General features: G+C 42.5%; 1 pseudogene; it reads right to left on the bottom strand.

Moving 5' to 3' along the window:
* Positions 1 to 18,559: 18,559 nt before the first annotated feature.
* LOC142858136 (C-1-tetrahydrofolate synthase, cytoplasmic pseudogene) lies at positions 18,560 to 64,688 on the bottom strand (annotated as a pseudogene).
* Between the last annotated feature and the right edge of the window lie 7,401 nt (positions 64,689 to 72,089).

Below are 72,089 nucleotides of genomic sequence, written 5' to 3'. Positions count from 1 at the left end.
TTTCTTTCCAAGGATTCAGGGTCTGCTAGCATCAATCAGAAAGGAAAAGAAGGTCAGAACTTAGGGCAAAGGTTTTCTACACCAGCAACTCAGTTCCATCCAGAACCACCGAGTGTGTTGCTGCCAGAGATGAATTTCTCTTAGAAAGATGGCCACTTTCCTATCTGCAAACCTAGGTAGTGTTGGGCAATCTTTCTGCATCTTTTGGTCATTATGAACTGCCCGGGTATCTCAATTTTACATATTGACGCATTTAGTCAATTACTCCATGACACCAAATTCTCTTCTTGAGCAGCACCAACCTTCAGTAAAGGGAAGTAGATTGGATGCTGAGTCACCACACTGGCTTCTTCATGGTGTCTCCATATCTTGTACCCAGTCAAGTGTGAGAATGTACTATGAGCTCACTGGCTTTGCAGGTGATGGGGACACATGGAAGGTAAAGCCTTGCATCTAACACCCCAACCAAAAATAAATTGAGGAAAAACCAAAACAGTATCTCCTTTTCAGTCTCATGCTTGGTTAAAATGATTGTTCATTATATTCAAGACTAGAGACTGCCAGGGTTTATTTTTGCTTGATATTTATTAATTCATTCATAAGTTTTATTAATCTACCTGAGTGTTTGTGTCTATAAATCAGGAATAATGGTTGATCTTAATCAATTCTTCAAAGACGTCATCTCTAAATACAGTCACAATTATGGTACCATTGTATAAATAAAAGCTGTCTAGTCCATCCCAGACGCTCAGCATGAAGTTTGGCCTATCAGTTACCAGAGAGTATTCAATACCATCTCTCCTGGATCTGTTGCTGTGGTGTTTCATAGCAGAAGGATTTAAGAATTCTTTCACTATAAACTCAAGGAAAGTGGGGAGAGGATGTGTGATGTGGGAGTGATTTCTTATTAATAAACTGCGTAGGCCCATTTGATAGGCCATCTGTTAGGTAGGTGGAGAAAACAGAACAGAATGCTGGGAGAAAGAAGCTGAATAAGAGAGTCGCCATGATTCTCCCACTCCAGACAGACGCAGGTTAAGATCTTCCCTGGTAAGCCACCTCGTGGGCTACACAGATTATTAAAAATGGCTTAGATCAATATGTAAGAGCTAGCCAATAAGAGGCTGGAACTAATGGGCCAGGCAGTGTTTAAAAGAAGACAGCTTCTGTGTAATTATTTCGGGTATAAAGCTAGCCAGGTGGCAGGAAGCAGCCTGCTGCTCCAATTACAACAGATGTGGGAGAAATGGATCAGTTTAGAGCCCTTGTTGCTTTTGTAGGGGTCTAGGCTTTGATTCCTAGCACCTAGATGGTGGTTCATTACCATCCATAACTCCAGTTTCAGGGGATTTGATGAATGGTGGGCACTGGAGAGAATACATACTTGCAGCTAAACACACTCATATGTGTAAAATCATATATGAATTTAAAAAACCCAAATAACTACAATGTCCTTTCCAAAGAGCTAGCGCCCCTACCCAAGCTCAATGATAATTGCTTTTGTTATGCAAAATACTACTCTGTGTGAACATGAGTACCTACTAACACACGTGCCTCCCTTTCTGATGTTGGTCACAATTATAGTACCTGAAGTTTCAGCCCCTTGCCTTCCTCTTCAGTTCAGTAATTCACCTGCCTAAGCATTGCACTGCTGCTGTTTGTAATACCAGCACAGTTGTCCTACTTCATAAAGAAGGGCTCAACCTCCAAATGTGAGTTGTTATACCATTTCTCTATGCTTTAATGAACAGGCTTGGCAAGCAGCACGATTTCCAAAATGAACATCCAAAATATCCACCGTGACCATTCTCTTGGCACAAGAAGAAAAGCTGTCACTTTAGGAAACTGTGTCCATTTGTTGGATTCTTTGCTGTGCGACTTTCACTGCCATTTCCTTCATGGGAATCTCAAGAGGGATAAGTTTGAAGGAGTGGAAGAGATTCTCAGGCGATGTGAAAATAGTCCACCTGTTGCAAAGAGCTAATCTGCAAAGCAAATACTCCATAAAATCTCCATTTTATAGGCTCACTCACCTTCTTAAAAATAGGTGTCTGCAGAGAACTTGGGTGGATTTATCTGTACAACAAGAACACTCGAGATAGATAATGTCTTGTTAAGGTACTACAAGGGTTAGCATAGGATATGGGAGTTTCCCAGAGCATAGACAAGGAATGTCATATAGCATAGTTTGATGCCAAATGAACTTTCACACAATTAGATGTCTTAGTACATATTATGCAGTTATAAAGAAACAGTAAGACTCAATAACTTACAAGCATTGAAATTTATTGCCTCTCAGTTCTGGAGGCTACAAAGTCCAAGACAGAAAGGCTGACATCTTCTGAGACATGTCTTCTAGGTGTATCTTCCCATGGCTAGAAGCAGAAGGCTAAGGTAAGGCAGGGCATGAGGGAATACATTAGCATGAGCGAGAAGGGAGAAAATCATTTCCTTTATGTGAATTGTCCCTTGCTTAGTAACCTCCCACCCTAGAAACAGGCATCTGTCTTTGAGAGCAAGTGTCTTTTGGACCCAATCACCTCTTCTAGGTATCACCTCTTAATATTCCTATAGTGGTCAATGAAGTTTCCAACACTAGATGCTTTGGGAGAGGGGTCACTCTGAAATAAAACCACTGGGCAGGAGATTGTCGAGACTTCAACCATCGTAATACAGAGAATCACACTTCCAAGATTTAAAACAGCAAGTTCCTTGTAGATTCTCTAAGAAAGGGCATGCATGATGAATTTATAGAAACAGCTCTATTACATGTACACAGAGAGTCAATTCAGATGTAACTGCCAACCTGTAAGATAAGGTTACGATGTCAAGAGAAAGGAGTCTTGCCAAATTAAAGCATGTTTGAGTAAGATGCACTTTCGTCTCTGGCTGGAGGGTGAGGGGGAATCCATGACGGTGATTTCCAGCTCCATAAACCACACTCGCGTGTGCACACACACACACCTCCCTTTTTGCATTTGCACTGATAACCACCTTAGTCCAAGATACAATCATTGCTCATTCTTGTTCTTACACAAAATTCTTTCTAAAAGGAGTGGTAGCATCCCTAGCTACTTATCTTACTCTTTCAATACAATTTGTGATAGCTCTTCTTGCTTGTCAGCTTGTCGACATCTGAAAGTAATTATAGCCCAAGTGACTGGGTACACCTGAGAGGGACCTTTTTCTTTTCTTTTTTTAAAATTTTATTTACTTATTATGTACATAGTGGTCCACCTGCATGCATTTCTACATGCCAGAAGAAAGCACCAGATCTCATTACAGATGGTTGTGAGTCACCATGTGGTTGCTGGGAACTGAACTTGGGACCTCTGCTTAATCTCTGAACCATCTCTCCAGTCCGGACTTTTTTTCTTAATTAAATCATTTGATGTAGGAAGAACCATTTGAATCCGGGTCTTCTGAGGTAGGAAGGTAAACCTTTAATCTAGATCTTCTGAGGTGTGAAGGTAATCTTTGAGGTGGGTCACACTTTCAGCTGGCAGCCCATGTATGGGGCATGGGATAAGAAAGCTTGCTCTCTTTGCCTTTTTACTCTCACTGGCAAGTCCATCCCTTTGCTGGCATTAGAGCCTATTTCTTCAGGATTCCAGTGTCTACTGCAGACCAGCTGAGACAGCCAGCCTTGTAGACTGAACATCTACTATATTCTTGGACCTTTTATTGATAGGCTGCCATTATTTGATTAGCTGGCCATTCTCTCTATAATAAATCCCCATTATTTCTATATATAGACTCATCCTGTGAGTTCTGTTCTTCTTGAGTACCCTGGCCAATATAAATTTTGGCAGTAGAAGTGGTTCTAGAACAACATAAATACAAGGATACATTTTTAAGTATAGGTTTTCCAAATTGCCAACACCTCTAGTTACCGAAGCCATTCCTAGACGGATGGAGAGTACTGAAAACCCATGACTTGAAGGACTTTACACACGTAAAGAGAGGAAAGAGTTTGGTTTATCTTGATCCACTAATTGTAAGAGACAAGGAGTTTGGTGATGCTATACAAAACTGTGGTCAGTTTGTGGAAAAATAAGGAAAATGATGCTGCTGAGTGGTTGCTTGCTCCTAGTGATTCTGGATAAATTGACAATGGATAAGAATGAGCTCTGTGATAAAATTCACCCATTTTTAGCATCTCAGAACACATTGAAGAGCAATAATGAACTCAGCAGTAAAATTGACTAGCTCCCAGTGTGCATCAACAGCCTAAAGGTTTCTAAATGTGCCCAACAAGAGAATCTTCTCTCCAGCATCCAGTTGTGGAAAATCAAATTGACGGCCTCATTAAAAGGCTGGTTGAGTTACAGCAAAAATTTAATCCCTGTTCTGTAGGATGTTGAACCGTTAAAGTAAGTGCATTAATTCGTAAGGAATGGGATACTGTAGCTTGGAATGGAGATGTGTGGGAGGACCCTATTGAAGTTGAGAACTTTGAACCCTCAGATTTTCAAGGGTTTATCTCACCTGAGGAAGGAGTCTCTTTATTCCCATCTCCAGATCTTGAAATATTGCTTTTTCTGCCTTTGATTGAGGAAATTAATCCCTTCATCATTTGGTCAACCATCAGTGATTTCTCAGAAGAAGATGTCAGGCAAGACAATACTGGTGTCCCTCAGGGCCCACCAATAGTTGCTTCTAGAAGTATAGTTGTTGTAATAGGAGTGGTGGGGCTGTGTCCCACCACCCGGCTAGCTTTACCCGGAATAATTACACGGAAACTGTATTTTTTTAAACACTGTCTGGCCCATTAGTGTCAGTCTCTTATTGGCTAGCTCTTACATATTGATTTAACCCATTTTTAATAATTTGTGTAGTCCACGAGGTGGCTTACAAGGAAAGTTTAAACAGAAAAAGGGGAAATGATGTGGGAGTGATTTCTTTCTAATCTGTTGCTTTCATTGGTTAATTAATAAAGAAACTGCCTAGACCCATTTGATAGGCCAACCCTTAGGTGGGTGGAGTAAACAGAATAGAATGCTGTGAGAAATAAGCTGAGTCAGTGAGCCGCCATGATTCTCCCACTCTAGACAGATGCAGGTTAGGATCTTTCCTGGTAAGCCACCTCGTGGGCTACACAGATTATTAAAAATGGGTTAAATCAATATGTAAGAGCTAGCCAATAAGAGGCTGACACTAATGGGCCAGACAGTGTTTAAAAAAATACAGTTTCCGTGTAATTATTTCGGGTAAAGCTAGCCGGGTGACAGGACACAGCCCGCCGACCATATTACAACATGTAGTCAGACTAGCAGGCTCCCAAGAGGGGAGGTAGAACGTTTAGTCCAGGAAGAGGTATGCTTTACTACAAAAGGGTTTAATGAGTTTGCTAATTCGTTCAATGAGAAGTCTGGGGAATGGTGATTTAAAGGGTGTGGGATAAAGGTAGGAGGAACATAAAACTGGATCAGCCTGGATTTATTGACGTGGGCCTTCTGAGTGGAAGCGTCCCCACTGTAATGGTTTAAGTAAAAATGCTACAGGTTCCCCGAGGGGGCGCAGCAGCAGAAATGCTGCAGGTCCCAGAGCAGTGGCAGTGGGCAGAGGGCCTTGAGACCATGCCACACATCCCTATCAAGCAGCAGAATTTGCCAGCATCAGTCACGTGGTTCTGGCTTCAGAGTCAAGGATACATGAAAGGGGTTGTGGACCTCCTTCTGTGTCTAAGGAAAGCAGATGAAACCAGGAGTGTGTCAGGGTTATCCCTGCACTCAAGTTCTAGAGAGACCATTGTGAGAAGTTCTGAGGAAGAAGCCCGGATTGTGTTGGAGACCCCAAGATGTTGGAGATGTCAGAGTCATGGGATACCTTTCCAGGAAAGCTGAAGACCAGCTGTGGAACCAGCCCAGAGAGGGAGAATTATGTTGCAGTACCACTATCAAGAAGGTAACAAAAGTTTTATTTTGTTGTTCTGGGGGTTATCACACCAGGTTCACACTCTGAGATTCTTACTATGGTTCCTAAACATATCTCCCCAAATTTGGTTTCCTGTGCTATGTAACAGGCAAAGGTTGTGTCCAGTCTCATCAAAGAGTCTCCAATTCCAGGGTCAGGACCTCAGGGGAGACTCTCCAGCTGCAGGAAAGGTCAAGGTGGTGTCTCCGCAGCAGTCCTGAAGATGTGAAGAGCAATGCATTACTCTTGCTTTCCGTTTGTCTGCTGTCAAGCAGGTATTGTAGACTTCTCAGTTCATAATGTATTTCCGTGTCTGGTTATCTTGAGTAAGTGGATGCCACTGGATTCTGGTTTATCAGGCGCAGGCTTGGGTGTGATGGGACAGCTAAGTTATTTTTACATATCTAAAGTGATTTTTTTTTTACTGTGCTCATCCCAAGCAGTCAGCAGGAGCTGGAGATATGAAGAACACTTTGACATCAGATATGGAAATGGAGAATTCGGAGTTTTCAGAGCCTATTTTTTTTTTTTTTGCTGCATTGGTCTAGTATTTCCTCACTGTGCTCCCCTCTCTTACGTTTGGGATGGTCAGGTATAGCCTGTGTCACTGTATTTTAGAAGTGTGTGCTCTGCTTTTTCAGTTTTTTTAGGGGATGACAATTACGAGATGTCTCAGAGGAGACTTTGAACTTTAAAGAGTGTTGAGACTGTGATAGACTATGGAGACTTTTGAAGATGGACTAAATGGATTTTGCATTATGATATTGTCAAAAGCTTATGGTAACCAAAGAGTGGAGTGTGGTGGTTTGAATTATAATGACCCCATAGGCTCATCTGTTTGAATGCTTAGTCACCAGAGAGTGGAATCCTTTGAAAAGATTTGGAGATGTGGCCTTGTTGGAGGAAGTGTAGTTTTGGAGGCTTGGCTTTAAGGTTTCAAAAGCACATACCAGGCCCTGTATTTCTCTCTCTCTCTCTCTCTCTCTCTCTCTCTCTCTCTCTCTCTCTCTCTCTCTCTCTCTCTCTGTGTGTGTGTGTGTGTGTGTGTGTGTGTCTCCCTCTCTCTCTCACATACACACACCTGTGAATCAGGCTGTAGCTCTCAGCTACTGCTGTGGTGCCATACCTGTCTCCAGAGTCCTTGCCATGATAATAGACTAAGCCTCTGAAACTATAAGCAAGCTCCCAAATAACTGCTTTATTTCATAAGAGTTGCCTTGGTTATTGTGTCTCTTCACAGCACTAGAGCAGTAACTGAGACAGATGGAAAACAAATTCAACCAAAACTCAAGGGCCTTCTCCTTTAGTGAGATTATTAGGAGTCCAGGGTGTGAGGTATGCAGACCTAATCCTTCCAAGGTAAAGGATAAGTTATTGCACCGGGCCCTTACCACTACCAACAAAGACACAACATTTAGAGAATCTATTTGGATTCTGGAAATGGCACGCTCCTCACTTGGCTATGCTACTCCAGCACATAGACTAAGTGACTTGGAAAGCTGCTAGCTTTGTGTGGGGGCCTAGAACAAAAAGGGGTTCTTCAACAGGTCCAGGCTGCTGTGCAGGTTGCTTTACTACCGGATCATATGATCCTGCACACCTGACGGTACTTCCGGGGTCAGTCACAGAGATAGGGATGATGTTTGGAGCCTTCGGCAGGCTCTTAGAGGCGAATAACAGAAGGGACCTTTGGGATTTTGTAGCAAAACTCTACCATCATCTGCAGACGACGGTTCTCCCTTTGACTTGCTGTTGGGCCTTAGTGGAAATCAAATGTTTGACAGTAGGCCACAAATTAACACGAGGCATGAGCTGCCCATCATTAGCTACATGTTTTCTGACTCACCAAGTCATAAAGTAGGACATGCATGGCAACAATCCATTTGCAAACGGAAGTGGTAGATACGTGGTTGGGCCTGAGAAGGTCCTGAGGTTATCAAAAGATGACATGAAGGTGTTGCCCAAAGGTTTCTACGCACATCACAGTTTCATCTGCTGCCAAGCAAGCTGTTATAGCTTCATGGTGTGTGCCCTGTGGTCAGTCAGTTGACTGAGAAAGAAAGGACTAGGTTCTGGTTTACTGATGGTTTTGCCCTTTATACAAGCACTACCCAGAAGTGGACATCCACAGCACAAACAACCCCTGCCTGGGACAACACTGTGAGATGCCGGCAAAGGTAATCTTCACCACGGGCAGGACACATGGCCATGCTGTTTGTTTGGAAGAAAACATGACCAGATGTGTGGTGCTTCACTGATTCATGAAGCTGTAGCTGGGCGATTAGGTACTAGGATGACCAGAGCACTATTGAAAAATTGATGAGAAAGACGTCTGGGAAGAAGTGTGTGGATACACCTCTCCAAAGTGGGCAAAAGCGGTAGAGATACTTATGTTTCATGTAAATGCTCACCAAAAGGTAACTTCAGCAGAGGAGTTCAATATCAAGTAGATAGCATGACATGTTCTATAGACAGCCTCTTTCCCATAGCCATCCCTATCACTGCAGAATGCTCCCACCAACAAAGTGGCTATTGAGACAGAGATGGAGGTGACACATGGGTTTGACAACAGGACTTCCACTCACTAAAGCTGGACATGGTACCAGATCTGTCTACAACATTGAGGCCAAGTTCTTCCCTTACTGAGTGCTCATGGTATGCTTGTCAAGATCATTTGATTATGTAGACTGGTGTTTTCTCCTTGCCACTGGGATGGACAAACACACACATACACACACACACACACACACACACACACACACACACACACCACAGACACACACACACACAAAGGGAGAGAGAGAGAGAGAGAGAGAGAGAGAGAGAGAGAGAGAGAGAGAGAGAGAGAGGGAGATACATATAACTCTACTTTTATGCCATTGCCATACTGTTGCTACTGGAGACTGAACCAGGGCCTCGCACATGAGAAGCAGCTACTCTACTGCTAAGCTATTTATCCAGCCAACACTGTTTTGATTACTATAGTTTTGCAGTAATTTTTAAGAACAGAAGTAATAGTCCTCCAACTTTGCTCATGCTTTGCAACCCTGGCATGGCTATTTTGGATATCTTGGAATATTGTATGAAATTCAGGACAAATTTTTCTTTTTTTTTTTTTTTTTTGGGTTTTTCGAGACAGGGTTTCTCTGTGGCTTTGGAGCCTGTCCTGGAACTCGCTCTGTAGACCAGGCTGGTCTCGAACTCACAGAGATCTGCCTGCCTCTGCCTCCCAAGTGCTGGGATTAAAGGCGTGCGCCACCATCGCCCGGCCAGGACAAATTTTTCTATCTTTGCAAAAATACATTGCCAAGACTTTGATAATGATTACATTTAATCTATAGGTGATTGTTTGGGTAATGTTGACATATTAACACATGGCTTTTTTTTCATTTATTTGTCTTTTTCAAAAATAATGTTTTAGAGCTTTTGAGTCTAATACAGTCTGGACAGTTGACCAAAAGATATTTTAAAATCAGTAAAACCAGGTAGTAACTCTGCCTAAAACTTACAGTGCTTTGCTGATGTCCTTATAAATACACCAATATCCCCATGCTCCTGTTCAGCCCACACACTGCCTACTTCTCTACTGCTGTCTTACAGGCCTATCAGTTGGTATTTCCATTCTCCAGCTGCTGTACCTGGAGAACATTTCAGGATTCTCCTTTCTTTATTGTTTATGTGATGTCTCCTTTACCAGTAATAGCCCCTCATCTTTTAGCTCCATCCTCTTTCTTTCTCCTCATTCAGGTTGTGCATAAAATAAAACTCCTTCAGGAGGCAGGAATAAAGGAGCTGAAAGACCCTTGTTTGGTTAGCCTGCCCATTTTATCACTGTTCTCTGTTGATGGTGTTCGCAGCACTTAACTAGATAGATACATGTATCTGCATCTTTGATTGTTCTTTTGCTTTTATTGCAGTGTTTGTGGTTGGCAATGAATACTAAGCTATATACTCCTGCCCTTGACTACTCTTTCCTTGGTGCTTAACCAGTTCCACCTGCTTATCTACTGTTCATCCCCTGAACTTGTTTCAGTGCTGACCTGCAGTGTGAAATAGCCAGCTTGAAATTCTGCTTCAACAGACAGGCGTAAAACTCTTTTCAAAGAGTTCAGCCAGAAAGAGAACTATTCCATAGTGATGGCGGAGTGTATGAATTAGGAACATATCAACCATACTAGAAGCAGGACTACGCCACAGTGATGATAAACAGGTTAAAGACATAGCAACCCTATGAGAAACAGGAATACTCCACAGTGATGACATACAGGTTAAAGACATAGCAACCCTATAAGAAGCAGGAATATTCATAGTGTTAGCAGATGGGTGGAGGACATACCAAACCTACTTGCACCGTATCCATTTGAATCTACAAATTCAATGATTCAAACCAAAGATCTTGGCAGAAGAATTAACACTTCAAACTATCCATCATAGCTCTCTCCACGGCTCTACACCATTGTACTTATTAAGACTAATAAAGATGCAATAGCTATTCGAAGATGTATTTTATGTTCAGAGTTCTTGGCAGAAGACCTCTGGAGGTTCTATTAATTTTTCTAGCCCAGTGATTCTAGATCTCCCTAGTGCTGAGACCCTTTAATACATTCCCTCATGTTGTGGTAATGTCCAACCATAAAATTATTTTTGTTGCTATTTCCTAACAGTGAATTTGTTACTATTATAAGTTGCAGTGGAAACATCTGATATGTGGGATGGCTTAAGGTGATTCCTATGAAAGCATCATCCAACTCTGAAAGGGGTCGAGACCCACAGATTGAGAACCACTGTTTTATTCCCATTCACAAGAGCAACAGACCCCAAGAAAGTTTTTCTAAGAAAATGGTTTCAAACCAGAAGCAGAATTCTACTAGCAGCTAAGAGCCTGCTGCTTGCCAACACTGAATTGAGAAGAGTTAATTCCAAACCTGGTTTTGCCAACTCTAAGGGCTGTATAGCCGTCAATAAACTACGTAACTTATTTGAGCTCCACTTTTCTCATTTGTGAAACGAAGCCCTCATGAGCACAGACAATATATATTGTTTGAGAATGTGAGATGTTGGGTTGAGATCCTAATGTTACTTTTTACAAGTTAAATGCTTCTGGGTTAGTTGGAGCTCTCTCTCTCTCTCTCTCTCTCTCTCTCTCTCTCTCTCTCTCTCTCTCTCTCTTTCTCTCTCTCTTTCTTGTGCTTTGACGCCCTTAATTAGGTAAGATGCAGACAATAATAGCCAACTACAAATATTAAAGTGAAAGACAATCCCTAAGTCATGTCATTGAAAAGCCTAGAACACAAAAGAGTGGACCTGAGAAGACAGGAAGGCCACTGCTACTACCATCTCCTGAAACATTCTCCAGGGGTAAGACATGGTCCTTGACCTGCAGAGAAAGCAGGTGCTCAGATGGTTCTACCATGCACTTTTTGGAGAACAAAGCCACAGAGTGAAACCCAATTAAATACTGTATATATGCTAAGACCTCAGAGATGGACCCTTTCCGAAGCTCTTGACAACAGAGGTTTCTAAGCAACCTCCTGCATCTTCTGCCACATGAAGAGTGAGCAGAGGCCAGTAGGCAAAACTGAAATTCTGTCTAATGGAGAGTGTACGAGAAAGGGTGAGGGACACTTGGAGGTGGAGAAGCCGCATCCATCGCTCACATATTAGTTTTCATTTTATTCCAGCAGCTCTCACACTTCAAAGAACTTCAGCTTTTAGATACCAGAGTTCTGATTAATTCAGGAAGTATGTATGTGTGTGTGTTCTAATATGCATTTACGCTGTTAATTTTCTACATAGCTTTGTCAGAATACCTTGCAGCTCGCAAGGACAGACATTTCTCTATCACTACAGTTGTTGGCTCTCTCTTATTCATGTATGTCTCAAGCCTTTTTGAGAAAGCCTCTTCTAGCACCAGCTTCCGTTCCTAATAAAGCCACAGGGTGTAACACTTCTGGCCATCTGCTTATCTTTCTAGTTATAACCAGGAACATCTTGTCACTAGGACAAATAGTGCTTGTTGTGCACTTGGCATTGTGGTAAGGGGTTGTGGATGGAATAGTAAAAAATATAAAGGTGCTATCTCTACCCCCAGTAAAGCTGGGGAACCATTGGGGACTGAGCTAGTGTGAGATGCTGTGGAAACAGGCATGGTCATAACCCAATCTTGGGAGCTCAGAGCTTTCCAGACAAGCAACAGGAAAGCACAGTGTGGAAAGGCTTTGCTGGGCAAATCAGCAAAGCATGTGAAGACCAGAGCTGAAAGTGAGGGACCACTCCAGGCAGAGGAGAGTGCTCTGGAAATCCGATGTGGAAGCAGCCAGATGCTTTCAAGCTCTGGAAATCTCAGTGAGACGATGAGGCAGACGTCAGTGACTCCTAGGAGGATTTGGAGGGCAATTTTAGAGATTGTCTCCATCCTACGGAGAGTAAGAGGTGAACAAGTCACACAGCTCCTAAACTGTACCAACTACAGCTGCCAGCTACCTTCTGAGGGCAAGGTGGACTTCATCATCTTGGTTTCCTCATCAGATGCATGTCTGTGGGCACATACTTCTCCAGCCTGTGCCCCATGCTGGGATCCCCTGCTTCCGTCCTCATGGGATACCACATAACAGAGATGTCCTGGTTGAAATATTGTGGTCACAGAAACAGAAAGCAATGTTGTAGATCCAGAGCCCAGTGTTGTCATGGACTGGTCAGCCTTGTAGGATGGATGGGAAGGTCAGAAACTTTAACGTGGCCTTGGTCTCCATTAGTATCACAGTAGGCTGCCAGAAGGAAGACTTGTCCTTCCTGGGCAATCCAAAAGGCAGGGAACAATTATAAAAATAGGTACCAAAAATGAGTGACTTTTTTTTTTTTGTTTGTTTGTTTTTTTTTTTTTTAGAAATGAGGCCAGCCACACCAGGTTCCAGGTTCTGTGTAGCCTTGATTACAGCACAATTTAGAGTTTTTCCAAAACACTCTTAAAAGATAATTAACCCCATCTGGCATATTGAAAAGTCATTTGAAATCTCTATTTAGTGGATGAAATAATATATTCACCAGCATGTGTGTGTTAGTGATAACTCGGTTTATCAAGGGCCACAGGAAGTCAAACTTTAGGCAAATGTTTCTATATGAACCTAGGAACTGGTAATAATTTCCTGCCAACCTTGCACCTGGAATAAGTCTGTTTACAAAGTGACGCAGCTCTTAAGGTCATCGAGTTTGTTTCCATGGTCCCCTACCTGAGAAATTTTATAAGCATAACATAAGAAAGTTTGGAATGGAGAGGGATTCCATCTTAACAATAACTGTCATTAAGATATAATTAAAATTATGATTCTTTTAAAGCTTCATTGTTTGTTTTATCCCCTGAAAAGGCCATTTAGTCTTTTCATTGCTATTTCAGACATTTCAAAACTAATTCCACACTAAGAAACAAGTCATTGGGGGCCATCTAGATGCAAAAAATTGTAATTACATGATTCTCTTAATTAATTTTGACAGCAGGTTTCATAACAAAGAGTCCAAGGCAGTCTTGTATTTTCTAAGAAAAGCACTGGGCATGCAATCCTTACGTGCAAAGACTTTTGCAGAGGATGAAGTTTTTCCAGCAAGTACTTTAATTGCTAATAACAAGACAAAGGCACACACTTCTGGTGACAAATGGAGTCCTACTCCGTAGACCTAGACTTGGGTGAAGGAGGCCTTAGATCTTATCATTGTTCATTAGCACTGCTTCTGACAAGAGCTGGATGCTAAAAGGTAAGCTGGATTTGGGGGGAAAGGAACGAATTTCAAAGGCAGTCTCCAAGTTCCAGGGAAAAGCTAAGTTGGAAGTCCTCGCACATTTCAGACATTAGAACTGAGGTCCTGTTCTCTTCCAGAGCCCAGGAAATGGCAATTCAGTTGCTACAAAAGCACTTCACATCCAACTGCTAGATTTATTTCTCTCACAGAGTCTAGTAGATTCTATCACCCTTTTTTTCTCAGTATGACGTTGGATGACTTCCTGTTATCCTGCAGCGGAGCAATATTGACTCTTTATGAATTGACGGTTTTGATGATCTTATCTTCTCACCCCAGACTCTCATCTGTACAGAGAGTGAACCTCTTATTCTTTGCACAAGTAGTGGTGGTGTATCTGGACTTTGCTTATTGTTATTGAGCCTCATTTTTGGACCAACACAACAGACATTTAAGCTTTAGTATTGCCCAAATTCTAGTATGTGCATAGTTTCATGGAGATCTGATTTGATTTTAAATGACTTGGTGAGGACCTGAGGAGTCTGCATTTCTCCTAGACAGCTTCCAGGTGTCACCAGCTTGCACCACCAAGGATGAGTGGGTTCACAATGAAAGGGGGCACCTTGTTTCCTCTATGTCTCTCGCCCCTGGTGGGGTTCTTTAGTTCAAATTCAGAGTTTCTCCTCAGTGTCACACTCTTTTTTCAGTGGTGCTCCCCATAAAAGTCAATACTACACCCTAAATTAGTCCCATCTGGAAATATAGCCATACTCACTTCCCTCTGCCTACTTGTCATTTTAAGCACCAAAGACCCACAAATTAGAGAGAAACAATAAAGGACCAAATGTCCCATGTTCCTCTGTTTATCTGAAGGTGTTGATTACTAGAAGGTAGTTATTTTTTTTCCTTGTAAAGTAATTTATTTTAAATAAAAAAGGTCAGGAAGCTATTTCATTTATCACGATTACAAAGGAGTCTAAGCCGGTGACGGAGAAATTAATTCCGAGTCAGAAGCTGCAATAACACTCCTGGTAATTGTGACAAAAATTTTAAATTAACGTTACTGTCACTGAGAGAAGTTTGATTAATTTTGCAATTGGAGATACTATCTCCAGAATATTGGGCGGGGGTGGGGGGGATCGAAGAACAGAACAGCTTCCAACTTAAGATGGAGATCCACTTCTTTGAGACTCAGAATGCATCCACGAGACATCTTCACACTTGATTAACAGCTCTATCAGTGCCCTGCTGGAAAGAATTAGCTAGGAAGGTCCAGAGGACATAGAGCTTGCTGGCAAACCTAGAGGGAGTCAAGAGCCTCTCTCTGCTTGTTTTCTGTGTTACTGAGGACCTGGGACAGCTTTCCACTGTGGCCGCTATAATATCCTTGCGTGGTGGTAGAGATGGGTTGGGGATAAAATAGTAGAAAGGTTGCTGTTAGATTTCTTTAACTCCCATTTCTTTCCAGGTTTTATGCTGGGAGGTGGGAAGAACATGGACAATAACCCAACTCCTGGACAGTGGGAATGAAAGAAGGGCAGAGTTACATCAAGAGTGTAGTTGAAACTCACTTAAATGGTCTTCTAGCAGCAGATTTATCAATGATCTATGCAGTGTGCTGGCTTCAAATAAGCACAATTAGCATTTAGTTTGGTGCTTATTTTGTTGAGAACTTTGGTCTGAATGAATTTATTCATTCCTTATAATTGCTTTTTCTAAATCAGACTCTATAACTATCCTCATTTTATGGATGGATACCCTACTGGGACATGGGGAAGGTAAAAAACTTCAAGATTTTATAACTACCTACACAGTGAAAACAGAGCTGGGCAAGTTAGAGATTAGCAAACTAGATTCCATCCCACAGGCGCCTGGCTACCTACTTTGGTAGAGAATCTATAGGAACATAGTCATGCCTCTTAATTTACATACTTTTTTTCATGTGCTTTCTGTTGCTGTGACGAACACTACTTGGGGAAGAGAGAGTTTATTTCAGCTTGCGTTTCAAGCCCATCTTTGAGAGAAGTCATGCAGGAACTCAAGGAGTTCCTGGAGACAGGAACCACTGAGGACCACTTCTTACTAGTTTGTTATTAGGCTCACCTCTCTTATACATCTCAGGCCTACCTTCTTAGGGATGGTACTGACCACAGTGGGCTGGGCTCTCCTAAGACATCAACTAGCAATCAAGAAAATCACCCACAAACAAGGCAATAGACAAATACGATAGATGCATTTCACTACGTCAACTCCCTTATGGTATGTCAGGTTGATAACCTAGATTAGGCATTATACATACTATGGTTATTTCTTTATGCCAATGTTAGAGATTATGAGTTAGTTAGTAACGAAGCCTGAGATAGTGGCTAAGCATGTATAATCCTTAATAAGTCTCTGCTTGGTTATTTTGGGAGTTGGCTGGCAGGACAGAAAAACCCTGTTCTTTCCAGATTTAAAGTGAGAGCAATAAGTGAAACAAAAAGCTGTGAAAAATCAGATGTTTTAGAGGAAAAGAATGTGAAGGAATTTAGTGTTGTGGCAAAACAGTGTAGACAAATTATAACTGGTAAGATATTCATATTATTAAGCAATTATTGTAAGGATTGGGGCATGACTCAGTCAGTAAAGTACTTGCTGTTCAAACATGAGGACCATCCTCAGAGTCCACTTTTAAAAGCCTGGCTCAGGGGCACATGCTGTGATCCCAGAGCTTGCAAGCCTGTTACTCTAGCTGAATTTCTGAGTTCCAGGGTTAGTGAGAGCACTCATTTAGAAAGGTAAAGTGGAGAGCAATTGAGGAAGATATTTGATATTGATCTGTAGCCTCTAATACATATACATGAAAACATGTACATAATTCTACATATATATGTATGTATGTATGTATATTTATATAGAACATAGGTATGCATATATGTATACATAAATAAACACACAAAGGAGAGAGAGAGTGAAAGTGACCTGGAGGCATCTGCCAAGGGTTCAAAAAGGTGCTGTGGCCAGGAGATATGTGTCAGGCTTGGATTCTCTGCAAGAAGATCCCAACAGGCTTTTGTTTAAAGTTGGGAAAGTAGGGAAGCCTAGTTTGCAGTGGAAATTCCAAGATGTTGCAGATAGGAAATGGAGGGTATTTGCTCAGGAAAGCTGCAGGGACCAAGTGGACTTGGCCTAATAACAAGGCACACATAGACCAGAGACAAGAGAACTCTTGTCTGCAGGGGGAGGGGGGGCAACAATACCACTGGGACTACATGAACTATGGGATTTGATGTTTGCCCTGCAGGACTGCGTCTTAGTTGAGCAGCCTGAGTTTCTTCTACGGTCCACCTAAGTTTCCATTTGGATCAGGAGTCTTTACACTGTGACACTATATATGGAAAGTATGAAACTTAGGTTGTTTTTGTTGTTGTTGTTTTTAGATACTTACCTTATATATGTGTGTCTGTGTGGCTTTGTGATAATGAAAATATAATCCTGATAGAATAAAAGACAAAGTTAGTTGGAAAAAAACAAACAAAAAAGACCTCCAGACAAATAATAGTAGGGTACGGTTACATAGGGTGTGGTCTATAAGGGGCAGTCTATGAGGTATGCTTATATAAGGTGTGGTCTATGGGGTGTGGCTATATAAGAGATGGTATATAGATATCAATGAAAGAGAATACTGTGTAGTCTACCAAACCAAATTCCTGCTTTAAAAGAACACAGAAGAAAATGCTCTAAATATACTGTTGAGTGAAAAGCAATTAGAGCACAGTGTGAACAATAGAGTCCTTGATTCAGAAACAAGACAAGATAATCAAATATACAATGTTTGCTACAGAAAAATAAAAGGAAAATGCTGTTTTCCTTCCCTGGATTTTCTTAACTATTCTCAGCTTTTTCCAGGAAACTCACAATAATTTTGTAATTAAATACTAGTACATGTGTTTAATATTCCCTGTAAAAGGTAACACAGAGATGGTAGGATTGTCTGTTTCTCCCATGCACTTAGCTAAGCGGTGGGTGGTAATGGCAGGAGGGGTTTAGAAGGCTGGAGCCCAAATCAATCAATGCATCACCATTAACTTATGATACCACCTTGCCTGGAGGAGGGAAAAGGGTTAGTGAGATGCCAGGCTGATTAATTCCGAGCTCAGATGACCTTCAGGTAGTTAGGGATCACCAGAAGGGAACTGTCCATGGAAATCTGAAGCCCACAGACTCCCTCACCTCAGAATTTTCCAAAGGGGAGTCCTCCAAATTGTGGTGATATCTAACATGGCACATGACATATGGCCTGACCAAATCACAAGTCCAACACCCATGGAATCCATGAGAGATTGGAATTCTGCTATTTCTCGAGGTACCTTTCTATACATTAAGCTGACCAGCTGACAGAGACACGCATCTCTGAGCGATCCAGAATTCCCCTGTTGAGTAGGGCTTGCTACACAGGAAGTTCTCTCTGTTCAACAAACACCTTTGTCCTCCAGGGATTTGAAGTTTGCTGCCTCTCCCACTGGCCCTGCCCATCCTACCTAGCCACACAAAGGAGAGACAAGAAACAGAGAACAGGTGTGAATGTGTGAAAGGTTGCCGCAAGACATGGGGTCTCGCCATTCCCTTTTCCTGTGCCCGGCTCTATTTAATCAGCCTTTCATTTATCCAGACCCTTAGCAGGCAGCGAAGAACAGACAGCAGTGCTTACCTTCATGGGAAAAAAAGCATTTTTTTTTCCTTTATATTTCAACACCAAGGTAGCAAAATTATTCCATTTATTCTGTAGACTTTCACTAAGTAAATAGACATGATTTATGTTAATTTCTACACAATGATGTTAATTAAGGCCGTGAAAGGCTTTAGGGAAACTCTCACTATTCCTGAAGCTCTTTGCATCAGGGGCTGACTTCCTGGACTTCTGCACACTTCCTCAGGAGGCCTGAGCAGACACTGTCCAGACAAAGTGACCTCTCGCAGACGGAAGATCTCTTTCAAGAATAGAATATTTCAAGAATAGATATTCACTTGTTACAGTTTCAGGGTCCAAATCAATAGCATAAAAACAGGGCCGGGTAGGGAGTCCAGGCATTGTGTTCATCTTTCCTGCTACAGGATACAGAAAACCAGCGCCAACGCTGGCACAGCTGTCACGGATGGGCAGAACGAAGCCAGCTGGGCACACCTTTTTGCTCTGGGTTGTGAGCCAAAAACAAATGTGTTTTGGCCGTGCAGATGGGTGGATTCCCAAAGCCCTGCTTTGTGTAGACCTCTGCTCTGTTCTGTGCTTCTAGGAGCAACTCGATGTCATCTGCCCCTTAGATCTTCCGTGCAAGGATCCTGATTTTATCATTAACTGGGAGCTTGAGGTCATAGAGGAGCTGGAAGCTGCTGGGGGCCTGTGATGCTCGCTGGACTGCCTGAGCAGGGGCTAAGGCCCCCTGCCTCTGGCCCCTCCTGTCCAGTGGGTGCATTTGACAATGTCAAAAACCCGTGTTCTCTGGAGAGGCAGCAGATGAGGTTCAGTTCAGCCTCTGTCTTGAATGTGTTCCTGGCCACGACCACAGGCACTCCAAACATCCTAGCATTTTCTATTTGTTTCCTCAAGTTACTGAAGCCCTTTTCAAGCAAGTTGAGGTCCTCTTCTGTGTGAGCCTTGGGAAGGGGCAGCCCAGAGGTGATTGTGGAGCTGTCCCCGTACATCTTAAGAGCCCTGACAGTGGCACCAAGAACCCCCACGTGTGGCTGGAGATTAGAATGCTGGCACTTGATACTGAAGAACTTTTCCATTCCTGTGTCTGCTCCGAATCCTGTTTCAGTCACTAGGAAGCCTTCAGGGCCAACAAGTTCGAGTGCAATCCTGTCTGCAACGATGAAGTAATTCTCATGTGTGATGTTGGCAAAAGGCCCAGCATGGACGAACACTGGTGTGCCCTCCAAGGTCTGCATGAGTTTGGGCTTGATTGCATCCTTCATCAGCACCATCAGCGCTCCACTCATGCCCAGATCTTCGGCATGATGGGTCTTTCTTTCTTACTGGATGCCACCACCATTTTGCCCAGTCTCTCTCTCTCTCTCTCTCTCTCTCTCTCTCTCTCTCTCTCTCTCTCTCTCATGTCTTCCTGGGAACTAGTGAGGGCTGGAACGGCCATGATTTCACTCGCCACAGCGATATCAAATGGGGCCGTCAGAGTGTGGCCTTTCTCTGTTGGAGCCTGTCCAACTGTGATCTTCCTCAGGAATCTATCACTGATGCCCAGCACTCTCTGCCACGTTATGGTTTCTGGATTACTATCCGGTCTTGCAAATCTGTTTATCTCATCATCTGTCTGTGTGGCAGGGTCAGTCTTTTCAAAGCCTAACCTCTGTAAGCTTCTGATCTGGATATCAGAGAACTTTCCTACTCCAGTTACTCAAGGTACCAAGCTATTAAAGAGAGCCTTGTCTGTCTGGGTCAGCTCAAGAAACATCTGAACATGGATGGCAGTAGCTATGAGGTTATTAGCTGCAGTGATGGTGTGGATGTCATCAGTGAGGTGGAGATTAAACTCTTCTGTAGGAATGATCTGGGAATAGCCATCCCCTGCAGTGACAACTTTTATTCCAAAGAAAATTTTTCCAGGGACCTACCAGTCCAATTATGTTGTACTTTTCCCTAGGAAAGATGCACTCCTTTCTTTCTTTCTTTCTTTCTTTCTTTCTTTCTTTCTTTCTTTCTTTCTTTCTTTCTTTCTTTCTTTCTGTTTTTTGAGATAAGGTTTCTCTGTAGCTTTGGAGCCTGTCCTGGAACTAGCTCTTGTAGACCAGGCTGGCCTCAGACTCACCTCTGCCTCCTGAGTGTTGAGATTAAAGGCGTGTGCCACCACTGCCCTGCAAAAGAAGCATTCCTAGTGACTTATTTTCTCCTATGTAAAATTACTGTTCTCCTAATAGGGGACAATCATATATGCCCAAATAGTAAGTTTACATCACCAAATTGAGTGATGAACATGTGGAGAAATGATTAGGTACCACAATGGTTTGTTTATTAATGTGTTTGCTTATATGTATGTGTGTATAGATCCCTGCAGAGACCATAAGGGGATGTTGAATCCTCTTGGAGCTGGAGTTGCAGGTGGTTGTGAGTCATCACACAGGGATGCTGGAAAATCCAACTCGAGACCTCCAGAAGAATAGGAAAGATTTGTAACACCTGAGCCATTGCTAGCTCCAGCACAGTGGTTTTGACGTGTATAGTTGTGAGAGAAAACCACAAATTCTCACATTTTCAAAATATTCTATCCTTTCTCATCCCCTCTCATTATCAAAGCTTCTTTAGGCAGCCTGGGAGGGACTCCCTGTCTGTTTTGGTGTATGAGGGTTTGGCTGTGTGCAAACTCAGTTCCTCTACAAGAACAGTGGGTGCTCTTAATCAGTGGTCCATCTCTCCAGCCTGCCGTGATTGCACCACAATTTAACCATCTCCCCAGCTGATTGGGAAGGATGGATAGAAACACATTTCATTTAACCATAAGCTCTGGGAGGCCGGCAACTCCTTTCTCCACATTTAGGAGTTGGCCCACAAACGTTCGTCGGCTTCATAATAGCTAGGGATGTAGTATGCCTCTCAAAGCGCGTTAAGATAAACTAGTATCAGACGAACTCCAGGGTAAATAATTGAAGTCGAGGGAATCTGCTTTTATCATTTCCTTTGGGGATTTACCACTTATAGTGTCACAGTCACATGCCCGCAGGAAACAGAGGGACGGAAGAGAGATGGAAGCTGAGAGGGGCATCCATTTCTGGTGCCATATAATCAGGTCTATCTGAATCCACAACCCTTGCCTATTATGCTTCATCTGGAGAAAGTTCCATCAAGGACAGTGGGCAGAGTCACAGTGACAGCTGTCAACCCTACCCAGTGTTGGCACCACCGTGACCCTGTGAACCAGACCAGTTACAGCCTCCCCATAAGACAAGCAGCTGTTTTCACATTTTCCACTTGAATCCTTTCTAAGAACAGATCACACAGAGCTGAGTCAATGTGACGACAGGGTAAATCTTAGAAATTTCAAAAAAGAACAGTTACTGACTTCCAAATACCCATTTCCCACCAGTTATTTTGTTTTGAAACAGGACCAGTTTTGACAAAGAGCATATTTATGAACCTATATTGTTCAGCTTATTGAAAATTTTTTCCTGGTGTCTGCCCAACACCCAAAAGTGTGTCAGGGAACAAAAAGCAAACTTGCTGCTGTCAACTCCCTGTGTAAAATCACCCTGAGTTGGGGCTGGTTCTATTCTTTGCATTTGTTCTCACTGGTTCTCTCTGCTTCCCTTCAGATGAGCGCAGAGGACTTCGCCTCTCTCAGTCAACTTTGAAAAACCCTTTTTTCCCCTACATAAAGATCAAGCCGTGCCATTTTCTGTAAGATCATTTAAGGCACAAAACTGCACTATTTCTGTTTTATGTCATTTGTCAAATCTTCTTCCCACCTCTGACCCTCAACTGCTTGAGAAATGTGTGAGTACACCTTAATGAATATGCAAAACATTAATTCGGTTAATTAGGTGGTTTTCAGTATAATTATGCTTTCCAAAAACAAATGCCACAAACCTGTTCTTATAAGCCGGCCGTTTTCTTTTCATTCCAAAAGTTGTTCGGCTGGCTTAGTTTTTCCCTCTGAGAACACTGCTTTTCCTGTTTATGTGATTGCCATTTCAACTCTGCAAGTGTAGCCAGGACTTGGTCTGGGAGGAAGTGAGAAGGGAGCCACACTGAAGAAGCCGGAAAGTCTGGGAGAGCCTAGAAGTAGTAACACAGTAGTGCATTGCCTTTGTCAGTAAGACTACGGGAGGAGCCAAAATTGACAGCATGATAAGACACTCATTCCCTAGGAATGGCTCTGCCTTGCTAAAACTGATGAAGTGGTTTCAATATTAAGCATCTCCCCTTTACTCCCAACCCTCTGCTTCCTAGCTTCCATGAGGTCAGTATCTTTCTTCCATTTGTTTCCTGCCTCGCCAAAGTCTTCAAAGCAATGGAACCTGATGACTATGGACTGAAACCATGAAACAAAACACATCTTTATTCCATTATTTATATGTGTAATTTTCCCAAATCGTTGTAAAATAACTACCGTGTCCAGAATGCTTTGTTTTAATGTTAAAGGGAGCAGAGAGAAGGAAATGTAGCCATGATACAAATCTGTGGTGGACTGTGAGGTAGAACGACTAGGGCTCCCTCCGTTAGTTCTCTGTAGTAGGATATCTGCAAAGCCCATTCCTGAGGCCACCACAGGACTGCAACTAGACATGTGTCCAGAGAGTTTTTTAATATCACAGTTAAGGTAAGAGATAGTTTTGGCCTCATGAAGGAGAAAGAACTAAAAGTGTGGACACTACAGTTGTTCCAAATGGACTCAACAAAATAAGAAGAATGTGCAGGACGAGTCTTCAAAGGGAAAAATAAAAGGGATTCAAAGAATAGCATTCACCGTGAAGCCACCAGAGCAGCTAAGATGCAGTCCCAGGAGCTGCAAGTCCTTCCAAGTTAAAACAGTAAATAATTTGATTGATATAAAGATTAATAGCCAAAATCACAGGAGTCCTTCAGAAGCAGCATAGAACAGCAAGCGCCAAAGATTAATAATGGCAAAAGACAACACTGTGATAATCAGCATCACAGCGATGGATCATGGGAGGGTTTAATGAGAGAATCTCAGAAGAGGAATTTCAATAGAGCTGACTAAACTCAGAGAAAGGCAAATCACACTGCTAAACCTGAAAGCGGGCTGCCTGCCCAGAGGGCGCAGGCAGGAATGCCATTTTCCTGTCTGCACACTAAATGCTAAAATATCACACAAATTGGTGTCAAGAGGTTGAACGGAATCTGCTGCAGCGAAACGTGACTGGAGCAAAGAAACTGTGTTCGCCGCTCTCATCTGGAAAGCAGAAGAGCTGGGCTAACAGAGCAGAAGCATGGCTTAGCATGCTCCTGGGGGCCCAGCAACCATCATTAGTCTTCTCTGAGGAGGTGCACACATTTGGTGCCATTGGTTTGCAAACCGATGGTATCCTATTTCAGGAAGTAAGTAACAGACTGTCCTCAATGCCTGGGCCAGCCTGTATGTGCACAAATGCAGGGATGGTATATAGTCATAAGGAGATACATACTATTCTAAGCCTGAAGGATGGAAGACCGAGTGAGCCTTGGTCCACAGTTTAAAAAGTAGAGGCTATATGTGGAACACAAATTGAGATTTAATGGAACTCATGGGTGCACAGGGTAGGGAACATAGACTGTGTTTTAGGACACAGAAATTAGAGGCAAACTGGCCGATGTTAAAGACTAAGCTCTGTCACAATTTCATGGTTGTGGCAAGGGCTTCAAGTACAGTTTCCTCATTTGCCAATGTGAACGATCATTGTTCTTTTTTTTTTTTTTAACTTACTAGAAGGCTTAGTGGGGATAGAGATAACTGGCACATTCTTTAGGCAGTGCCGTGGCACATTATACCATCCTACAAACAGAGCATCATTTCCCCCACAAGTTAATAATAACGACATCATCACATACAAAATTTAACTTAAATAGTCAAGTATACAGAGAATAGCTATTTCTGCACAGAAGCTCAGGCTTTGTATTAGCTCTTATAACTTACATTAACCCATTATTCTTATCTATGTTAGCCACATGGCTTGGTACCTTGTAGGTGACATCTTGCTTCTTCTGTGGTCTGGGTAGTACTGTGGGAAGAGCTTCCTTCTTCACAGAATACTCCTGTTCTCATTGTCCTGCCTCTACTTCCTGTCTGGTTGACCCGCCTATACTTCCTGCCTAGCCAATCAGTGTTTATTTAAAACATGATTGACAGAATACAGACAATTCACCCACACCAGTTGGACTTACAATTTGGGTTAAGATTAGTAGAATTTTTTTTAAAGAAACAGATATTTGGATGTGATTGCCTAGAGAAATAAATAAATAAGCTATGCTCACAAAACAAAGGGAGTGAGGGATTTTTGTAAACCAAAGCATACATTGTGCAAATGCATGGCTATCTTAAAAACTGGTAAGAATTTCAGTGTGGTTGAAAAATTCCATAGTTCATAGAAGCAAAGAGGAAAAACAGATTGAGTTAATGCACTGAAAATATAAATACAGTGCAAGAAATTTCTAACAAAGCAAAATTGATCATTGACGGGCTTTGCTTAAAACAACAACAATAACAATAACAACAGCAATAACAACAATGGTAACCTAAAGAATTCTAAAGCACAGGAGCAATAAAATAGATCAAAAGGAATTATGACAATTTACTCTATATACCCTTTGTTAAATATATATATATTAGCTAGTATTCCTCAGTACTCTTTCTATGCTAAGTGCCTTGTTCTGCACAAGCTATTATTTACCTCCAGTCTGTTGATCATCAATTGGAACTCTTGAGAGGTTAGATAACTTGCCTAAGTATATGAGCACACACACACACACACACGTTGAAATGTTGAGTGATGCCTCTAGTATGTAATCTAACTCAAATCTGTAACCTTATCTCCCTGCCTCTCCTTTCCTCTAAAGCAACCAGCAGTAGCAATTTATTCTACAGAGACCAAGAGAGACTTTAGACTCCTGCTGGCGTCCATCTACTCACATTGGGCAAATCACATTATAAATTAATCCAGATGAAATGCTCAACTCTTCCCTACCAGTAAGAGGATGTACCGGCATCCTCAGGCTCCCACAGACAGACCTTTAGAGGAAAAATCCAGAGGCCTTGATTACATTTGCTTTTTAATTAATCTAGAGTGTTCATTTTCAGCTGGAGGAAAGTTAATGTTTTCTTTTGTTAATCTAATGGCCACAGGCAATGCTTGGGCTCTTGTGGCAGAAGTTTGGGATGACTGTAGAGTTCCCTGGTGCTACAGGAAACGTGGTGCTAAATAAAACAGCTGTCCTGGCAGCAGAGGGTGTGGAGGAGTGCTTGCAGATGGTGCTGTCTGCTCTTAGTGAGAAGGCAAAAGAGGTGGATTTGATCCAATCAGGCCACCCTAATATCCAGACACATTCTCTTGACCTCATCACAATTCTTCTCTTAAGAAAAGAGAAAAGAAGCAAGGGAAGAATGAAGAAAGAAATAGCAATTTCGTCCAGCCACAGAGGAAGCACTCTGAGTGTAGACTTTTCTAACTACCACTCTATCCCCAGCTCTTTCTTCTTGCCCCTTTCTGTGTAATCACCTTCTAAGTTGGGACCCTTTTAACTAGAGCAAGGAGTATTATTTGGAACCCAACTTAAAGCTATAAGCCACCAGGTTCTTCAGGAAAAAAAAATCAAGAGGTGTGGAGGAAGATTAGCTATGTGTGGCTGTCACACACAAAGAACAGTGGTGGGATGAACCAGGATCTCGTCCTTGTAATCTCATCTCTCTGCTCCCAAACCTTAGGGAAGCTTGACATTTGTCAGAAGTCAGCAGGCAGAGGTCAAATTCCTGGGCAGGAACCTCAGGAACCTAAGGGTTGGGGAAGAGAAGCAGCCAGAGGATCTGAAATGGCTCTTGACTTTAGTGTTGTTTCACCTGATGCTCATCTATTCTTTCCAAAAATCAAATTGCTACCACCATTTCTTATGCCAAGTCAAACTGAGTAGCAGAAGTTGCCTAGAGCACATGTTGAAAAGAGATCACATCACTCAGGGTTTGGAGAGGATTCTCTAAGTTTAATCATGCCCAAAGAGGAGGAAACACGGACTACGCCTTCCTAGGCACTACCTGGTTGTTTTCTAGCTTGCCAGTGATAAAAAAGCTTGCGTTCAGAGAGGACTTCAATCTCCAAAATGTGACTCCACCCTCACCAGCCTACTCCTTGACCAAGAGTGCCAGCCATCCTTTGAAAAATAATTCTACTCCTTTTATGTTTTTCTAACCAATTTTGACAAACAAAGTTCTTCTTTGCAGTGAACCAGTACCTTTGAAAATGTTTCCTTCTTGAGATACCAGACTTGAATAGCTGACATTGGCTCTGAGTCTCTATGTGAAAAACATGTTTAATTCTGTGTGTAAAATAGGGATGGGGTGGACTTATAGCAAGCATCAAGGGTTATACCTCTGTGCACAGAAAAATTATTTCCCAGTGTGTATTTGGAACAATGGATTCAACCCATCCACTTTTTAATAGCTTGCATTATTAAAAACATTACTTACGCTTTCCGTGTAACAAAGAACATGAGCAATGATTCTGATAATAATTTTGTCATTCATACACAAAGAATATCAGTGTGAAAGTTTTTTTTCTTTTAAAAAAACTGTCTTTGGGACAAAACTGTCGATTAGCTACACATTGGGAAATGAGTATTTCGGTTGAGAGAGACTAAAGCAGAGATTATTTTTTTAGTTTTAAAATTGGAACCCTGGCAGACAGCTGTTAAAACAGTTAACAATCGTATTCACTGGCATGTTTGCTTTGTAGAATAAGACATGAAATTCCTGGTGAGAAAAAGTATGTGCGTACGGACATTCATCACTTTTCTTTGCTGGTGACAAGATACCATGACCAAGACAACCTAGAAAACAAATGTTTATTTTGGCTTCTGGTCTATGACGGTGGGGACAGCGTGGTAGCAGGCGGCTGAGAGATGGCATCTTTAACCACAGACACAAAGCAGAGAGAATAAACAGGAAGTGGGATGCGGTATTCTCAGACTTCCACTTGTCTGCTCCTCCTCGTAACCTCTCCAAATAGTGCCACCAACTGGGGACCAAGTACTCACACACCCCAGCCTAGGGAGGCTATTTCTCATTCAATTTACCACATTGCCTATACGTCATTTCTTCAATATTTCCCCTGCTCTACTCTTTTTCTTCTTTCACTAAGTATGATTTGAAGATTGACTTTGTTTCAACAGCAACAGTTCAAAATAGTTAAAATTAAGATTCAAACATTTATGATCATGTGTGTAATTTCTCTAAGTGATAGCTGCCATTCAGCCAGTCTACAATGGGTGTGTATTGAGTGCCTATTATGTGCCTGATTCCAGACCTAAAACTAGTCGGGATCCCCATCCTGTGGAACTTATACTCCAGAGTTGGGAGACACATGCTGAAAGTAAACCAATGAGTTAAGTTGCGTGTTAGATGGTAAGTTCGGTGGAAGAAGGGCATAGATTAGAAGATGGACCGGGACTGCTACAGTTTGGACTCTAATGTCCCTCAAAGTTCTAGATGTGGAAGGCATGGTCCCTGCGGGGTTGCTGCTGGAAAGTAGTGGAACCTCTGGGAGACAGGGCAGAGTAAGAGGACCACAGCTATTGGGGGTAAGTCCTCAGATATGCTTGTGGGCTTTACATATCCACCTTCATTGATTCCTGGCTATAAAGAAAGCAGTCGGTTCCACCATGTGCTTCTGCCGTTGCCACCCAGCACTTCCACTAAAGGCCTGAAGGCCAGGGGCCTATCAACCAAGGACTGAAACCTCCCACATGGTGAGTCCACAAAAGCCTCTTCTATTATAAGTTAATTACCTGAGGGAATCATTACAGTCATGGAAAGGTGACCAACACAGGGAAAGAGCCAGGCCGAACATCACGTCCAGTGCTCAGATTCATCAAAATGAAGGAAAACTGTGACATACGGAGGAGATTTGATAGTTCACAGCAATCTGCCCTGTCTTGGATCTCGTGGGTTCAAGAAGTGGCCTGAGACTTCAATATGGTTTCCAGGAAGGAAAATTAGGCTGTAAGGGTGAATGAGTTCATCTCAGCATGTGAGGGATATTTAGTGAGGAGGTATTTGAGATTCCTACAGAAGTGAATGGAAAGAAGGAAAGAGTTAAGTTCAAGGGCCAAGTCCTGGGGCTTTCCACCATTGCTAACAAGAAAAGATAAAGCATAGCAAAGGAAAGGGAAGAGGTGGGGAACAAACCAAGAGGTTGTTGCAGTCTAGAGCTAGCCATTGACTGTGCACTCAGAAAGCAGACACTGTCAGCTGAGCCAATGTTGCTAAGTGAACAGGTCATATGTTCATGGAGAGCACAGGTGCAGCACATAGCTTGTGGAGTCCATCTCCTTCAGTTTTAGATATCTCACTAATCTGAAAATGGTCTGTACTGTGGCTTGAACGAGTCTTCCCATCTTCATGGGATGCTCCAGTCTGAATATGACATGTCTCCCAATAGTTCATTCTTTCAATACCTGTTTCCTAGGCTAGTAGAGTGGTGTTTGGAGGCTATGGAATTTTCAGAGGGTGGGGGAGACTAGCTGCTGGCCATAAAATAATGAGCCAGTGCTTTAAAAGCCACACCAGGCCCATGCTCCTGATTCTACTTTCTGGTTCACCATAGTGTGAACAACCCCTGCCTTAGATGCCCACTGCTGTGGACTAAATTGTCCTGCTCTGTCATGACTTTACTACCAGGATGGAATTCAAGGCTCTAAAATGATGGGCCTAACGGAATCTTTCTACCTTTGTTTCTATCGGGTATTTCAACTACAACCATACAAGTAATAAAATAATTGAGTGCCCTAAATCACATGTGAAAGACATTTTAGAAGCGGGATCTTATGGTTAGTTGATCAGGCGGACAAGCCATCATGCAGTGGTTCATCCAGGAAGATTCATACACATATGGATCAATGTGTTACTATGGGAGTGACTTCATTATAAGAAGCACACTTCTGGTGGTACCACCATCCATGTACCACAGAGATATAGTAATAAAGACTGCATTTTATTGGCCTGAAAACAGTCAGGCTGATCAATGGAATCAAATCAGAGACCCAGACATAAATTCATACATCTATAGTCACCTGGTTTTCGATCAAGAAAACAGATACTCTTGGTGGAAAAAAGACAGCATCTTTGTGCTGGATTTAACTATATGTCAACATGTAGAAAAATGCAAATAGATCTAAATCTATCACCCTGAATAAAACTCAGGTCCAAGTGGACCAAAGACCTCAGCAATAAAAAACAGATAACACTGAACCTGGTAGAAGAAACAGTGGGGAACAGCCTTGAATATATTGGCACAGGACACAGTTTCCTGAACAGAACACTGATGGTGTGGTCACTAAGATCAACAATCAGTAAATGGGACCTCATGAAACTAAAAAGCTTCTGTGAATCAAAGAACACTGCCAACAGGATAAAATGGCAGCCTACAGAATAAGAAAGGATTTTCACCAATCCCACATCTGACAGAGGGCTAATATCCAAAATATATAAAGAACCCACGAAACTAGACATCAACAAACCAAATAATCCAATTAAAAATGAGGTATAAATCTAAACAGAGACTTCTCAACAGAGGAATCTCAAAGGGCTGAGAATCACTTAAAGAAATGTTCACCATTTAGCCATCAGCGAAATGCAAATCAAAGAGACCCTGAGATCCCATTTTACACCAGTCAGAATGGCTAAAATCAAAAGCACGGGGGACAGCTCATTCTGGGGAGGATGTGGAGCAAACGGAACTCTACTTCATTGCTGGTGGGAGTGCAAACTTGTACAGTTACTTTGGAAATCAATACGGCAGTTCCTCAGAAAATTGGTAATCAGTCTACCTCAAGATCCAGCCATACCACTCTTGGGCATCTACCTAAAGGACCACAGGATGCTCTACCATACCACAAGGATACTTACTCAACTATGTTCATAGCAGATTTATTTTTAATAGCCTCAAACTGGAGGCAATCTAAATGTCCTTCAACTGAAGAATGGGTAAAGAAAATGTGGTACATTTACTCAGCTGTTAGAAACAATGATATCACGAAATTTGTAGGCAAATGGATGGAACTAGAAAAAAAAATCATCCTGAGTGAGGTAACCCAGACCCAGAAAGACAAACATGGCATGCATAAGTGGACATTAGCTGTTAAGTAAAGGATAATCATGCTACAATTCACAGACCGAGAGGCTAAGTAACTAAGAGGGCTCAAGGGGGGAGGGGGAGGCACATAGGTCTCCCTGGGAAGGGAAAATGGAATAGATATTGCAAGTAGACTGAGGGAAGGCAGGGGGTAGGAGGGATGGAGGGAGAGAGCACTGGGAGATACAACTGTAATGGGGGCATTTAGGAGTGATATGGAAACCTGGTGAAATGGAAACTCTCTGGAATCTTCTAGAGTGACCCTAGCAAAGACTCCTAGAAATAGGGATATGGAGCATGAACCAGCCACTTTCTATAAGCAGTCAAGCCTTCCAGTAGTGGGACTGGGTCACCAAGCCTGCCATAAAGCCTTTGATCCACAATCGGTTCTGCCTGTGAGAAGTGCTGGGGTAATGGTTGTCTCAGAACCTGTGGGAATGGCCAACTAATGACTGCTCTAACTCAAGGCCTATACCGTGAGAAGAAGCCCATACGTGTCACAGCCTGGATGGCCAGGAACCAGAGGCTGGACATACTAGAGACTCAGGACAGAACCAAACAGGACTGGGAAAAAATTTAATGACCTGATTACTAATGTTATTCTTCTGTACTCATAAATTGGTGCCTAGCCCAATTGTCATCAGAGAAGTATCATCCAGTCATGGATGGGAGCAGATGTAGGGACCCACAGCCATACACTAGGCAGAGCTAGGGGAACCCCAAAGAAGAGGAGGGTTGAGGACACCATCAGAACACAGTCCAACAGAATCAACTAAGCGAGGCAGATAGGGTATCACACACATTGAAGTAACAATCACGGATCCTGTATGAATCTGAACTAGGTCCTCTGCAAATACATCATAGCTGTGAAGTTACTCTTGTGGGACCCCTAGCTGTGGGAGTGGGGAGTCTTTCTGACTCTTATCTGTTCTTGGGACCATTTTCCTCCTACCTGCGGCCTCAACCAACCTTGATATGAGGGTTTGTGGCTCGTCTTATTGTAACTTGTTACTCCATGTTAGGTTGATATCCCTGGGAGGCCTGCTCTTTTTTTTTAAGGGAAACAGGAGGAGTAGATCTAGGGAAGAGGGGAAGGGGGCAGACTGGGATAGTGATGTGGGATGTCCTTCTCGATGCTGCAAATATGTGTTGCTTTATTGGTTGATGAATAAAGCTGCTTTGGCCTATGGCAGGGCAGAACATAGCAAGGCTGGAAAGCCAAACTGAATACAGGGAGAAAGAAGGTGGAGTCAGAGAGACACCAGCAGATGCAGGAGAACCAAGATGTGAGGTCACAAGCCAGGAGCCTCGTGGTAAAATATAGAATAATAGAAATGGGTTAATTCAAGTTGTCAGAGCTAGTCAATAATAAGCCTGAGATAATAGGCCAAACAGTCTGTAACTAGTGTTAGGCCTCAGAGTGGTTATTTGAGAACTGGCAGGTGGGAGAGTAGCCTCCATTTACAGGACAGAGTGGAGGGATGGAAAACTGCAGCTGGGATGTAATGCATGAGAGAAGACGGAAATAACATCAGTGGCAAAACACTTTCTGGGCCAGGTGTTGATGGCGCACGCCTTAAATCTCAGCATCGGGAGGCAGAGGCAAGGAGATCTCTGGGTTCTAGGCCAGCCTGGTCTATAAGAGCTGGTTCCAGAACTGCCTCCAAAACAACACAGAGAAACCCTGTCTTGAACAACCAGAAAATAAAGCACTTTCTGGATAGTTGGCTGTGGAATGGGCTCGGACATTTTGTAATGCAGCATGAAGTCTCAGGAGAAGTTATGCATTTCTCAGTACCATGCTTTCTCGGGCATCTAGAACTATAGAACTGTAACCTAAATAAGTATCTATTATCTTAAGATTACCTAGGCCAAGGCATCATTTACAACCACAGAAAACTGAGACAGCTCATGAACACACCCGAAGCTCCCCTCCCCAGTCTAGCGCTTCAGTAGGGCTGGTTCACACAAGTAGTTGTTATTCTTGTTTTTTATTGTTTATGTTGATCCATTATAATATTTTATCTAATTAAAATAACATGTAAATTATAAAATTCCATACTTAATGGGCTTGAGCTGTCCCTCAATTGGTAGAATATTTGTTTAGCTTGCAGGAAGTCTGCTTCAATCCCGAGGGCTGTTAAAAATTGGGCACAGTGGCATAGGCATGTAATCCTAGCACTCAACAGTGGAAATTCAAATTCATCCTCAGCTACATAGTAAATACAAGGTTACTCCAAGATGTATGATATACTGACTCAAATATGTGTTTTCCTACATAGATTACATTGAGGCTTAGGCTTCTATGCCTTACTAATTAATATAAATTCCTCAAGAGTCTGATCCACATTCCAACTATACAGCAGCCATGTAGCAGGGACATGTGAGGTCCTAGTGCACAAAGCCAGCTAAGAGACTGGCAGTGGTTACACTCCACCCCTCATCAGGCAGACTGTTTGCTCACACATCGGGCTAGAGAGGCATCTTTCTTCCTAGGCTCCCTGCAGAGTGGTTTCCACAATCTCTGCTGGGATCTATGTTTCATAGGAAGAAGAGTCTAGAAATATGTTATTGTGATAGGTTTCCTCTGGACCAAAAGGGAGCATAGAACCAGGAGATGCTACACAAACACAAGAAGCCTTGAGCTTGTTTTTCCTTTGCCTCGAGCCAGAGGTCATAAATGCTAATCCATCATAGCAGGGCTTCACAGGAGACCAGGTGCTGCGCGGTATTTTCTCAACCTGCCTGAGAAGGGAATACTTTCCTGATGGATGGGACATCTTCAGAGACAAGGATGTATGGGACACTGGGAGCAGCACTGTAGACTGGGCTTTAGAGAAGCTGGGAATCTATCTTCCTATTTCCTGTGTACCCACCATGAAAGTATGTGATCCATAGATGTTTCACTATTTGTTGAACAAATTATAAGCTTGTAAAGATGGACAAATCGCCTAACAAAGCTAAAGGGATGCCTGATTTTACTCCAAATCTGCATTGCAGCAAATGGAAAAAAAAATCTGCAACGCTCACCTGTACTAAATTAGTCTGGCTGGATAAAAAGTCTGGAGAGTGTTTTGTTAGCAGGACTTCAGGCATCCGGGGTACCGTTTGGTGCACTGGTGCTGTGAACACATTAGAGGGAACTTGGTCTATATCTCTCAGTTTACTTAGCTAGTCATTCAGAGCAGTGACCCTCTCCCGTGTAGCTAGTCCTCTCTTACACTGTTAACCCTATATAGGTTGCTTGGTACTGAAACTGATCTTGCATGACATTGGGAGACACAGTCTGGCCTTGGATGACAGTACCCAATAGTGGAGGTGTATAATACTAAGCCTTAGTCTTTCTGTTTGCTCCACTTTCAGAAGCAGGGCCTAAAGTCAAATGCACCATGAAGAAGAAATGCCAGAGAAAGGCACTTGACTGTGTGCTGGGACAGCTGGCCAAAGACATAGGCCTCTCTGCCTGCCTCCTTCAGAAGGTAGCGTTTGCCCAGCACCTACTCTACCGGGTGCTTCTACGATAATGGAATTGTCCCCATTTTTTAATTAAAAAAAAAAGAAAAACAAGGCTCAGAAAAATGTTACCCACATGAAGAAAGAATATCAGAAAGTGATCAGCAGAAAGTGATTCACAGATACGCACCTCAGATCTGGCCTAACCTTATCTACTGCTTGGTGACGTCACTAAAGAGACTGAGCAACTCATGCCCACCCACTGGCTCTCAGGGCCTCTCACATAGAGTGCCTCCCCTGGAAATGAATGTGTTAAGCAGAAGAGAGCACGTTCCCATATAGCAACATTTTTAAAATGTAACTTGGCTCAAATTCTGGCCTCTGTCATGTTTACATTATATTTAGGGAAATTTACTCTCTTGAATTTTCAAGGTAACTTTGTGTTTTCTACATTGAAAGTATTTTCTGTATGTAAAACAGAAATAAAAATATTATTTTGGGGAAAACAAAAAGATAATTAAATGACATAAAACAAGATTTTGTTATTTATTTCAATGACTGTGACAAGACACACAAAAATAATCTTACGGGGGGGAGAGTTATTTGGACTCACAGTTTCCAAGGTGTGTGTCCACGGGCTGCTGGCTTTGTTACTGTGAGCTAGAATGTCATGGCAGCCGAACATAAGCAAGGGCAATTCATTTCATAAAGTCAGGAGACAGGAAAGAAAGACCCAAAGGGATCGGGAATGTGATAACCCTCAAGTCGTGCTCCTGGCGACATACCCCATCCCATCAGGCCTCACTTCCCCACGTACTGGAGCACAAAGCTGTAATTTGTGCTTCTTTGACAGAATGAGAGGTGGAGGCAGGAGAAGCCCTGAGAGGCTTGTGGTCCAGCTAGCGTAGCATAAGCAGAATTGAATAAGGGACCCTTTTCAATAGGGTGGAAGGCCAGGGTCCGTCTTTGACTGTCCCCTGACTTCCACACCATGCAGTGTGTGTGTGCCAGCGGTCACTCACAAACATAAGTGCTCATATATCATATACATGTGAATAAAAAAAACCTATGGATCTATCTGTGAATGATTCCGCTGGTAAAGCTCTGACCTTGAGTCCCTCAGTCTCTGATAAGCTCTCAATAATGGCAGTCATGAACTGGGAACCAAATCCTTTAGTGCATGAGCCTTCTGAGGGGCCACTTCATAGCTGTAGCAGTATGGTATGACTTGTTTCTGAGGCAAAAAAAATCCTTGCTCCACACACACACACACACACACACACACACACACACACACACACACACACACAAAGGCAGTTTTCAGGATTATCAGGCATCCTAACCCTATTCCTATGGGGTCTCATTTAGGGCTGAGAAAAATGTTTGGGAACCAGATATGCATAAGTGGTGGTTAATATTGTGAACACTGTCTCTGTTAGAGCCCTTAATTAATTAATTAGAGATACATAATGCCTATGGAAGCAAAGATTGTAATCCTCCTGCCTCAGCTTGCGTAAGGCTGTGATTACAGATATGCGCTGTTGTACCAGCTTGCTTGAACACTTTTAATAATTTATTTAATGTTATATGATTTTGAACTTTGAAATTAACAGCTTTGTATTGCTGGACCATTGATGGAACTCCAACACTTTTCCTTGGAGATCAGTGTTCCTCTGAGCAAGCTTCAGAGCCACAGGGCACTCTCTGAAACTCAAGGTCAATAGAACCTCCGGAGATGCTGGAGGAGATGTTGCCATGGAAATGTGGCTGCAGAATAAGCTCATTTGGAGCCAGAGAGAAAAGTGCCAAGGTGAGTCACCATGAGAATCCAGTTTTAGAGCAGACAGTCATGTCATCCTTACAGAAAAGGGTTCCTCAGAAGAATCCAGCTTTAGAGCGCTCTCTGAAAAGGGTTCCTTATAGCTTTCCCTCAGGCTGAATAATAAAAGCCTGCGCGCTGTCTTGATAAGCCCCAACTGAGTTGGTGGGATAACAGGTGTCCCCAGTAACCACTCCGCCCATCAGGAATGAAGATATTCTAAAGAGAAGATCTTGCTTTTTTTCCCTTTGGCTATCATACTACTGAAACAATGGTCTGTAAAATTAGAATTGTACCAGGATATCATGTTGGGAAAATGAAAGGCTGGGGCCCGGAGGGCAGCTAGATTAGAAATTTATCTCCTGGAGAAGGATTTGCATCTCGTCCTGACCTTGCAGCAGACAATGACTTCGAAGGGGAGACTAGAACTGAGAAAGTGATGGGTGAGACTACACCTTGAATGGGAGGCTCAGCTGTGTCCTTTAAATCTTACTCTCACATAGGACCCTAAAGATGGACTGGAGGGGATCTCTTCGTCACCCTTCCCAATGTGTCACATTGATTAAATTTCCATTTTCGGCTTTTCACTCTTAATGGATCTTTAATTGGTATATTGGGGACAGGTGGCCATGCCTAACAGGGCGGGGCTGGCAGAGCACAGGCCCTAACTAATGAATCCCTTTACACCTCCAACACCAACATACCTGTCATCATTTCTACCAGGCTTCCCAAAGGGTGCTCTGCACAGTCGTCATGTCTCACTGTGTTTCTCTTGTTTCCTACCTTATTCCACCAGAATACTATCAGCCAGATCCCTCTACTCTCTTAATCCCAGACACCCCTATGTAGCCACACAACTAGCGTGTTTAGGCAAGGGCTCAATACTAGCATGGAGTCAGCGCCTCTCACCCTGGGAGGGCACAGGGACTGTGCGGTACACAGCCCCGTTTCTTCTCATCTTGGCGCTATACCACATCATCCTATCTTGAAGCTACTTGGCTCATGCCCAGCATCTTAACAAAGTTTCTTTTCTCATGTGCAAATGGTCCTAATATTTTCCTGACTTTAGCACACTGCCTCCATGAGTCCAACCTGAGCCTTGCTTATCCAATTCAAAACACAACCCATCGGATGAAAATGTGTTCCGCTCACCACATGCAAGGCTGTGCTTTGGAGTCATTGTCATTCAGTGTTTGGGAGCCAGGGTGACATGCTCATTTTCCTCGGCCGTGCCAGGTGACCAATATCACACACTTAACACCACGCTCCACCAGAACTCACAATGCAATTTCAGGGTATGTGATGGTTTTCCTGCATGCAAGGCTAATCAGCTGTGTCAGGATCGAGGCCACCATAGTGACCTTGTCAGCATGTTCCCCAGACTGTTTATACTGCACAAAGATCAAAAAGCATGCCCAGAACGAAGGCGAATACCATGAAATGGTCCTATGCTTTAATTTCTTCTCTGAAGGTCAGGGCTTTATAATGAGACTCACAAAGGAGCAATCCAGTGGGCGAGAAACATGCATTAAAGGGACCTTTCCTATATCAAAAGGAAAAAAATAGGTCATCGACCATTTTAATGGGATCATTTCAGACTGCTGGCCCCTGGTGCTAAAACCATATTGGAAATGGAAAAGTGAGTGGGATCTTTTATGTTTGTTAATAACATCCAAACAGCAGTACGACCGAAGTGGCTCTAAAATTACATGCTTCTGCACAAGGCGCAGAGGCCAATGGATGCAGTGTGTCTTAGCACAGTGTTGCATGACTTTTCCTGGGGAGACATGACCAAAGGTCTATTTATCCCAGATGGGGCACCGCTGCCAGACTAAAAACACAATTCCGCTCAAGTCTAGCTTGGTGAAGCGGTGAGTTTGTGAAGGCTTTCTTATAAGAACATGCGTGAGAGGTTACTTACAGGCCTGCAGGTGACCTCCGAACAGCTCCATTACAGAAAAGTTCTAGCGTGGGTAACAACCTCCTGAATCCTGCATAGACAGAGGCTTCCTTCAGTAACTTGGGCTTCCTATATCCCAACATCTCCCAAGATTACATGTGATTGGGCTGAATTACATACAGCTACACAAAGAGGGAGAGAGGGGGAGGGAGGGATGGAAAGAGAGAGAGAGGGAGAGAGACAGAGAGAGAGACAGAGAGAGAGAGAGAGAGAGAGAGAGAGAGAGAGAGAGAGAGAGAGAGAAGATGGTGATGGCCATGATTTACCTAGAACAGTATTCTACACCAGGCAGGATTTCTTAAGAGGAAGCCTGAAAACTTAGTGTGCACGAGTTGATTTGTTGTGGGGTATTTGCACACTGTGTGCCAATGTGTTGCTGTGATAAAAAGCTGAAAGGCCAATAGCTAGGCAGGAGAGGGTTGGGGTGGAGGTTCTGGGGAGAGAAAGGAAGAAGAAAAGGAATCACGGTGAGCAGGGAATTGCTGGTCAGACTGGGAGGAAGCAGGACGGACAGCCTAGACATGAAGTAAGCCTCGTGGAAGAACATGTATTAAAAATATTGGTGAAATTAAGTCATACGACCTAGTTAGGAATAAGCCTACACTAAGGTCAGGATTTTATAATTAATAATACGTCTCCGTGTCATTATTGGGAGCTGGCTGATGGTACAAAGAAAGACTCACTACATTTGTTTTTTTTTTTTTGTTTTTTTTTCTGATGGTAATGAAACCTCTGAATTACATTTTATTTATTTATTTATTTATTTATTTATTTATTTATTTATTTATTTATTTATTTATTTTACAGCCCTAGAACAGTTTCCCCTCCCTCCTCTCCTCCTGTTCCCTCCCCCTCCCCTCTGTGCCCCCAGTCTACTTCTCCTGTTTCTGCCGCATTACTTTTTAAGTTGTCTTTCCTATCCTTGTGAGCAAAATAAACAATACAACACACAGAGCTCACTCCTTGTTTCTTTCCTTTAGCCTTTTCCTCAAATGTTAGATTTCCCCAAACACACATGGAAATGGCCAGTATGAAGGAAGGAATGGAATGTTTTCTTTTTTTTTTCTATTTGTTTGTTTTTTATTTAATTAGTTATTTATTAAAGATTTCTGTCTCTTCCGGGAAATGGGAGACTCACTACATTTGTTTGGCTAATCAACTTCCAGGGCAAGGGACTGCAGAGTGAGACAGAAAACACAAAAGCCCCAAGCCAGGCTGTCAGCTTTGCTCCATTGCACACGGTGGAAATCTCTGCCCCTAGGACCCTCTGGAGAGCCTTATAAAATGTGTCTCAAAAGTGTACACTGGGGGAAGAAAAGAAAGAGCCATTTCCCTTCCCAAATTCACCAGGACTAAAGTTCTAACTCTTTGTCTCCAGGCTGCCCGTATGAACCAGCCCAGAAGCTCCAGAAATCACATGAGGGGCTGTGTACACATGAAGTTGGATGGTGCCCCAGTCAAGGCTGCCGGGGCCCTTGTCAACTGGCTGTGGCAGCCAATCAAGGTCTAAGAAGTTGAGCAAAGCTGAAGCCGTGTCCACTGATGCCTGAAACAATTAAATTGCACTGGCAGAAGACGTTCTGAGCTCTGCACACAGAGTGAGCGCACACAATCACACCTTCTAAAGAAAGACTGCTCAAACTGTGTGTGGTGGTTCACACCTATAAGACCAGCACTAGGGAAATTGAGGCAGCCTGGGTCACACAGTGAGTTCGGAACTAGCCTGAGGCACACCTTGAGCCCTGTCTCAATCCCCTCACCCCCTTATTAAACACAAAAGGAAGGAGGCCATGATGCTCAAAATGTGCTCATTTCTGTGAGCGATTGTAACCACTGAATTCTCTCTGGAACAGCAGGAGGTCCTTTCTTGCCTCTTTCCAGTTTAACAATAAAAAAGAAAATTCTCAAATTCCATTGCCATGGTATTGGTAATGTGTTTCAGGTAGTGATTGGGGATTGATACATTGAATACAGTTCTGCAACCTGGACGTTTCCATCCTTCTGTCTTCCTCAGAACCGATTCTGACCGACCCCATTATTTTATACCTCTGCCTCCATAACACACAAACAGCTTATGATGAACAAATGGAAGTTTCCTTTGATTTAATACATTAGCACACCGTACCTCCCGGAGAACCCGAGTCAGTGACACCTGTGGCAGGGTCTGTCTTAAACACCCAGGCTAAAGAGAACAATTTCTCCCGAATTTTAGATTTTTTTTTTTTATTCAACTACATATAGTCCCATAGGGTGTTGAGTTACTAGGTACTTTGGAGTAAAGTGAGAAAATGCCCTCTTAGCTGTATTGCTTTGGACAGGAACTCCTGCAGTGGCTGTGAGTGTGTGGCAGACTAGAATCTGAAAGCGTATCGATACTATGTGGCTTCCCCGCTTTTCTTGAATGGTGAGTGACTTTATGTTCCAAGTTGTCACTTCAATCTAGTCTGCCTGGCATTTAGTTCTCAGCAGCTCAAAAAGTTTTGGTACACAGCCTGCCTCGATTGCAGGGCTGGTCCCCGCTTTTCCATCTGTAGATTTAAATCATTCGCTGCGACGTACAGAGACCCAATTTGAGTTAGGGGTTTGATTTAAATGTGCTGTCAGTTTTGATTTTTCACATTATCTGCCCGTGCTAGCAGGGAGGGCTGACTAAACTAGCAATAACTTTTCAATCCAAAGAGGTCAAAAGAAAGGCATTGTCACGTGAGCAGCAGACTTGGCCAAATGAAGGAATGGAGCTGATGGATGAATATGGGGGCCGGGCTTTCCTCTCTAGGACGGGGCAACAGGATTCCACTCTCATTAACATCCTACCTTTTGAAGAATCGATTCGCAAATTGTCTGTAGAGCTCTGCCATAGCTACTAATTAGATGCCCTCTTACTGATTGCACGGCCACAGAGAAAACAGAAATTCAGACAACATCCATCGGCAAACGTCTCATGAAGCAATCTGGGAGTCTATCAGTGCCTTATATACAAGAGATATCAGCAAAGGCACAGACGAAAAGCCCTGTACTCAGCCTGGCACCAGGCTTTGTTCAGCTAGCCTATGAATGTTCTGTCTGGCTGGTTTCCTGTTTCACAACATGTCAACACCACAGTCCCAGCTCTGCAACTGGTAGCCACCAGGGTGGCATCTCCAAATTTGTCTGAGTGGGAGGCAAGCGCTCTTAACAGGGAGCACTCTAGAGGAACAGCTGAAGAGATACGGCTTTTGTTCATTTAGTTTCCATCCATTCTGCCTAGACAGCACTTGGCAGTCAAGAAGGGCAGGGTTATGATCCAGTAACCCCCGACCTGAACTCTCCATGACTTTTAACCACAGAGCTATTTCTTGCTCTTACTATATGTGCTGTATGAGTTGCTGTGGGTGCTACATTTAAGTTACTCAGGGGCACAACCTGACTGGGATGTCATCTCTACTACGTTTATGGGGTCCCTGTAGCTAAGAAAGAAAAGAACACTCCAGCATCTTCCATTGGCAACCCTGTTTCTGCCTAGAAGAGATTGTATCATTTCTGCTCACAAGCATTTGAGACTTGCAGGGGTCTCCAGCCTGCATCCCGGGATAGCTATAAGCCAACACAAAACGGTTAACTAACTTCAAACACTGTGAGAGAATTTCGTGTGACTCCTTTTCACTCTGTGTGATGATCCAGCTTGAACAAACATTTCAGATGGCAGCGTGGACACTCCCGCTACAGTCGACGGTACCAGCTCTCAGCAAGGGAGAAGAGTTGCAGCCTGAGTACTGAGAAGAAGGTGGCCAAAGAGTGTGCTGAGAGACAGTGTGGTGACTAGGACATGGTTCTTTTGTTGATCACACATGGTGAACCTGGCTTGTGGCTTTGCCTCTAACTTTAGACAATATTTAGAGCTCTATGATAGGTCATATGAAAGATATGGAAAGACTTCCTATAGAAGAAAACCAGTGTGTTATAGTTAAAATAGAGATTGAGACATGACCCAGACACTTAATCTCAAATAGTTAAGCAGTTCAGCTTCTGTGTCAACTTGTACCTATGGGGCCTGTAGCAGCCAGAGACCATTACCAAAGGCCACGAGTGGTCAAAATGTAGAGAGCTGATCATGCATTGCCCAGCCCTAATTGATAGCCTACAACATAATCCCACACCTAAGTCTTGGGGACATGTAGAAGAGGGAGACAAAAAGATGGCAAGGATCAGAGAACCAGGAAATCAGCTGAGAGGTTATGTCTCCTAGAAATGACAGAGATGCTATACCCAGGAAACCTCAACATTATGGCTGCCTAAACGAGGCATGAACCATGACAACCTCAATTGGCACACTAATGTGGAAGGAAGAAATCTCACAGGAGCTCACCTGCAGATGAGGAGGTGTAGGCAATTAAGGGCTGCTGAGAGAGACAGAAAGAATTACTCTTCCCCCAGGATGAGTCCTAATTGATTATGCAATACCGAGTGGTCAGCCTTGAGAAAAGCAACATTAAACACACTCAGCAGGTTGTATTTATAGTGTGTGTGTATGTGTGTGTGTGTATAACAATAATAATTAAAGAGAAAGAAATCATGAATTTGAGAGAATAAGGGGAGAGGTAGGGAAGGGATTGAAGGGAGGAAAGGGATGGGAATTGTGAGATAATTATGTTCTTCTTTTTTTAAATTTCAAATAAAATAAAAAAGAACAAGGCATTCATCTAGGACAGCAGGCAGGACTGTATAGGCCTGGTCAAAGCCAAGCTGTTCCTGGTCTTTCCTTAATACTCCTAGTCATAGCTTGACTGATTACTGAAATCGGGAAATTAAGTCTGAGGCTTTGGTTCACTGATGTACCCCAGAGGGGAGATAGGAGACTGGATGAACAGAAAAGCTTATTTCAGTGAGTGCTGGCAAGAAAGGACCAGATGGGGGACATTGTGTAGGACTAGACCACACCCCTATCTTACAAATAACACCGTCCTCTTTGCCCAAATCACTCCCAGTGACACAATGTTCCCTTTGGCCAAACTGAAAAGCACAGCCCTTCCTAACTCTCCGTGGATCACATAGGGTCTCAGAAAGGCTGTCAGGACACAAGCATAGAAGTTCCACATAAGCTCTGCCTCCTCAGGAAACAGGAGCCACATATCTATGGCTAAAGCAAAATCAATGAACCTAAGTAACTTACATCTACTCTCTCTGTGCAGGTGCAGGTGACACCAGTCAGAACAACAGGGGAGTGACCCACCTGCCTGCCAAATAGCCCCACTCTCCAGATTCTATTACCTAAGGCCTATCTCATACCCGCATACCCCTTAAGACACACACACACACACCACTGGCCACTGCTGGGTCCTGTACCCACACTGGTGAACTCCAGTTGCTCATGAAAGACCCTCAGAGTGGTCCTTCCCTCAGGAGGAGACCCCTAACCCAAGGAACAGTCGAGACCACTGGCTGCAATGGCAAGAGGTTATTTATTGAGTGATGCACAGGTACCTGCGGATGTCAGAGTCTCTTTGGAAGACTTGCACACCCTCAGGCTGGGCAGGGGGTCTTTTATATGGAAACAGGTAGGCGGAGAAGCCATACAGAAGTAGAAGCATGGTTACAGGAATCCCATTGGTCAGTTCGGATGGGGCGATGGGTTCACTTGGGGACAAGCTCCTCGGGGACATGAAGATATGATAATTGCTGACTTGGCTCTATCTAGGGCACGTGTAGTTTTTCCCAGAACTATCCGTTCCCCTCCTAGGCCTGGTGTCTGACCACAGATATCCTGTTTTGGCCGCCTAGGAGTACCGAATTTACCTTGAACTTACATTTGTTTGTGTGAAAGCTTTGCAAAATGGCATTACAGCAGCTAAGCTGGGGTCTTTCACTGTCTGTTGGGTTCCAGGGACACACATATAATGGAGAACAGACCACCAGCGTCTAGGAACAAGAAGCAAACTTTATTCCAGTCACCACGGGGCACTAAACACTTCTAGTTTGCTAGGGACACAGGTCACAGTTCAGGCTTCTGACTCAGCGACAGTGGGGAAGCAGGCTTTGAGTCTCTTCTTATGGCAAAAATCAACCATCAGGTGTGAGTCAAAGAGCTTCTACAACCTTGCGGTCAGGGTTAAAGTCGTATGGCATTTTAAGATTTACAGCCTTTGATTGTAGGATGCTAACTTAAGATATTTGCGAAAGCCTGGCTAACACAGCAGTTTTTCACTTCCCTGAAAAAATGCAAGGCAGAGAGTGGAGTCCCATGGGGGGACAGTTAAAAATTAAGGGAATACAATTCAGTGAGTTAGAAGCTAACCTTTGTCCATCACGACTGCCTAGCTGGAAACTGCTTAGTTGGGTGGCAGGAAGCAGTTTTTAAAAGTTTATCTCTGTACACAACATTTGCCAGGATGTTTGTTTGTAAGGCAGAAAGTGATAGTTAAAAGCTCATAGTGCTGTCAGCTTTCATTTTACCAAAATGTATTTAGGCTTACAATTTTATATTCTGGGCTCTTCGATCATCAGGACACCTGAGTCACCTGCCAGCCAAACTGCTGCACTTCCCAGATTCTGTCCCCCAAGTCTCATTCCAATGCTCAACCTCCCCCTCGCCACACCATCCTCCCTGAGACCAACCTTTCCCCCCAACCCCAGAAGACTTCACCTTAGCTCAGGCCACATCAGTCAGAACAAGTGCAGGCAACACCAATTAGGAGAACAGAGGACCCTCTTCTACTATAACAAAGACCGAGCAAACCTCAAGAAGGCCAGCTCCCTACTAGACCAGAGCCCACATCAGGTGCCAGAAAACCAGGCCACAAGGACCAACAAGGAAACAAACCAAGGAACAAAACTCCAATCCAACAAAGACAAACTCAGAAATCAGAACTTAAACCTAACCATCTGAAACCGAAATGCCTAAATGCCAGTGTAAGAGTACAATCAACAATAGTCAGGGCAATATGGCACCACCAGAGCCCAGTTAGCTATCCTACAACAACAGCAAGACCTGAATACTCCAATGCAGTCAAAGCACAAAAAAATTAAAAAAAAAACTTTATGAAGAATATAGTGGTCCTTAAAGAGGAAATGAAAAATTTCCTTAAATCAAGTAAAAGACAAACAAACAAATAAAAGGAGGAACTCAATAAACCCCTTAAAGTATGCCAAGACAGTCAAGAAAAAACAAACAAGTGAAGGAAACTATTCAAGACCTGAAATTTAAAAGTGGAACCATAAAGAAAACACAACCTGAGGGGATTCTAGAAATAGAATATCTCAGTAAGCAAAAAGGAAGTACAGATGCAAACATTATCTAAAGAGTACAAGAGATGGAAGAGAGAATCTCAGGTGTTGAGGATAAGTTAGAAGAAATAGATTCATCAGTTAAAGAAAATGTTAACTCTAAAAAAATCCTAACACAAAGCATCCAGGAAATCTGGGACACTATGAAAAAGTCAAACCTAAGAATAATAGGAATAAGAGAAGGAGAATAATTCTAGCTCAAAACCCCAACTGGATCAGAAATTAACATCCCCTCACTACATAATAATAAAAACCTGAGCATACAGAACAAAGAGAGAATATTTAAAATTGCAAGGGCAAAGGACCAAGTAACATATAAAGGCAGACCTATTAGAATCACACCTAACTTCTCTCAAGAGAAACTTTAAAAGCTAGTAGGGTCTGGACAGATGTCTTGCAGACTCCAAGTGACAATGGATGCCAGCCCAGACTATTATACCCAGCAAAACTTTCAATCACCATAGACAGTGAAAACAAGATATCATGACAAAGTCAAATTTAAACAATATCTGGCCACAAATCCAACCCTGTAGAAGGTACTCATAGGAAAATTCCAACCCAAGGAGGCTAACTATACCCATGCAAATCATTATTCATGCTTCAAAAACCTGTACTCCCTAAAACTGAAAAATCTAAAAGAAATGAACAATTTTCTTTCAATAGACACTACTTACCAAAGTTAAATCAAGATCAGATAAACAATTTAAATAGACTTATAACCCCCAAGGAAACAGAAGCAGTCATTAAAAATCTCATACTCCCCCCCTCAAAAAAAGCCCAGGACCAGATGGTTATAGTGCAGAATTCTACCAGACTTTTAAAGTAGAAATAATATCAATATGCCAACAATCCTTAAATTTTTCCCATAATATAAACAGAAGGGACATTGCCAAATCCATTTTATGAGGCATCAGCTACCCTGATAACCATACCACACAAAGATTCAACCAATAAAGAGAATTAGATACCAAATTCCTACATGAACATATATGCATAAATACTCAATAAAATACTCACAAGCTGAATCCAAGATCACATCAAAAAGATCATCTACCATGATCATGTGGGCTTCATCTCAGAGATTCAAGGATGGTTCAATATATGAAAACCTGTCAATGTAATCTACCATATAAACAAACTGAAAGAAAACAACAACAATCACTTTATCATTTTATTAGATGCTGAAAGGCCCTTTGAGAAAATTCAATATCCATTCATGATAAGTTTTGGAAAGATCAGGGATACAAGGGACATATCTAAACTTAATAAAGGCAATATACAACAAGCCAATGGCCAACATCAAATTAAATGGAGAGAAACTTAAAAAGCAATTCCACTAAAATAAGGTACAAGAAAAAATGCTGTCCACTCTCTCAATATCTTTTCAGTATAGTACTCAAAGTTCTATCTAGAGCAATAAGACAACAAAAGGAGATTAAGGGGATACAAATTAGAAAGAATGAAGTCAATTTAACAATACTTACAGACTCTATGATAGTATACATAATTGACTGCAAATATCCTACTAGAAGTTCCTACAGCTGATAAACACCTTCACCTAAGTGGCTGGATATAAAATAGACCATAAAGAAAATCAGTAGCCCTCCTATATATAAATGATTAATGAGCTGAGAAAGAAATCAGGTAAACAACACCCTTCACAATAGTCATAAATAAAATAAAATACCTTAGTGTAACTCAAACCAAGCAAATGAAAGATCTGTATGACAAGAACTTAAAATCTTTGAAGAGGGATATTGGAGAAGATATCAGAAGATAGAAAAATATCCCATATTATGAATCAATAGGATTAACATAGCAAAAATGGCCATCATACCAAAAGCAATCTACAGATTCAACACAATTCCAGTCAAATTAAAAAAAAATCTTTAGAGACTTTGAAAAAAATCACTCAGCTTCATATGATTAAAAAGAGGATAGCTAAAATAATCCTGTACAATAAAAGAATTTCCATAGGTACCACCATCCCTGATTTTAAGTTCTATTATAGAGCAATAGTAATAAAAACTGCATGGTATTATCATAAAAATAAAGGTTGATCAATGGACTCAAATCAAAGACACAGAAGGAAATCTAAACACTGAAGAACACTTGATTTTTGACAAAGAAACCTCTCAAGGTTTATGTTTGGGTGTCAACCCCTCTAAACCTTCAGGATTCAGAAGAAAAGCTATAGCAAGCAAAAACTGACTGAAAGAGGTTTGAGGGTAAACAAATTAACTTACACATGTCTTTTAATCATGTCCCATTTATTCTTCCTATGTTCTCCTCAATGTTTTCTTCAGAGCTCTTTCTATGTTTCCCGATGATCTCTCTCGATGTTCCTCCCAGTCCCACAAGGTTTCCAGTTTATATATCCATGCAGACATAATTATTTTTTAGGGCTAACAAAACAGATAATACTGGCAAGGAAGGCCCCTTTAGCATGAGAGGGGTTGTGTTTGTGAAGTTCTCCAGAAGATACCAGAGATTAGTTAAGGATGGGGCTTTAAATCAGTGCAGAATTTTAAGAAGATGAAAAAGGGAGGTTTTGTTTACTAACTACATTTCTTAAGTGTGACTAGTTAAGTTGAAAGTTTATAACTGATAAACATAGAGAACAAAAATACAGGAGTGCCCTGTCATTCTCTGAGTACTTCTGCTTCCTTCTGTGGAAGCTGGAAAAACAGCATTTGCTGCAACCATGGCAACCAGAATAAGTTCTGTGAGGAAAGCAGAAGACACTTGGTTTGTATTGGCATCTGGCTAGCTGAATTAAAGAGAGTTTCTTTGGAGACTGCCATTTCCAGCCTTTGGCTAAATGAGAGAAGGAATTCCTTTCTCTGGGGCTGGCTTAGTGATTTTTTTTCTGTATGTCTAGGGCTAAAGGCACAAACAGTAGATTTACTAGTCTAAGATCTTTTGTCAATGGAAACCAAAGTGAAGGGTAAATACAGAATATTAATAGCTTGTTAAGGTAGTGCAAAGACCAGTAGATTACATTCTCCTGAATCTGCTACTAGAGAATCCAGAGCGGTCCAGAGCTGTTTATTAGTGAGCGGACATGCTGTCTCTTCCACTCAGTGCTTGTCTTTTTGAGGTTCTTAGGTGGTCTCTTTGCAAGGTTCACTTCCTTATCAGGTGTCCTGTCATTAAAAATAATTGTGTGTGTGTGTGGGGCTACTTTTATGTAGATTCAACTGTGAGAATAAAGGTTTCTCTGACTGAGTGAATACTTTCACACCAGGGTCCCACAGTATGGGAAAAAGCCATCTCTTGTACTCATGATTCTGTTTGATCCTTCTGAGGATGGGATTGCAGGCATGAGCCACCACACCACATCTGATCAATACATTCATGTCTTGGTCTTTGTCTTTTTTTAAGACTTTAAAAAACAAAACAAAGTGCAAAAAATGAACAGCTTGGCACACTCACCTATGAAAGAGGGTAGCATAACTTGGCCTTCTCATTTGTAAGGTGCTTTATAAGTGAGTTTGTGGATCAAATCCTGCATCTGGGTCCTGGAAAAAGTTGGGCAAATGGAGTATACCTGTGGCAATGATTTTAGCATCTCCATACATGAAAAAATCCTGGGATAAAAGAGCAATTGCCTACCCAGAGAGTGGTACCTTTCTCTGCCTGAGAAGAAAGGCAGGCATCTAATTATTGCATGGCATAGATGGCTAGCCCGAGTTTCCTAGGGTGAGCTGGCATCTTTGGTAGGAAACTTTTCAGTCTCAATTAGGTACCACACCATATATAACAATAGCAAGTGCCTGGACCCTGGAGTAGGAGGTTCAAGAGAAAACAGAAAACTAGAAAAAGCATCTGTTTGGCTATGTTCTTGTTCCTTCCATATCCATGCAATCAGCAGCCATCTAGGTGCCGAGACCTGTCTTGATTGAGGGTTCTTTAAATGGGTGAAAAGACAGGTAGAGTTTCTGCTGTCGAGGATGTAGGAAGTTAAGGCCTACTGGGCCAAAAGGAGCCAACCTGGTGTCTGCTGGCACTGTCAGAGGTCCTGATCGTGCCTAGCCAATGAGGGACCACCAAGTGATGCTTCTTTAGTGCGTAGCAACAGGCACTGTCAGAGGTCCTGATCGTGCCTGTGCCTAGCCAATGAGGTACAACCATGCAATGTCAACTGTCAAGGGATCAGAATGCCTGAGTGCTGGGAGGTTTTCTAAGTCCCCCGCCCTTGTTGTTAAATAAAGGAGTCTGATGTATGCCTTCTACCTGACTCCCAGTGACTGAGACATTGACATTGCACTTCTCAACCTCTCCCATAAGGGAGACGTTAGGGCCCAGACACATAAGGAGTTTATATCTTGTCAATGGTAGTGACAGATATAAGCAAACTATCAAAAAATGAGAAGTACATCTAGAAAGGTATACTGTGAGGAAAAGTAAGACACTTGGTAGAGTAACCGGGTGATATCCACCTCAGGAAGGGGGTATAATACTTGAGAGTATTCTGAAAAGATGAACTTGAATCAAACATGTGGTTAGCCACAGAGACATGACCCAGGTAGAAGAAACAGCAGTACATAAACTCAAAACATGAAGGGTCAGAAAGGAGAGAAGTAGGTGGAGGGACATGAAGACCAGAAGATTAGAGCAGGGTCATCTCGTGACAAGATGTGTCCCTAATTTGATTTTGGTTTTTCACACGAGGTGAGGGGAAATATCAAATGTGCATCTGAGATCTGGTCCCTGATCTTTGAAGCTTGCTATTCCAGAAAGTCATTTAGGTAGATCAGGAGCCAGAATTGTCTGCATGAAGCCACTCAATCTGGGATCCAGTGTGCAACCCAATATGAGGGTCAAGTGTGGGAGTCAAATGGGGGACCAGAGTTGGGAACTGAGAGGATACAGGTAGGGATAAGCAGTGATAAAAGATGCCAGAAGCAGCCTGGTCTACAAGAGCTAGTTCTGGGACGGGCACCAAAGCTACAGAGAAAGCCTGTCTCGAAAAACAAAAAACAAACAAACAAACAAAAAAGATGCCAGAAGATCAGACGCATCACATCTTTTGCCACTAACTAAAGGTTCTTAGTAGTCTTCTTTTCCTCTGATTGGTTTGGCCAACGCTCTTTACAACAGCTTTTTTTTTTTTGTAGTAGATGGCAATCATCACAGAGATCTACAATAAGGTATAGGTAGAGAGTGAGAGGCTTTAGAGCACTTGGTCCTAAATGGGATGTCTTCCTTAAAGCCCTGCCCTGGATGCTCAGAAATCTATGTGAGGAAGTATGACTATTGTAAGAGCCAGAGGTGGAGACTAACTCCAGGGAAATGACATCATCCAGACACAGAAGGACTGATGCACATATATGAACTTCTAGAAACTGTGGCAGTATGCACCAGACCTGCAGAGTTTAAACCAAATGCAGTCCCAGCACTGAGGGGAGGAATGGACACAGGCTCACACTCTGAAGAAACTATTTGCAATTTATATTCACTGGTAAAGGGAACATCAGCTTTCTCCCTTGAAGTACCAAGCACACACCAGGGCAGGCCCCTTATACAACAGTAGTTGGCCAACACAAAATGAAGTGCATGCTTGATTTTTGTAAGTGGATTTTGTTTTGCTTTGGCGTTTTTTTTTTTTTTTTTGTCTTGTTGCTCTTTTGTTCATTTGTTCTGATTTCATTTTGTGTTTTTTGGGGGGATTGATGAAAGAGAAAAACAGTAAAGTCTTGTGGTTACAGAGATGGGGAAGATCTAGTAGGAGTTGGGAGAGGAAACCATGGCCAAAATACATTGCATGGCATATATATATATGTATGTATATTCTAGAAATATGTTGAACTTAACATTTCCTGTGAAAACTTCTGTAGTCTCTGGTGGTTAAAAATCTGACACAGCCTGTGTGGTGATGCATATCAGTAACTCAAGAACATGGGAGACAGAGGCAGAAGAAGCATTGCAAGTTTGAGGCTAGCTTGGTCTACATAATGGATTTCAGGCTAGCAGGAGGGAGGGGGCAGCAAAATCCAAGTGAAAAGCATGAGTCATAAGATACAGTAAATAAAGGTCTCTATAAGTGCCGAGCCCATGACGCAGTTTCAGGACACGCTGTAGGTCGTTAGAGTAGGGTGACCACCTTTGGAAGGAGGACCGAGGAAACTGAATAATCTCTTGGAATCAGGCTGCAGGTGCTGACAGATTTGAAAGACCAAGCTGAGGAATGGCATGATGAGAACATTCCAGATAAAGGCTTCTGTGGTCTCCTTTTCTAACAATTAGACAAAATATATTTTATAGTAATACTCATCTCTTCAACCCACTACCTGGATCAGATAAATATTAGCAGGCCTTTTAGGGGGGGGGGGAGGCTAGGAGTGACTCTCTGGAGAGATATGGGAAGTCTGCTAAGCGGCAAATTGTGCTCTTTTTTCTTTCCAAACACAAAGGGGGAAAGCTGCAGGCTAATGAAAGGTATCAATCATTATTTACTTCAAATGTTGGGCCCTCTCATAACAATAGCTTCATTCTCTGTAATCTTATCATTGTTCCCTAACATGAAGGCATTGAAATCCATTTACACCTCCAGCTCTGGGTATGAGGGTTACCTACTGCTCCCCCCCCCCCCGTTGCTGGTTTGGGTTTATACCGCTATTTCTAAGGCTTCCTCAGTGAAGGTGTGGGGTACAGCTGCATCAAAGTCTTCTGCTTCCTCACATCTGAGAGCTGGTATGTTGTCTGAAAACACAGACTATTTTGAAGGGGTTCCTGTCAGGCATACTTAGCCAACTTAAAATAGTTAAGTTTCACTGCCTTGTCCAAAATTAAATCCTAATGACCTAGGAACAGGAAGCGACTCTAAGGAAAATATTTTATTTTATTTTTTTACTTAAAAATGTACTTAATTCCCATTCACACACCCATGTATGTATACTCAGAGAATATTGAAAATGACTATTATTTTACCTAGGATATAAATTCTGAGTATCTTTTAAGCTTTTAAAGTGTGGCAAGAGCAGATCTCAGTAAATTTCCATCAAGTATGTCATACTTCAGAAAAATCAAGGCACTGAAGCCAGCGAGAACAACTTCAGCTGGCTAAGTTGGCGCCTAGTGTCATCAACTCCTAGAAACACCAAGACTTAGGAAGAGCTCAGGGATCCACTCAGCTGGTAAAAGCCCATTCCGTATGGAGAATGTCCTCTCCATCTGTCTGCCTTTGACCTTAGGAATTTCTGAGTGTGGAGACATCTTGAATATCCTCATTGCCATTGTCTGAACTTTTGTATCATGAAGAAAGCACCACAATCCATAAGGTAATGTGTGTGTATGTGTGTGTGTGTGTGTGTGTGAGTATGTGTGTGTGTCATATATTTGCATTTAAGGACTTCATGGAAGTCCATAAACGAAGAATCAAACAAAAGAGACAGAGACGGTGTGCCAACTAAGCTGATATAAGCAAGTAGCATAGACTGAGTGGCTTATACAGTTGATTTATCATAGTCCTGTAGGTCTGGGCTGTATGAGGCCAGGGTATGTCAACAGGTGAACAAGTGTACATACTAAAGTTGCATATTGTCAGATTCTCCACAAGCATAGCCCAAGAACTCCCCGGAGGCTCTTCGCCAGAGTCACTAATCATATTCCTGAAGGAGATACCCTCATGATCAAATCATCTTGCAAAAGTATCACAGAATGGGTAGAGACCTCATCATCTGATTTGAGAGAGAGAGCAGAAATCCAAACTCCAAAGTCAGTAGGGTTCAGTCAGCAGCTAGGGCTGTTTTGTGTTGGACTTTTGGAGGACTGGTTGTGCAGCATTTCCTGGATTCTTGGGGACTCTGTGTCTGTTTATAAAAAGAAGGCCTTTCAGCTCCAGCAGGAGCAGTGACATCTGTGTTCTTTCTTACTGCAAAACCCTTAACCCTAAGGTGACCTGAAGACTCCCTGAACCTAATCACCTGACACTACACACCAATCTCCATCTCAGAGCTCCCGAATCACAAGGTTCTGGAGGGATGAGGAACAAGAATCTACATTTTCAACAAGTATTACACACCAGTAGAATATGAGAAAAAGCTTTCTTCACAGAAACTTTCTTCGAGGGCATTTTGCCTATGGAAGTTTCTAAAAATACAAAGTACAAAAATTCAAGCAAATCCCTATTGCATTTCTGCATAGACCGTATTCAAAGTATCTTTAAGTCATTTTAAAATGCTGTAATAGTGATGGTGAGTAACTTAGTGCACCAGCAGCAAAGGCTCATAATAATCACCCTTCCTACCGCAGTGGCTTCCGACTGTTTTTAAAGGAGCATGTGTCTATTAAAATCAGGATCGTGTGTCCCACACGGTATGTCACAGGCAGCTCTCCATATCCTTTATTTCCATGCTCTTTCATGGGTCATACAGAAGCTGATGTGTAAGGACTCTGGGTTTTTCTACCAATCACAAGAGTAAAGGAATGTTAAAGTAATTCCAGAATGACCGAGCAAAAATTCTAACGACGCGCCTTCCACTGCAAAGCTCAGCTAGGAACTCAGAAGCAACTAAGAAGCCAGGCCTTAACCTCAGATGATTTCAATCCTGAAACTGGGCGAGAGACAAACCCCAGCTTGTTAACTTCACCAGGAAGCACCATGGACAGCAAAACAGACATGAACAGTGAGGACATGGAGAAGGTGCGGTCAGCCGACATGAGGAGACAGACGGGCAGGTGTCCTGTAAGACTCTACTCAGACAACCCGGATGGCACTGCCAGCGAGTGGGCAGGATGATTTACTTACCCTAAGTGCTGCCGGGAGTGAAAAGACTACGCCAGATTCCCTGTGCACCTCTTCTGCTGTGTGTGTCCGATGGCAAAATCTCAAGGGGATGCTACCTACTGGTCTAAAATACCCCGGCACAAAGGTTCTGCTTAATACTTTTTCCATTTCTTATGGTGGTTAGGATTAGAGCGTTTCCTGTAGGCTTGGTCTCCAGTTGGAGGCATTCTTTGGTAGGTTACAGAGTTGCGGCATTGCTAAGGAATTTGAAGTTTCAAAGTCACACCCCATTTCCATCATGGATTCTTACCCCTCTGGAACCATAAGCCCACATAAACTCTTCCTTCCTTACATTATCTTGAGCATGGTGTTTTATCCCCACAGCAGAAAAGTAACTAAAACACTTTTGTTTCAATAATATATCAATTTTTACCAAACTTAAATGAACAGATTACGTATTAAATGTATACACCTTATAGTTTAGAGAGAAAGAGAGAGCCGTGGACATGGACAGGAAAGGTATTACAAAGTGTACTTATTATAGGGGCCCCATTTAAAGCATAAGAGAGAAACATGAAAGGGAGAATTAATTCACATATAAAGGAATCTTCTGAGGAGAAAAGTTTTTGATCTTGAACTCAACCTATCTGAAGATTTAAGATCTTTAAGGTTCAAATTGATTTAGGAACAAATAAGTCAATCCTATAGGGTCAATTATAAGGAAGAATAAATATTACATGAATAAGCTTTTGCTGTATAGAAGAGTCCATTATGAGTGCACTATGTCAGAAACACAGACACAAAGGTCTGTGCCCTCCTACAATGTCAGCATTTAACGACAGCAAGTTCACAAGGTACAATGATTTCATTGGCAGTAATTTGTCAGATGGCCCCACTTTCCTCAATAGCCTTAGCTGAGACAAACATGAGGTTTTTTTTTATTCCAACCTTAATTACTAATATTAACTCTCAGATCATACAATACACACCACATAGTAAATATATTAACATATATACTTATATGTAGGTTACAGAATGACCGTAAAGGCTTAAGAGGTGGCAGTAGAGTTCACAGAGTTTCAAAGAGACCCACGAGGCAGGGAAACTGATGTAGCTGAAACCGGAGTCTTGGGCAGGGACTGTAAATAATACCTGAGCCTGGCCCTGATGGAGGTCTGCTAGAGATGGGTCTGTATGCTCTGAGTTGTGCTGCAGAAATAAGACATGATGGAGGCTATGCAGGCAGAGGATGGTCCAGATGGACAATACATAGATGGATGAAGGTTTGAATGGATGAACAGGTAGACAGTTCAGGTTGGTCACATCAGCAGTGGGGTCAGAGTAGAGCCGAAACTCCTGGGAGTATTAGAAGTTCTCTATCGGTTCCTTGATGCATACCTGGGGTATTATATTGAGATGTCAGTCAGTGGGGCCATCAACACTGACTGCTAGGTGCCTTCTTCTTCAGAGGATCCAGATGAAAGAGTTGTTGTTTTTTTCTGAGTCTTGAGTGTCCAGTAATTTTCAGGACTGGTTTTCCTGATATGATTTTAATAAACTCATGGACTCCTACAACACCAGTTACTTGAGTAACTCTACAGAGTGGCATCCCTTGTTCTTTCTGGAATAAATCATTTCTCTGTACCTGGTAGGTAGTGTTGGGCAGTTGGTGGATGTTTTCATGTCCACTAAGGAGCAAATACAGCCTCAGTCCTCAAAATAGAGTCAGATACTGCTGGTAAAATGAAGCCTTTAGGCGGGGGACAAGGCAGAATCTGGGAAGCACTGTTTTATACGTCACGGAATAACACAGAGCAGAGAGTAGCCTGATGAACTTCAGTGTTGAATATGTATAGACATGTGTTCTTGTCATTACTCCTTAAGTAATTTATGATACATAACACATAGCTGTATAATAAGCAACCAGTTTAAACAACAGATCATCACATGGGGACTATTAACATAGCATTTGCTGCGTGTTAGGCAAAATAACTAATTCAGAGAGGATTTAAAGCATATGGGGATACACATGGATCACAAGCAAATACACCTTTTATAAAGTCTCGAGACTCTTCCAAGTTTCTTATCTATAGGGGTCCTGGAGCCAATTACTTTATTTGTTTGTTTGTTTGTTTGTTTGTTTTCAAGACACAGGGTTTCTCTGTGTAGCCCTGGCTATCCTGAGCCAATTACTTTAAAACTAATAAATGTATATACAAAAACCACATGCTGAATTAATTTCTTTTTTTTAATAAAGTCTTTGATTTGGACCAGGGGCAAGAAGGAGGACATTATATAAAAACACATTCCTAAGGCTAACACATCTTCAGCACCTCCTCTCATGCTATAACTATTTAAAAAAATTCATGTTTCAAAATCCCAAATCCTAATGTCAAACTAAGTATGTTAACTGCTTTAATCTCCCTAGGTAGGAGAGCGGGAGAGGGGCAGGAGCAGGTGGGATGGCTGTCACTAAGCCCTTTAGTATGAAGAAAAGCAAGGCCACACTGGATGCTCCTTGTGCCCAGCCCACTATGAGCAGATTTGTCATCACTGTGACTCCCATCAGTTGGAGCCTCCGGCATTGTTGCTGTTAAGTTAGTGCCTGAACCGAATGGGTACCACCTCCACAAAGTGATGCCAAACATCCACCTATCTCGGATCCTCCAAACTGAGGTTGTATTTTGGTGAGGACCTTAGCAAGCCATCTCATCCAGCCCTGAAAGTCAATACCTGAATCCTCTCCCCACCCAGAAGGTGAATTGATATTAAATCGAATCTTCCTTGGGCTGTGTTACAAAATAAGCCCTTTAAAAAACAATGAGCAAATGGAAAATAGAGTGTCTTTTATTGATTGTGATGTTTCCACTTAACTCGATTCTGGCAGGGGAGCTTCTGAGGTGGCGCATGTGCACAGAGCAAGGGCACTGCCACGGTCGATAATTCCTAGGAAATGGACAGCCCTGTCTGCCTAATGGATCTCTCCAATTTCCTCCATTGGAATCCAACTTGGGATTAGTCACCAGACAAATATCTCAACGGTTCCTCTGGATGGTGTTTGCCTTCAAAGCAATTTGGTAAATGTCAGCTGAGCATCTTCACGAGATCTAAGTCTCTCTAAGCCCATGTGGCACCAAGGTGTTCTGCTGCTTCCTGTGTGGTCATCTCTGATTTTCCGTATTTATTTTCTCAGAATGGGACTATTAAAATGCACACTTCCATGTAGCAGGTGTGTGTGTGCTCAATAAAACATTTTGTCAAAAAAAAGTTTCAGTAATTCCTTAAACTCTCCTTCTTCCCCTCTCAAGTTGTTTTCAATATCATTTCCAATGGATGTTTCATACTGGAGGAATTTGGAAATCTGGAAATGTTGCGGACAGTGCAGTGAGCTTCTCCAGTGTCCTTGCTCAGGAGGGTACTCACCCTTCAGTGCCACTGTATTAGTATGGTGTAGCTGCCAAACTGGAAACATAACCTGGTTAACTCCAAGACCAGCTGTATTTCTCATACACCTTGTTGCTGCTCCAAGATTCAGTACACACAGACATTCTACTTAGTTCTCTGGAGCCCTGGTTTCCTCTGGCCTATTTTCCAGTCTTTGCTTATAATCACCTTGCCATTGTTGGGGACAATGTCCTTTTGTGGATGTACTTGTCTCATAATTCAGGTTGGTTTTCTCTGGCTAGCTTGGCCTGGGAGGTTAGCAATGAATACCTGTAGGTGACATGTCTTCTCAGCTGCACTTTCTTGAGTGTGGCGTCTCACGAACTGTGCCAGATTTGATTAGGTGACCAAGTGGTATCTAGCAGTGATGCAAGAAGACAGGTCAAACCCACGTGAATGTGAGTCAATGCTATGCCCAAATTGGGGGGTTCCCCCCAAATCACCATGGAGTCCGCACTCATATGAAAAGACAAAGAGCCTTTGAATAAAGGCTCAAATTTGAATAAGCTCAAATTTGGACCTTTCATCTTCCCAACATAGCGGTGAGGTCAGATCTCCACAAGCCCAGTTGGGGTGGGGATTTTTTTTCTCATAGCAGAGGTTTAGGTGAAGGAATTTTTAGGGTTCAGGATCCTTGATTGGTTGACATTTGCTAGGGGTGTCTTGGTGAAATGGGATGGGTGTGTGCTGGGCTAAGGAACGTCAGGTGATCCTATCTGCAATGGTTGGAATGTTAGATATTTACCCTTGGATGGTCCGTTCCTGGGTGGTCTCTTTCGAGCCTGTAGGGTTGGGCCCCACAATGAGCAAGTTAAACTGTGGGAGCAAGCAACCAAGAAAAAAGAAATCATCACATTGATGGCCCCAGACTCATCCAAGGATTATACAAGCCCATTACAGCAGCTATAGAAAATTAGGACAACTTCAAAAAGGATTCGCCCCTTCAGAGAGCTCCTCCTTGTCCAGTGGGGAGAAAAAGTTCTTTGAGCCTAACCCAGAGTTCTTGAGTCACATGCTTACTAGATACTGTGGGCAGTATCCTATCTTTTTATTCTCACATTTAATAAATAAAAATAAATCCAAAGTCATGTGTCCCATTCAGTTCTTCATTTGAGACAAAGAAACTAGCTATGACACCAGGGAACAGCATGGTGTCCCCATCTGGAAACTCCAGGTTTCTCTTCTGTGAACCTTTTCTTTTGCTAAAGCAGCAAAGATAGAAACTGTGATGTCATGAGCATGCAATCTTGATAGGTATTATCTGATGTTACTAACATTTAAAGTAGTGCAGTTACATCAGTGTTCATAGAAGTTGAGACATTAGAGAGGAGGAAGCTATCAAGGAACATGTTTACTTCCAAAATCTGTTTACAAAGCTCTTCTGAAATCAGATGTTCATTTGCAAGCAATGACTCAGGGTCAGTCTTCAAGACTAAGTCATAGAACCATTTCTTTGCTATATACAGCACAGCAGGCTGACGCCCACTTCAAAACTCTTGAGATAGCTGAAGTTGAAATCAGCAATTGCTAACTAAAATTCATGACTTTGCACTTCTGGAAAAGTGAGAATATAGTTCTGTGTAACTGGAGGGGACACTAGCCCACTCAAGCATGTGGTTCTGGCAGGCCCTGCCTTTCTCCCTGATTCCCTCCGCCCTGGTAAAAACCATTAGGTTAAATTCCTAAAGTTTGTCACCAAGATCTATTCCCTTATTCCACCACTTCCTCTTCCTAAGGCTGACTACCAAAGTCTAGCAACCACAAAACCCCTTTTGGCTTACTAATTAACATGCCCAATTGGAGTCACACACCTCATCCTAAGACAGGGTTTCCCCCTTTGCCTTTATAAACCACCATTTGCCTCTGTGCCACGTCTGTCTCCTCTCTGTGCAGAGGCAGTCCTTTGTCTCTCCAGGACAGACCTCTGCCCTCTCTCCCTTGTTCCTTCCCCTTCTCCCTCACCCTCATCTCCTCTACCACCACATCCTAGCCTATCCTAACACAGACCTTCCCTTTTTCTCTTAGGAAAGACAACTGTAAGGTCATTTGCTGCTGTTTTTCTGCCCGAGTCAGAAAGCAGCCACTTTACCTTTTCTTCTTAGCATAATAAAGGAACTCTTGGTGAAAAAAGGTGTTTGGGTGTAGTTTATGCCTAATTTGGGGGAGGAAGAGTCTGGAAGAGAGCTTCCGCTGTTCACTGTTTGCTATTCAGGAATCCCTATCGGTAACAAATTCTACTCGTAGAGTTGGGGAAGAAAAAAAAACAATAAAGAGAAGTTCCATCTTTTAAGAATCTTAGTGATGGAGCCTCTAGAACATAAAAAGATGTTTCTGCAATAGTGTTCTTCATGGTAGCAAGACCCATAGTGCACCAAAGGCTTGCTTTGCAAACTATGATGCTCTAACACTATGTGGAGGACATGCAGAGTCTCAATTCCACCTCAGCTTCCTGAAATACAGTCTTCTCCCTCTCTCCCTGTCTCCCTCTGTGTGTGTGTGTTATCTGTCTTACATGTATGTATGTGTGTTATCATGTGTATAAGTACAGGCATGCACTTCCATGGCAAGCATGTAGATGTCAGAGGATACGGGTGTCAGTCCTCACCTGTTTGAGTCAGGGCCCCTTGTTCAACACTGTATATGCCAGCTTCGCTTCTCTGTGAGCTTCCTGGGATTCTCCTGGTTTGTCCTGTATTGTTTATCACAATGGGAACACTGCAATTGCAGATGTGTGTGCCCAGCTTTAAGCCAGTCCCAAGGTTCTCATGCTTACAGGCATAGCGCTTCACCCGGAGACATCTCCCCAGCCCAGAAAGTGCATTTGAAGTATTCGATCCCCAAGTGAGGCAAACACCATTAGAGTTTGATAAGCAGCTTCGGGGATTACCTATGAAATCTCAGATGTGAGAGAAAAACACCCAGCTCATGAAAAAGACATGTAGAGGGACCTCAGTCTCGCGGTCTTTGTGAAAATATTAATATATGCTTTAAAAACATACTTGCCTAACAGAATTTGTCATATTAGCTTGAATTACACCATTTGATTTACATCTCAAAGGCAAAATGATGTTACTGGACAAACTGCCAGCTAAAGGTACCAAAGAGCATGCGCATACTGTTAAACAAAGTCTTTCCCTGAAAAAAATAAATAAAAAAAAAGCTTCATAATGTACAAGATACACAAACCCACATCTTCTTATTTTGGATTCATCTCACTGTATCCCATTGTTATGTGCCTACACAGCAGGTCTTCCAACAACATAAGCTTGCTTTTGGTCACCACAGGAGGATACATTGTGACTTGCCTTAGCTCTGCTCTGACGGTAGTAGCTAATTTGTTTCTGGTTGTATGTTAACAGGTAAAAGATTGGCAGAATCATACAGTCCCATTCCTTACTGATTTTTAAAATTGTTTGGTATAACTTTAACAGAAAAAGAACCATGCCTCAGAAGAGATTATAGGCGCTGTTAAGAGCTAGGATGGATACAGGTTAGCAGAGTGAGGCACCGGTAAAGACTTGACAGCAATTCCGAGTGAGTCATCTCCAGGAAGTGGGATGAGCCACAGACAGAAGCACCAGAGAAGCCAAACTGACAACTGTGTGAACAGATGGGAAATAGGAAACTATGAGACTTCTGGAACCCTACAAAGTAGAATCATGTCTGACTTGGTTCAGCACCAGCTGTGTAGCATAGCTCAAGATACTCCACCTCTCAGAAGCTACAATTTCCTTATCTGTCAGATGGGATAATGATAGGACATACTTCAGAGGAGTGTCACAAAGCTCATGACACAATGCACCACACCCAACATTATCTGTCACTATCACTCTTCCCACCGTTGTATATAAATACACGCAGGTGCTTTTGTAGCACCAGGCACACCTAAGTATTCAACGAATGTCTATTTCTGTTGTGATGTGGGAGTTGTTATACTGAATTCTAAGATTTAAAATTTTAAAAATTATTGAATGGAATTGCTGGGTCCTGAGATAGGTTGACTCCCAGTTTCTTGAGAAGCTGCCACACTGATTTCCAAAGTGGTTGCACAAGCTTGCATTCTCACCAACAATGGATGAGTGTTCCCCTTACTCCACACCCTCTCCAGCATAGGCTATCATTGATGTTTTTTATTTTAGCCATTCTGACAGGTGTAACATGGTGTCTCAAAGTTGTTTTGATTTGCATTTCCCTGATCTAAGAAGGTTGAGCATGACCTTAAGTGTCTTTTGGCCATTTGAACTTCATCTGTTGAGAATTCTCTGCTCAGTTCAGTACCCCATTTTTTAATTGGGTTAATTAGAGTTTTTTTGAGGGGATGCAGTGAACTTTATTGATGGTATTCAAGAGAGTAGGGCCCCCTAAGCCCCTCCTGCTATCTGGGGGTCTAGGATGGAAACTGTAAGGGAGACGCTCAATGTCAAGTGTTGAGTTAGGACAGGGACTGCTAAGCAGCCAAAGGCCTCTCTTTTGCTGTTTCCTTGCTGGGATGGGTTGTCCAGGGTGGGCTACTTACTCCTTAGAGGTTATGTAGGCCATGAGGTCCACCACTCTGTTGCTGTAGCCGAACTCATTGTTGTACCAGGAAATGAGCTTTACAAAGTTGTCATTGAGAGCAATACCAGCCCCAGCATCGAAGGTGGAAGAGTGGGAGTCACTGTTAAAGTTGCAGGAGACAACCTGGTCCTCAGTGTAGCCCAGGATGCCCTTTAGTGGGCCCTCGGATGCCTGCTGCACCACCTTCTTGATGTCGTCATATTTGGCAGATTTCTCTAAGCGGCATGTCAGATCCATGATGGACACATTGAGGGTAGGAACATGGAAGGCCATGCCCATGAGCTTCCCGTTCAGCTCTGGGATGACTTTGCCCACAGCCTTGGCAGCACCAGTGGATGCATGAAAAGAAGCAGCTGTCTCTAGAACAGGAAGGAGCAGAGAGCCAGTTAATTAGAGTTTTAATGTCTAGTTTCTTGAGTTCTTTATATATTTTGGAGATCAGACCTTTGTTTGATGTGGTTGGTGAAGATCTTCTCCCATTCAGCAGGTTGCCTTTTTGTCTTAATGACAGTGTCCTTTGCATTACAGAAGCTTCTCAGTTTCAGGAGGTCCCAATTATTCATTGTTGTTCTTATTGTCTGTGCTACTGGGGTTCTACGTAGGAAGTGGTCTCCTGTGCCCATGTGATGCAGACTACTTTCCACTTTCTCTTCTATTAGGTTCAGTGTGGTCAGATTAATACTGAGGTCTTTAATCCATTTGGACTTTAGTTTTGTGCATGGTGATAGATATGAATCTATTTTCATTCTCTAACTCAGTACCCAGCAATTCCACTCTTGGGAATATACCCAAGAGATACCCAATCATACTACAAAAGCATTTGTTCAATTATGTTCATAGCAGCACTATTTGTAATAGGCAGAACCTGGAAATAACCTAGGTGCCCCTCAATAGAAGAATGGATAAAGAAGGTGTGGCACATATACACTTTAGAGTTTTACTCAGCGGTAAAAAACAATGACATCTTGAATTTTGGTTGCAAATGGATGGAAATAGAAAACACTTTACTGAGTGAGATAACCCAGACCTAAAAAAATGAATATGGTATGTATTCACTCATAAGTGGATTCTAGCCATAAATAAAGGACATTGAGCCTATAATTTGTAATCCTAGAGAAGCTAAATAAGAAGGTGAATCCCCCCAAAACCATATAGTTATCCTCCTGGATACTGGAAGTACACAAGATTGCCAGGCAAAAGTTGGGAGCATAAGGGTGGGGGTGGGGTGGGGGTAAGGGGAGATGGGGAGGGAGAAGGGGAGGATTGGGGAGAGCTTGGGGGGAATGGGATGGTTGAGATGGAGGAAGGGTGGATATGGGAGCAGGGAAGTAGATATCTTAATTAAGGGAGCCATTTTAGGGTTGGCAAGAGACTTGACTCTAGAGAGGTTCCCAGGTGTCCAAGGAGATGTCTCCAGCTTGTTCCTTGGGCAGCAGAGGAGAGGGTGCCTGAACTGGCCTTATCCCGTAGCTACACTGATGAATATCTTGCATATCACCATAGAATCTTCATCTGGCGATGGATGGAGATAGAGACAGAGACCCACATTAGAGCAATGGACTGAGCTCCCAAGGTCCAAAGCAGAAAGAGGGAGAACATGAGCAAGAAAGTCAGGACCGTGAAGGGTGTGTCCACCCATGGAAATGGTCAGACTGATCTAATAGGAACTCACCAAGGCCAGCTGGACTGGGACTGAATGAGCATTTGATCAAACCAGACTCTCTGAAAGTGGCTGACAGTGAGGGCTGACTGAGAAGCCAAGGACAATGGCACTGGGTTTTGATTCTACTGTATGGACTGACTTTGTGAGAGCCTAGTCTGTTTGGATGCATACCTTCCTAGACCTGGATGGAGAGAGGAGGACCTTGGACTTTCCACAGGGCGAGGAACTCTGACTGCTCTTAGGACTGGAGAGGGAGGGAAATGGGAGGAGCGGAGGAGGTGGAAAATTTTAATAAATAAAAAAGAGAAACAAAAAATAAAATATTATAGACTCCCCATTGTGATCTATAACAAAAAATTATTGAATAAACTGAGGGAAATGAACTAAAGAGTGGAGTTCTTCTAAACTATGCTGGCCTCACTGGATCCATTCCCAACCTCAAGAACCTCTCAAATGTGGCTTGTAATTCCTCCTCCAAGTTCCATCCCTGGTAAGAGGAAGGTCTCCTCATGCCGGAAGCTGACGTGATGGGTAAGGATAATTTTGAGTTGGGAGAGGCATCCAGTTCTTAGGATGAGTTGTGATGTTTTTCTGAGACACATAACAAAGGTCACCCCAGAGACAACTTTTCTTAATTGACGACGTTCCCAGTCACCAGAGAAGCCAAATGTACCTCGTGCGAATGTCCCACTGATATCCTGCATCTTGACAGCTACAATTCTTCCTTTTTCAATTTCAATTCTTATTGATTTTCAAGATTCTCATTTTAGAGATGTATGCCTTCATTGTACTACAGTGTTTAGCCATTTGTCTGTGCCTGCTTTTATACGCTAGATTGATCTTTTCATACCAAAGCTGCAGGGGGAGGGGAGAGCTGTTCTTCAGGTGCCATCACCCTGACAACCTATTAAGCGGAGACATCTCACTATCTAAACTGAGGAAAAGATCCTAAAACAGCAGAGGCTCATGCTCACACATGGTAAAGAAGCAGCAACAGCCAGCAATGAGCTACCTCTGAACCTCTGAACCACCACAACTACAGCATAAGTCAGGAACAGCTGTCTCTGGGAAGAACTGGGTGACAGGGTCACCCCTGTGATATCTGACTTCAAAGGTCACTACTCTCTCTGGGAAGTCAAAGAATATCACGTTCTCCAATTAAAATCTTGCATGGGTTTGGTTGTAGGCAGAAATGGTGGTCTTTTTTTTTTCTTATCACATGATATCAACAGCTTGAGGAGATTTTAAGAAGTATGGAGCCAGGTATGTCGCTTGTAGGGTCCTCTTTGTTACCTCGCTTCTCTGGGGTTATAGACTGTAGGCTCGTCATCCTTTGTTTTAAGCCTCATATTCACTTATGAGTGAGTAAATACCATATTTGTCTTTCTGGGACTGGGTTACATCACTCGGGATGGTTTTTTCCACTTCTGTCCATTTGCCTGCAAATTTCAAGATGATGTTTTTTATCACTGAGTAGTACTCCATTGTGTAAATGTATCACATTTTCTTTATATATTCTTTGGAGCGTCTAGGTTGTTTCCAGGTTCTGGCTATTATGAGTAATGTTGCTGTGAACAAAGGGGTCAAGACCAGGATGGGGAAACACAGAAAAAGCTGACCCAAACTAGTGGGAGCTCATAAACTCTGGGAAACCTGGAAAAGACCAATCTAGCCAATGACAGTGGGTGGCTTGGGCAGTTTGTGGGGCCATTGGCAGTGGGACCAGGAACTATCTTTAATGAATGGTCTGGCTTTTTGGAGCCCATTTCCTATGAAGAGAAACCTTGCTCAGCCTAGATACAAGAGGAAGGGTCTTGACCCTGCCTCAGTGTGGTGATGTGACAGAATCCGCTGACTCCCCATGGGAGGCCTCACCCTCTCTGAGGAACAGATGGGGAAGGGAAGGGGAAAGTGGGGTGAGAAGGAAGGAATGGAGGGGAAACTGGGATTAGTATGTAAAAATAAAATAATTTTTTAAAAAGTATGGAGAAGGCAAATGAAATAAATCTGGATAGAATAAATTTATTAGCTAGTTTCTGCAAGAAATAAATTCTAGCATAAATGTTACAGTTTTACTCGACTAAATTAACAGGCTCGTGATGGGTAAATAAACACTGCTTGGGAATTTAGGGAGTTAGGGATGCAGCACCTGCTGAGCATGAAGACACTGAGTTCTGTTCCCAACACTTAAATCATGGGAATCAAAGCAGGACCAGAAGCATTTATGATTTAAACAAGTTCTTATTTTTCTCTATTAGCCTAATGTCAACAATTTTGTCTCTAGCGACTGTGAGGTTTTTGCCACTAGTGATGTTTCTTCAAGTCACTCTGTTTCCTACTGTAATGGTTTAAATAAAATGGTGCAGTTCCCCAAGAGGCCGTAGCAGGGCACGAGGGGCAGCGGGTCCCATCATCCAAGGCCTCTGTGGGTCCCAGGCAGGTGGGAGGCTTCAGATGAGAGACGAGAGACCTCAGAGGTGGGGCGGTGGGGCAGCGGGGCAGGTGGTCCCCTAAGGAGCCATGGGAGGGTGAAAGACAGAGACGGATAGGCACGCAATGCAGAGAGAGGGTTTGGGTTATTCAGTGGGTTATAGAAGGAAAGGGAAGGGTGAGAGAGGGAGAGAGGGGGAGGGGAGAGAGGGAGAAGAAGAAGAAGAAGAAGAAGAAGAAGAAGAAGAAGAAGAAGAAGAAGAAGAAGAAGAAGAAGAAGAAGAAGAGAGAGAGAGAGAGAGAGAGAGAGAGAGAGAGAGAGAGAGAGAGAGAGAGAGAGAAGAGAGGGGGGAGAAAGAGGAGGCGGGAGAGGAGAGGCGGCTTCTGCCACCTCTTCGGAAGAGAGACAAGGCAAAGAGAACCCACAGACTGGAAAAGGGAGGAAGATCCCCTTGCCTTGGTGGAAGGGGAGTGGGCAGGGCTTGTCTCTTAAAGGGACAGGACAGACCATTACACTTATGAACTGGAATTGCATGGGTCTTTGGGTAAAACTCATAAAGTTTAGGGAGGCTTCCTTGAGACTCCAGCTCTTTAAATTGTACTTCAAACTCCTCTTGGGGTCATGCAACTTTATGTGGGAGGGGTCATGAAAAATTTAGCAAGAGTAAAATGTTTCTGATTGTGCAGCAACAAGAAGCTCAAAAGCTCAAAGTGTTTGGGGACAACATTAATCCATGCTGCCTTGATGAACCCTCTACAGCTTTGGCTGTGAGTGCACAATATGTGTTCTGTCCATGCAATTGCCATCATAAAACATAGTACCAATGAATGCTGTCTAAAATACCTTGACTTGGATTCAACTCAGATTCAAAACTATGTAATGAATTGGAATGTTTTTACTACAAAGTGTTCTGTCCTTGCAGAAACATAATGGCTTATGAAAAGCAGATATTTTAATATTTTCCTATTGTCATTCCTCAACATCAAATTAGTGTATCTTTTTATTGCATTGTGTTAAGGATGTTTGATTTTAAAAGTTTGCATTTGAGTTGTTGATTTATTTCATTAAAAAAAAAAGTTAAATGAGTTTGGGCTTAAGATTTTCATAGGATTTACATCAATTTCTGAAATGGCCCTGTCCTAGCTTCACTTCTGTTCCCATAAAAAAATATCACATCAAAAAACGAACAATAAATATAACATACTGAGGAAAGGGTTTATTTTGCTTACTCTTCCAAGTTATAGTCCACCATTTCAGGGAAGTCAAAGCAGAAGAAATTCAAGCATCAGCCCATAGTACATTTGCAGTCAAGAACAAAGAGTGAATGAACAGATCCTTGCTTGGTTGTTTTCAGCTAGCCTTTTCTTAAACTGTTCATCCCCCTCCCCAAGGAATGGTTCCCCCTCTATATGTTTGGTTTTCCTACAATCTACCAGAGTCATACACAATAGCCAACTAGATCTAGATAAGCCCTTATTAAGACTCTCTCTTAGTTAGGGTTTCTATTGCCGTGAAGAGACACCATGACTAAGGCAACTCTCATAAAGAAAAACATAGCATGGCTATGTGCAGGTAGACATGGTGCTGGCTACATTTTGATATGCAGGAAACAGGAAGTGAACTATGACACTGGGAGTAACTTGAGCATAGGAGACTTTAAAGCCCACTGCCACAGTGACACACTTCCTCCAACAAGGCCATGCCTCCTAATAATGCCACTCTCTTTGGAGGCCATTTTCTTTTAAACCACCACAGACTCTCTCATGGTTTGTGTTAAATTGATACCTGCCATAAAATAACATTGTCCTTAGATATACTTCTGCTAGGGGCTCGGAGGATGGTTGAGTAGTTGAAAGCTTAATACTGATCATTATATATAATCAAAATATCAATCAAATGAAAAAGATTGAAGATGTCCTATAGTGTCAAATATTTATCTGAGATTTATTTTTATGTAAAAATAAGCAAGCACATTCTTTTCATTAATATGCAAAATTTGTTTGCTTTACCAGGGAAAAGATGAGTATACCCACTTTCTATGCCCACATAAGTAAGGCCATGTAAAATGTTCTCTGAGATTACAATCTGCAAGTGGAAAAGTTTAAGAATCCTTGGCCTCAGAACCTCTGCAGCAAACCAAAGAGACTAGAAGAGACCTGCAGGGTGCTTTCAGTGAATCCAGAGAGAAGAGGCAAAGGTAGTTGACCCAGGAATAGATAAATAATTGCCTCAAATCTTAATCTGCTGAGGTTATTGAGGTGGGCCTGAAAACTGCTTTCTGCTCAGGATGCTATGATCCTTGAGTGTAAAGCTCTGTGCCATCTCCTTGAGCCAATGGTAGAAGAGATAATTAAGTTCATTTTATTGTGGTCAGTAAAGGGATGTACTGTGTGATCAAGAATTTGGATGTGTGTGCAAATTGAGATAGGAGACAGTTAAGTTGCTTTTTTTATTGTGGGTTAATTTTTAGCTATTACTAGTCTTGGGCTATAAATTAATAAAGAGCCACCTTTTCTTGCTGTCAGCTTACCTTTTGTTTTGAGGCTATTATAAGGCCCCAGAATGTTTTATCTTTATCATCATCACCATTATCATCATCACCATCATCATCATCTTCATCATTCACATCGTCATCACCATAATCATCATAATAATCATTACCACCACCATCACCATCTTTATCTTCATCATATTCATCATCTGCATCATCATCCCACCACCACCACCATCGTCGTCATTATTATCGTCTTCATCATCATCATAATCATCATCATCATCACCATTATCATCATCATCACCATCATCACCGCCACCACCACCATCATCATCTGCATCATCATCACCATAATCATCACCATCGTTATCATCATCATCTTTATCATCATCACCACCATCATTTCTTTTTAATTAATCAGTGATAGGTAATTTGACTTGTTTATTGACATGTCAGCATTTCAGAATTGTGTCCATTCTTCAAGACTGCCTCCTTTTCCAGTGTCAGCATACTTTTTCTCACCTCTACTATTGATCCACCTAACAAGACTTCCCGCAATCCCTATTGTGTGGAAGGACTGCCAACTGTAGTTGTTTACAGGAACTGAACATTAACTGGGCTATTTGGGAGCCTCCAGCAACACAAATTATGCACTGTTTATACGAAGTTCAAATGAAGCAGCTCTATTTGAGACATGCTCTTACTAAAAGTTATTCATTATTTATGGGAATTTCTAATAACCCAGCATCCTGCTTTTCACCGGGCACCTTTACATGTTGCACAGCCCTGAACACATGGTGCTGTATTACTGTGTTTCCCCATGGAACACAGAAGTCCATCTTCTCATCCAATAAGAAATGCCATCCTCAAATACCACCATTTATGCCAATTTGCTGGGAGTCTCGGATAAGCCATGCCATTTGGAATAAATTTCTGAATATCTTATGTATCCTGCTGCATCTTTGCTAGGGCTGGCCAGCTTCCCTTAAATACCCTTAGACAGCTGTTACAAGAGAAGACACTACTCGTAACAATACCAATCAGCATGTGTGGATTGATTGTTTTAGAATAATGTGGCCCCTGTGACATGATCATTTCATTTAAAAGCTATCTACCTATAAATGCTGTTTAGTGCTGATGTAGACAGAGAAGTTTGCATTTTAGCATGTACTCATGAGAATTTGTTCCAACTGGCTAAAAAGACGACACAGCAGTGACGCGGAAGTCCCCTCTGTGTGCTGTCATTACCATTAATTAATAAACAAACTGCCTTGGCCTGTTGATAGGGCAAAACTTAGGTAGGCAGGGAAGACAGAACTGAATGCTGGGAGAAAGAAGGGCAGAGCCAGAGAGACACCATGGAGTCGCCAGAGACAGACATGCCTAATCTTTCCTGGTAAGCCACTGCCATGTGGCAATATACAGATTAATAGAAATGGGTTAAATTGATGTAAGAGTTAGCTAATAAGAAGCTAGAACTAATGGGCCAAATGGTGATTCAATTAATACAGTTTCTGTGCGATTATTTCAGTTCTGGGTGGCTGGGACGAACAAGCAGCCCCCTCCCTCCTTGAAACACAGCACTTAAAACTATTTGCTATTCTTATACAAAGGACATGAGTTCAATTCCTAGTTCCCATGTCAGGTGACTCACAACTTCTTATAACGCCACTTCCAGGCAGTCTGATTTTCTCCTCTGGTCTCTGCTGGCACCTACATATGCATGGCAGAAACACATGCACTTAAGCATGCACACATGAAGTTGTTAAGTATTGTTTAAGAGATAATATGTTCCTGGGGTAGTGAATGTTCTACTGCTCCCAGAGTCTCTCCCATGCTCTCAACTCTTTACAGGGTCTGAAAATGCTATGATAAGATGTTTCTCCGCTTTTCTCATCTGGAAGTGTTTTACAATCTGTGCACGCACACAGAGGACGTCTGGAGGCCAGCTCCCCACAGTGTTAAGCTTGAAGAGATGGCTCATGGCACGCAATCTTCTGACCTTCTGCATTGCCTGCAGAGTTTCCCACCAGGACAGCAACATTTAGATTCACTTTGTATAAGATCCTAACAAGGTATATGGGGAACAGGCCTGCTAATGGGATGACATTTGAAAAGTGTCCAGATATTCTTTCCTCAGCACCGAGCTATATGCAGCTTAAGTGACCCCTTTTTTGCAAATAAGTCTGGGACCCCGCTCTCGGAGTCAAGTGGAGAAGGCAGAGAAGAGTACCCTGAGAGTATTCAGGCCCATGTAAGATGGGGGAATATTTGGGAAGAGAAAGTAAACAGACTTAGAAGCATTCATTCAAATGGAAGATTCAAGGATGCATTTCTTGAGTTCGATGAAATGAAATGGTCCTGAAATGTGCTATCATGGAGCTTGAACAAACCTGGAAACTATATGAGATCTATTAATTTAGAATGCTTAAACTCTCCTTTTCCAGAGTGGAACAATTTGACTTTTTGGCAGAAAAGCAGATGACAATACTCAGTGAGTGAAGCTCTTTTACTCTGACTTTTAAAACACACTTTAGGGAAAATCACGTACCTCCTATTTCAGATGAAGAGGCAGGTTTTAAAATTCTTATTTCCATTCTCATAGCTTGAACATATAACAAGATTCCAGGTTCCGGGTGTAAAGCCGGTCTCTTGCAATTAGCAGCATTGTGTCTGAAGCACTATCATGGACATGAGCAGTGAGAAGAGACAGGCTCCTTTTCACAAAGTTCAGTATCACACCTCTCCCTAGACCCAGAACAGGTAGAGCTCAGCTCTGCCAACTACAAGAACTAATCACTGCCTAGGAACCGTGAAACCAACAGCATGAAAATCAGTTAACATAGCCAGTGTAGACTCAGTCTTGAATTCATAGAGGTCAGATTGAGAGGGAAACAGAAAAGGGAAGAGAAGTACAAGAAGAAAATCAGTAATAAGCCCAGAAGAGTGGGGCAGACAGCACAGCAGTTAGAGAGTAACAGCGAGACACACCTCAAGTGGGGACAATGGCCCTTCATCTTCCTCATCTTAAAGCTCCATCATGCAGAGCCTTGGTTCTGCTGTGGTCCTGTAGCTAAAGTGCTGCTGTTGCTGCTGCTCCTGTTGCTGCCACCACCGCTGCCCCCATCACCCCCTACCTAGAGCCTCCACCTCTCTCGTCAATTCCTTTCACTCCAATTATTTCTTTTTCAGACCACAGATTTTATTCAACAAATAGAGAACAAACCCATTCTCCCCAAATTGTGATCTGAAATCCATTTCTGAGCCATCATACTAATTCCCAACATCCCAACACAGCTTCTGGCACCTGTTGGGCCCCCATCCAGTTCTTCACTGAATTGAAATGAAATCAAAGGAAACCACTCCTAATTTATTACCTTGGGTAAACAAGTCAGACCCTGTTTGAGAAACATTAATTTTCAATTTTATATTTGCCGTGATAAGATACTGCCCTCTTCTACATGTGCTGGATGTGCGCGCGTGTTTGCATTAAGGGACAGCAATCTAATACCTGATAGATTCCCAGGAGACAGGCTGAAGGGAAGCATGGGAAGCTCCCTCTAGTGACTCGCATTCTCTGCTCTTTTGCATGAAGGTTTCCATGTTCATGCAGGACTGCTTCTGCCTTACCCCATCAATGAGCTTCACTGAAGGAAGTGTGCAGCATGATTGGTCATGTCTATGGGATTCCCAGGATGCTATCTGTAGGAGGAGGGCCTGCTTGTTCATCCCAGCTTCCCAGCTAGCTTAGATCCGAAGTAATCACACAGAAATTGTATTAATTAAATCACTTCTTAGCCCATTAG

Source organism: Microtus pennsylvanicus, chromosome 10 (genome assembly GCF_037038515.1).
Source record: "Microtus pennsylvanicus isolate mMicPen1 chromosome 10, mMicPen1.hap1, whole genome shotgun sequence".
Classification (NCBI taxonomy): domain Eukaryota; kingdom Metazoa; phylum Chordata; class Mammalia; order Rodentia; family Cricetidae; genus Microtus; species Microtus pennsylvanicus.
The sequence above is the reverse complement of the archived record's forward strand: the minus strand, read 5'-3'. Positions and strand labels throughout refer to the sequence as shown.